At 45.3% G+C, this 72,089-nt stretch overlaps 2 protein-coding genes across 2 annotated transcripts; one reads left to right on the top strand and one right to left on the bottom strand.

Annotated features, from left to right (window-relative positions):
* Nucleotides 1–31,521: 31,521 nt before the first annotated feature.
* On the top strand, nt 31,522–37,169 carry LOC120850583 (sulfotransferase ssu-1). Its single transcript, XM_040223120.3, has 2 exons — nt 31,522–31,686; nt 36,278–37,169. Exons 1-2 carry the CDS (start codon nt 31,561–31,563, stop codon nt 37,073–37,075), a joined length of 924 nt encoding a protein of 307 aa, XP_040079054.1. The 5' UTR covers nt 31,522–31,560; the 3' UTR covers nt 37,076–37,169.
* A 27,272-nt stretch (nt 37,170–64,441) lies between these two features.
* On the bottom strand, nt 64,442–65,209 carry LOC115308345 (sulfotransferase ssu-1-like). Its single transcript, XM_029966229.2, has one exon. It carries the CDS (start codon nt 65,207–65,209, stop codon nt 64,442–64,444), a length of 768 nt encoding a protein of 255 aa, XP_029822089.2.
* Between the last annotated feature and the right edge of the window lie 6,880 nt (nt 65,210–72,089).

The following is a 72,089-nucleotide window of genomic DNA, read 5'->3' as shown; positions in this document are numbered from 1 at the left end:
GAAGAAATGATCTGCCGATGAAACATCGCAGTGTCGATGAAACAATCTGTCTATGAAACCTTGTTCGACGAACTGATTGCCCATTATAAAACTGCGCGTCAAGAATGACGCGGTTTGCCGCATGAAAAGTGGCGCGCCCTACATGATCGAGAGCGCGACAAAGAACCACATGGGGACGGCCGCAAACCCCCAAACCACTCCAAACCAAACCAAGCGAAGTCATGCCAAAGTCAAACCAATCCAAACGAAATCAATTCAAGGACGGCTGCATATATCAAGATAATGAATGCTGACAGTATTTTATAAAGGCAGAGATGACTGAAAAACAATGCCAGCCGATGATTCTCCTTAAATCGCAGCCTACTCCGGCAAGCACGGTCGATCAACAAAATCAGAAGCAACTCAAGTGAGAAGAAAACTCGGCCACCGCGGCCTCTGTTCATAGAATAGCATACGACTGAGAGACACCACTGTCAACAGGGATTATGGTGAGATTTCAAACCGTCGTCACGTGCAACCACCCTACCTAATATAACCGTTCTCTCCCCCCCCCCCCCCCCCCCCCCACACACACACACAAAAAAAAGGGTCGATGCCCATATGTTTACTATATATAAATTCCGCATAAACTTCCGTAGAAGTACCTGTGGGTGGCACAAGAAAAGAAACGGAGGTGATATATGTAGTAATTGTTTATCTGTGTACAAATGAGCGAGGTATGCACAGCGAGGCGATTATTTATTTATTTATTTATTTATCGATACTACTAATCCTCATAGGAGGATTTTTGTAGGGTGGTACAAAAAACACAGATGCAAAACCATAGTGCAGAAAAAACAGTTATACAGAGGATAAAAAGTATATGAAACAAACGGAGTGGATGAGACATGGTATGTTCACATCATGAGCGCTTCGACATCATCCATGAACTGTTTCAGCGAGCTAGCGTGAACAACGTGTCGGGGCAAACTGTTCCATTCCTGGATTGCTAGCGGAAAAAATGAAAATTTAAAGCAATTATTTTTAGGTTGGAACTCCCTGAATAATTTCCCATGGTTTGAACGGGTTTCTCTTCCATCGTGGGGAATAAGGTATTTAGATTTTTCTATTTTAGTCAAGTTATTGGCTATTTGGTAAATTAATTTTAATCTCGTAAGCTTAGCTCTTATTTCTAATGGCTGCACGCCGAACACTCTACACAGCTCAGATGGTGAATCTCGCGTGCCAAACTTATTAGTAATAAACCTTACAGCGAGCCTTTGCACTTTGTCTAATTTTTGTATGTTAGTTTTTGTGAAAGGGAACCAAACAGGGCTGGCATATTCAAGCACAGGCCGAATAAGTGTCGTGTAAGCCAACAGTTTGGTATCGCGGGAAGCGTATTTTAATCGCCTTCTTATGCACCATAATTTCGTTAGCGCTTTTTTGGTCACTGCGTCTATGTGCATGCCCCAGTCAAGATCACTTGTGAACAGGACACCTAAGTACTTGAACTCATGAACGTTTTGTATATTGTTTCCATTGATCTTATAAGAATGATTAAATATGTTTTTTTCCTACTTATGGACATGGCTACTGTTTTGTCTGTATTAATAAGCATCTGCCATTCTTTACACCAGTCTGAGATCTTGTTTAGCGCGCTTTGTATTTTTAAGTGGTCCGAAGAATTTGTTATTTCAGAATAAATTATGCAATCGTCAGCAAAGAGTCTAACGTTAATGTCGATGTTATCAGTTATATCATTAATATAGATATCATTAATATGTTCTAATCACTGCGACATTGTCTGTGTAACCTGTTGGAAGGCGCGTTTCTGTTTTCCCGCCGCCCTTGTCAGCAGGCGAAAGTTAAACGCACCCACTTTAGTCAGCTTGCATTTAGTTTCTTTCGTAATTCATCCAGGTTTACGAAATTTGGTAGAAATGTGCGGAGCATAAACATTAACATAGTACATTTCTTTCAAATTGGGTTAGTGGCTCAGAAGTTTCCCCGCCGCACGACTCACGCGAAGACAAACCAAAGGCTTAAGAGAAACAAAAGAAAAGCACAAAGAAAGCAACCGGCAAGCGTGATGACCTGTGAGTGTGAGGACCTGTGAGTGTGATGAGCGTGAAGACCTGTGTGAGGACCGTGAGGACCTGTGTGAGTGTGAGGACCGCGAGGACCTGCGAGTATGAGGACCGTGAGGAGCTGTGAGTGTGAGGACCTGTGAGTGTGATGAGCATGATGACCTGTAACAGTGAGGACCGTGAGGAGCTGAGAGTGTGAGTGCCGTGAGGACCTGTGAGTGTGATGAGCATGATGACCTGTAACAGTGAGGACCGTGAGGAGCTGAGAGTGTGAGTGCCGTGAGGACCGTGATGACCTCTGAGTATGAAAACCGTGAGGATCTGTGAGTGTGATGACCTGTGAGTGTGAGGACCGCGAGGAACTGTGAGTGTGATGACCTGTGAGTCTGATGATTCGTGATAACCTGTGAGCGTGATGACCGTGATGATCTGTGAGCGTGACGACCGTGATGATGACGGCGAGTGAGTTTTGGTTTTGCGTTGAGCCGTGAGGGTGAGTCCGAGTGATGATCCTATTTTGAATAAATCGTGATCGTGAGTGGGCGTGAGTTCTGATTGAGGAAAAAATAGTGATCGTGAGTTTGAGTGAGGACAGCTTAAAATGCCGACCTATGCAGCTGAGACGCTGTTTCTAGCAAGTTGACCCTGGTTTGGAGCGCACGTTCGTTTATTCCATTCTTGAATATCGGCGTGACGAGAACCTCACATGCGCCAAGTTTTCGGTCACCCAAGAGTTATACCTTTTTACTCGAGCGACGCTAAATCGGCTTAATTAGTCCAGTCGCGTTTTTAGAGCTAATCACCACTAGGGGCTGTTTCACGGCCCGTGGTTGTTCCCGAGATGCTTGCCTATTCAAACCAATGTATGGTCAAACTCTCCCAATACACGGCTCTGAACCCCATCAGAGCCATGTATTGGGAGAGTTTGCACATACATTGGTTTGAATAGGCGAGCATCTCGGGGCCTACCACAGGCCGCGAAACAGCCCCTAGCGGTGGTCGTGTGCTCTAAGTATGTGACACGACTAATTTGAGCCGTTTTAGCCTCGCTAGAATGAAAAGTTTTAGCTCTCGGTGACTGAAAACTTTGGGCATGTGAGGTTTTCGTCACGCCAATATTCAAGTGTAGAATAAACGAACGTGCGCTCCAAACCAGGGTCGACTTGCTAGAAACAGCGTCTCAGCCCACATGAAGGCACCCTATCTCAGCCGAGACGGGGAAAGAAAGCACTGCCAAAGCCAGCGCACGAGCCGAGCGGGACTCCACGTCTCAAGACGCTCGCGCGCCCCACCACTGTTTCTTTTTTTTTTTTTCAGCCAGTCTCAGCTTAGACGCTGTTCTAGCAAGCCGGCCTAAAGCCCCTTGATAAAAGCGTTTTTTACAAGTACCGCCAACCATTGTTGTGGAAGCGCGCGAGACACGTGTCATGAGCGGGTGCTCCGCCGCCATTCGCTTCCAAGGCCCGCTCATTTCAGTGCTGCGCCGCCATTTGCTTCCAAGGGCCGCTCGAGACATGGGCCACGTGCACTCGCACATTTGACGCTACTTGCATAACAAGCGCAAACACATCGAGGGGCTTTAAGCCGGCCCAGAGCGAACTGTCACCTATACTCCATCTGCACAAGCATCAGCAGTGCACACAAAGGCATCGGCACGAGCGCGTGGCTTTGGAAAGTGCCTGCTATGCAGGAGTTCTCGGACAAACAGACGTGTTTTGCTGAGCCAGGCTCACGCGCCTGTGCCTTTGTCTTTACTGCAGACATTTGTGAGATGGAGTAGGGAAGCCGAGATTGAACGCTTCTATTTCACGCTTTAAATGTCGGTTGCCATATTGTGACGTCGCGGTCTCCTGATTGGTCGACGCAGTGTTACAAATTTAGTTTACACTCTAAGCGCCGGGGAATATTCGTCGCTGGCGGCGGCCTTTGCTCCGCCTATTGACCAAACTCTTCCAATACACGGCTCTGAACCCCATGGCACACTTGTGCGATTTATGAGGTGACCCTGAAACTTCCATTCACTAGAGCGAAGGTGTTGCGGTATTTGCGAAATCATAGGTACGCACTACCTACGAGAAATGGTCGTTTATAATAATGCCAAGCGTTTTTCGAGCCAAGAAAGGAAGAATGGCGCGCGAAAGCGACATGAAATATACGGAAAGGCCGTGTGTTCCACGGCTACCCGATAGATGGCGCCACGGTGTTCTCTCGTCGTAACAGGTTTCAAGCGGTTTTAACGTACGCGGTCGTAAACAGTCGCAATTCTGTGTGAACCATTTGTTAATGCCACATTGGTCGATGAGAACGCCGACGAAAGAATCACGAAGCAAAAAACGTGAACAAGATAACTCACCTCCGAAGCTGTTAGTTATTAAAGCAACATACATTTTGGTTTCGCTTCCGCAGACCGCTACCCAAGCAGCACCAGAAAGTGAATTTCGATCGGCGGACGGTTGGCCAGTGTCTGGACAGCTTGGCCACTTTAAGTGCTTGGCCACCGGAGACATAAACAAGGCCGGCAAGGGTCCGGCCACAAACTAGCTGTTTTTAGCTTGTCCGCCGGAGACATAAACACTGCCGGCAAGCGCCTGGCCAGAAGTGCTCACTTTCAGCTTGGACGCCGGAGACATAAACACGGCCGGCAAGTGTTCGGCCAGCAGTGGTGATTTTCAGCTTGGCCGCCGGGGACATAAACACGGTCGGCAAGTGTTTGGCCAGCAGTGGTGATTTTGAGCTTGGCCGCCGGGGACATAAACACGCCCGGCAAGTGTTCGGCCACAAGTGCTAATTTTCAGCTTGGCCGCCGGAAACATAAACACGGCCGGCGAGTGTTTGACCAGCAGTGCTGATTTTCAGCTTGGCCGCCGGAGACATAAACACGGCCGGCAAGTGTTTGGCCAGCAGTGCTGATTTCCACCTTGGCCGCCGGAAACATAAACACGGCCGGCGAGTGTTTGGCAAGAAGTGCTGATTCTCAGCTTGGCCGCCGTGGACATAAACATGGCCGACAAGTGTTCTGCCAAAAGTGCTGATTTTCAGTTTCGACGCAGGGACACCCATAATCTAAACTTTCATCGCGTTGACGAAACTTTGGCATAACGACGGGCAGCGAGGGAAGTATCACGAGCGAGTGGTTGGCAGAATATTAGTGCGTGCATCGCGCGAACACTGTTAGCGCAAGCAAACGATCACCGTTTTATTCAGTTTTTTTTCTTCGTTAGACTTGAAACGTTATTGTCTTAACAAGCACTGTCGTGCGATATGTTTATTTGGAACATTACTAGAAGGGGGAAAATATTGTGCCCGTCGTTGTTCTATGAAAATAAAATACGAAAGCAGCGCCGACGTCATCTTCGCGTTAACTATACCGCTCTGTCGCCGCGCGGCACTCTTAGCGCGAATGCCACATCCGCGATTTTTCGGTTACTGCTCCACATATTTACTTCCCAACTTCACTCGAAGAAAAAAAAAGTTGTAGTCGGGTGCATCGGGCGCAGATGCTCCCCTTTCCTGGAAGACGCACCCACCGTTACCCAGCCAGTGTACCTGTATAGCGACCATAAGCCCCCTTCTCTACCTTAAAAACCTATAGGTGTATCAATGCACTCAGCTTAGTAAACCGCCACGCTAGCCATGCACCCCGATCAGCTTGTGTTTGAATCGAATAGGATTGGATATTTCAGACTTTGTGTTTTGGAAGAGCCTACACAAGACGTCTCTCATATATTGATTAAACTTAAGCTAGTCTCAGTAATGTTTTAATTAGGTGCTCGGATACTGATTTCCTGAGCCAAGGAAAGCTAACAGCTTCGGTTAAAACCGCAACGGAAACGTTCAAAATCGAGCCACACGTAAAAGAAAAAGAAAATGAACATCTCGACCTAGATGTGCAGAACGCTGGTTTTGTTGTTAACAACGTGATTGTTGGCGGGTGGTGGGCAACGCCGTGACGCTATTGACGCTATCGTGGTGATTGACGCCAGTGATGCTCGGCCGTACTACACAGTAAAAGTTTTTACACCTTTAAGTGTGTAAAAGGGGTGTTGTAGCAACTTACACCCTCGGCTACACCTTTTTAACAACCTAAAACTAGGAATACAACCTCATAATTTTACCGAAAAAGGTGCTGTTTCGTGTTACACCCTACATTTAGTGAAGAATGTGAGAAGGGTGTAGAAGAGGGTGCTAAATAAATAATGTGAAATGGTTTTGGAAAGCTTATATATGGCTCTGTACATAATGTACAGGTAAGATTTCTGCTTGAAAAGCAACAGTTGTTAGCAGTCTAGTTTCTTATAATGTCAGTTGTAATTCATGCAAATAGCTAATAATTAAGTGCCTCTTTTGCATACAATTTTTATGTTTGAAAACAAAATTGTATATATGAGTTCATATTTAATTTTCTTACAAATCACTCCATGCTCAGAAATTGGAAAGTAGGGTGAAATGCTCTATACTAGCATTTTTTACAAATATTGATTGATGGAAGTGTACAGTAAGAAAATCAGTTAGTCTCGAGTTTATATCTGGCAACATGAAATCAAAATATTGTGAAAATGTTTGACAAATATTCATGACATGCTGCTAGAACCTGTCTCATGACCATGTCAACCCGAGTAGAATATTCATTTGAGAATATGGTGACATGCAGAAAAACTCACACACATAAAGAGGCAAATCCCATAATAAACCAGTCCGAGAAATCCCATAAAAAATAGCCTATGGTCGACTATGGGAAATTCAATGGGAGGCTATCACCCCCTGTAGCTTCGCATGGTCGGCCTTAAAAATTTATAGATACAGCTACAGCCAGCTATAGAAAAGTTTAGGGCCCTGTGTCTAAAGTCTCAGGGCTATGTTTCAATAACAACAACAACAACAACAACAATAATAATAATAATCAATAAGTTTGTGTTTTAACAGTGTCCAGGGACATCCAATTGTTCTTCTTGCGGGCGCAGTGCAATAGAACGAACAAACAGACGCTTGCGCGCTCGCAGTCGCACACATACACGCGCGCACGCACGTACACACGCATGCACACGCGCAAACCCACGCCCGCGCGCAGACGCAGACGCACGCACAACCAGAAACGCACACGCGCATGCACGTGGACGCATCCACACGCGTGCGCACAAACACACGCACGCGCATGCACACACACACACGCAAACAATTACGACGAAGGAAACGTTGCTTGAGTTAGTTTCGGTTTCGGTTTACACAAAACAGAAACAACCTAAAGTTTAAATAAAACCTAAGATTTACTAACTTTTTGTAATGTTCTACATTATTATTTTAGTGAAATTCTTATAGTTACTAATATAATTTATTTTGCTTAGTATAGTTCTAAAAAAAAATAACAATAAATAAAAAGAAAAAGAGACTCTTGAAGACTGCGCAAGACCATCGCTATCGCAATCAGCTTCCGTTGGGCTCGTTTGAATGGTCGTTGAAGTTCCAGAAGCTTCGGAAATCTCCTTTTTTTTTACGTTTTAGCCGTTTTAGTGGATATTTTAAATATCTTCCTTGCGAATACCGTGTTCAAGAATAACAATCGGTGACTGAGAGCTGGGAGACGCTGCGTCTTGGCAACGCCCGTAAGTTCAGAACCGCCCATGCACGACTCGTGCAAACGCCGGTTAGCAACTTTCTTTTGTTTCTGCGAAGTGGGCTGCTGTTTCAAACTTTGTCGTGTACCGTGTGCTTGCTAAGCTATGCTTGATTCTAACTATGCTTCTGCCCTATGTTATTTCGTTATTTGAAAAGAGCGTATCTTCTTCAAAACCTGTGGCTCGCTCCGCAGTGTGAGAAAGATTCCCGCGCGGCGGAACCTTGGGCATGTTCTTTGCGCCGTTGTGCGGCGCTCGTCCGACGACGCTTGTGCGGAGCGTTCAAGTGCCGTCTGACGGCAGTTCAAGCATTCAGTCGATTCAGTCGCCGTCCCAAAGTGTTAATCACAGGTCATGCTAGTTCTGACATCTTGTCCTAACAGCCGCTCGCCACCGATTTGTTTCATAAAGCGGGAGCGAGAAAAACGTGAGAAGAGCGAGCATGCAGCATGATTTTTTGCATAAGCTAATGCCTGTGCGTAGAGACGCGCGGTCGCTTCGTCATTATTCCGAGGGTAAAAGCGCTAAAAACAACGGACAAACAACGCCCTGTGTTTGTTTCTTTTACTTGTCCGTTGTTTTTAGAGGTTTCACACTCGGAAATTAGGTCTCTTCGCGTTTACCGAACCGGCACACTTTTTAAGTTTACGATTGTGTGATGCAAAAAATAAAAGGAGTTTAGATGTCACGTTTTTTAGTAGTGGCGAAAGCCCTTACAAAAATCAGAGCAGCTAGAAAAAACAAAAACATGAAAAAAGGCGGAAAAAATTAAAGGGGCCCTACGGAGCTTTCTGCGATCGTCTGTTTACGTTGTTATATTGCATTGTAGGTGCAAGTTAATATGTATACAAAGTTTTAGATTACAAAACCGTTTATTAAGCAGATGGCAGAAGAAACATATCGGGACTATTTTCTCTTGGAAGACGATCCCCCATTCCCTGCCCATCGCTAAAACTTGACCAATGGAAATGCTGCATCTCGCGGTGAATGCGAACGTTATTATTGCAACGCTTTTTAAGCTTTTTGTAAATTAGAGTTTGAGAAAAACGTAAACTGATTGTGATGCGGGAAACATAGTCCGCAATTATCGCTCCAATACCAGCGAACTATGTTTTCTCCCCACAAACTTGTTGCTAGTGGGCGATGCGTCGGCGCGTCGGCTCGTCTGCTTCCCGGGGCGTCTGCAGGCGTGCGTTTGCGGGACACATGTTCCTCCTTCCAGTGGATCCCGACTCCGAAGCCAGCTTTGCGATCCTTCCACGTCAACGAGTCAAACTTTTCCTTGTCATCTGTGGAATGCGACTGCGTATTGCAGTAGCAGCGCGACGGTGCGGTGCGACGAACGACGACTGCCGAGCACAAAGTCCGGGTTCCTTGACGACGGTCCGCGCGTGTTCAAGAGATTCCTCCGCGGGTCGGCGGTCGGCCGCGTTGGTGACGCGCAGTGACGCCGGAATCCTTCGCTTGCTATTGGCTGACGCGTAAAGAGATGCCCCTCCCTTTTCCCAGGCTCATCTCAGAAAGGGGGGCGTGCCGTGTACTTTGATAGCAATTTTAGTAGGGAAATCCGCCGCGCATGACCGTAATTTTATGATTTTTAGGATCCTTAGGGCCTGTAGATTGAGTTACCGCCATAAATAGATCATCGCATAACTATCCGGAGGGCTTCTTTAACTAATGTCCAACCTGAATATTTGATGGAGTTCAAAGACTACCACCGTACCAACTCGCCCGGTTATTCTTTCTGTCAAAGAATAATAGCCAATAGTAATAAACAAATAAATGCCAACTATTAATTGGTTACAAAGACGTAATTGGTGCAGTGCAGCCCTACGCTACTCTACTCTTTTAATGATATCAGGTAATGTGTAAATGTATAGGGCAGTTCATAGCAACCATTTATGTCCGACCCATTATATTGAGTTTTTTCTTTATATAAAAGTTATATGAAAAAAAGTGCTCTTCCTAAATTAAGCCGCACCACTGAATGTACAATAGCGTGTAACGTTTATGTATGTTCTCAGCGAAAGAAAAGGATGCATTAAAAAAAGGCCAATCATTTTGTTTCCTCTCTGTTAGAGCTTCTTTCACGTACACGCAAAATGTGGGTGTCTACGTCTAAAAGAGTGGAATTGACATTTCCTGCAGGGCTGGAAGGCCTGACTCAGTTTGGCTAGCAGCTTGAAACCTATGGGAACCTGGGGAACTGAACCACAAGAGTGAGACTGACACCCGCCTTGCACTTCCTGAGCGATGGCACCATGAGGAAGGGGGAGCTGCCCTAAAGTGAATGCAATAGCAGATGGGTCGTTCCAGTGAACCCCTATACAGATGATACCAAGCAGAAAATTATTAATAAATGTGTTATTAAAAACATGGAATGTGAATGGCACGGACAAGAAGGAGGAGATCAACACAGCGCTGTGTTGTGTTCAGATCCTCTGTTCCCATATTCTTCATGATTTCTTTTCAATAATTGGCTACTAACAAGTCCAACCATCACCACTAGTCAATAAAAGTATGCTGCTATTGATTAGTATGCATTAACACCGTGCTTGCAGTTGAATCCTACAGTCATTTATTAATGGTCAAAAACAAAAAGGAGGGTGCAAGCTAGCTAAACAGGCTAAACACATAATTTATTAAAGACGGGTTCTCTGAAGGATGACACAAACGCAGAGAAGTATCAAACACAGCTGAGTATTAATGGGAAAAAAATGAATAGGCGACCCAAAAAAGAAAACGCAGAAGACATGAAGTCAGTCTACAATTCCTCTTCTGCTGGCCACCACTTTACAAAGGGAATTCCTTCCTGGGCCTTACAGTGTTTTATTGTTCACAACCCCTGACATACCCAAGGACAGTAAACATAAAAAAGCAACCTGCTAACATTTGGGTAAGTGTGGTTGAACAAACAACAGGGAATGCCTTGAGCTTTCAACCTAGGAAATAAACAAATATGCACTACATCAAGATTAAAAAAAAAAAAACAGACGGACGCATCACACCTGTTTCTAACAAAAATATAGGCCAAGAAACTTCTTCCACTCAATGGCAAAACACAGGGAAGGCACTAATAGATTTCTAGGTTTCATCATTGTTAGTGATTCTTTCAGTATACCCTTGTGGTCACTCTCTTTAGTCAAAATTGTTTCATCATCATCATTCATTAAATCATCATCACAGTTGTGTTCTTTAAAGGGGTACGGAAACAAAAATCGAAATATTCAAGTTTCGTTTGGAAGTGAATCAAGTATGAGGGATAACAACCGTAAATGATAATCGCACGTTTTTTTGTTGTTTTTTTTTGAACGGCTGGCTATATTTTGCGTTCCAAACGGTGCACTCCAGCAAGCGCTCGAAGAGAAGCGAACGGAGAGCGCGATGCGTCAGGGGATATCCGGCGCAAACAAAAGCAGAAAGAAAAGATTCCCCGCGTTCGTGGAGTAGCAAGGCAGGCGTGGTTATCAGCTTTGCCCTTGGTGGCGCTGGCAGCGTTGTGGTGGTGTCAATGGACTTCTTCCAAAACCGACGCGCCCCATCGCGGCGAAATACCACGCAGTGCACTCTGGGAACCAGTTGGCCACTCAGTTTCGGTTTCGACTGAGCAGCTTCATCTCATGCTATCACGCCGCGATCGAACGCGCTGCTTGCGTTTTCGATTATCTGACTTTTCACGAACGTACAATACACTCATTCTCGAGCGATACAAAACGAAGACCGGGGCACTTTCCTTGGTTCCCAAAACACCGGATATTGTGGGTGCGTATGCGAACGTAGTAAGTCGTGGCTTAGTCACCTCACCCGACGAGTGCATCTTTGAGCTCAATGTCAGTAATCCCGTCTAGTGAACTACAACTGAAATTTGTTCGTCTGGAGCCTTACACGCATTTTGTCTGCCAAACGTCTGCTTCTTGTTACTTCATTGGGCGAAAAGCAAGCCGCATCCTCACGGGGTATCAAAGTTGAGGCCATGGCGTTTACGCATGAACTTTTAAGGAAACGCAATAAATTCGACCTCACTACTGCACAAAAGTTACTATGATGTCCTCCTCGTGTCATCATATATCTCCCACTCAAATTTTATGCTTATAAAAGATTAACTTTCCGCAAACGCTGAGATCGGCTAGCTACGACGGAGGCCCTAACAAGCGTCCCCCCTACTCGTCGCTAAGCCTTTTTGGACGAGCTTTTACTGACGCCCGAGATCTGTGCTGGGGTTGGTGTGCCTGAAATTATCTCGGCATACTTAGGCAGGAAGAAAGCAAACACATAACAAATATTATGGCCATTAGCAACCGTAAAATGCGCTTTGAATTCGTTCGAGCACTTGTGTGAAGAATGTCGCACCGTGCGCCGGACGGGCATGACCCCAATGCGGTGCGCATAGGGGTTCATGCCCGTCTGACGCATTTCCGGCGAACGGTGCGACATTCTTCACACAAGTACTCGACTTTTGCATTCTTAAATCGGTCTGTATGCGCGAATTTGCCTATATGATTCCAGAATAACTTTATGCGCATACGCGATGTTGAATATTATTGGAATGCAAGCGGGTGGGGACTTCACTTCGTGCAGTGCTGCGGGTCAGTACAGATAAGAGATAAGTGTGTTAAAATTGAGCTTTTCAATGGCACCTCCGGGTTTTACCTCGCATACTCAGGCACATTAAGAAAAACAGTAATTGCAAAAAGTAATATTTCGTCTATAAGCGCACGAAGCGAACTTCCTTATCAACAACACTAATGTAAAGGCGCGAGCTCGATGTATGCATACTTATTGTTTGCTGCAGCTTGTTGATTCGTACACAAGCAAGATCCCCGAGCACCCGAGCTTCGCAGCGTCGAGACTCCCAGCACTGGCTCGTCCACATACCTCGATTGGAACGCTAACAGGAAGGCTCAAGTACAAAAATACAACAAGCATGTGTTAAGACAAGCTATACGTCTCGGGCTTGTCCTAAAGCTTCGAGGTCTGACCATTTAGGTTAGTTCAGAGACCACACATGACGCTCTCGGGACCAGAAAACAATCTCTTGTCGACGTGTCGATCGAAACCGAAACCATGCCACCCTCCTCCCTGGCCAACTAGTTCTCAGAGTGCAACGCCCGCCGTGTTGCATGCAGGGCTTTATGGAAGTAGTTACAACCGAGCCGTTCGAAGTACCCGTGGCGTGACGAGCGTGTGGCTAGCCCACGTGGGCTGGCCCAAGGAGCACGTAGCTTCCACAACACTGTCAGCTTAGGGCTGAACGGGATGGGGAAAGCAACTTTTGTTCGAGTTTTAAGCGACGGGCTAATCTTCTAGGGGGAGAATGGCTGTTTCCGGTTGCAGGAACGAGGGTCCGAGAATGAGGGGAGTCCTTCCTTTCCGTCTTCTTGGACCGTTTGGTACAATGCGCGATTTGTGAGTTGAGCCAGATGCGCGTAGGAGACAAGTGATAAGCGAAGCGTGGGTTGCCTGCAATCCCCTGAGACAAACAAAACATGTCACTTGATCTCCAAACAGGAAAGCTTTACATGCTTCGTTTGTGGCAGACCATGATGTTCACAATGGTTCAGCCGTGCAGTGCGATGCTTGGGGCCATTGCTTGCTCACTTAGAGTTCGAGAAAGGGGGGTGCCGTAGCACTTCCCAATTGCCCACGGGGTTATGATGTGGCTTGCAAGGAGCTTTTTTGTATTACTTCATGAAGTGAGTTGTGTTTAGTGTGACTCATTATTTCTTTATCACATGCCTCGTATGTGGTGATGTGGCAATCCCTCTAAGTGAAAAAAGTGTAAATGTGTTCAGTAAGCTGTAAATCATGTAATAATAATATAAGAATATGCAATACCATATATGATTTTTGTACAATTTACAAGTTCTGTTATGTGTATTGGACACATTCCAATGAAATGTTCACTGGGGTCTATACTTCATTTCCCCTTCGTCCGAGCGCGGCGGACGCTACCAGCCAATCCGGGAGAGCGTTATGTGACCTTGTACTCCACATAACCAAAACGTCGCATGATACTCTCCCGGCGCCAGATTGGCTGGGGTGGCCCAGCATCCACTGGGCCACCCAAGCAGGTGCCCATTTCATGCCAAGCACCCTTTACCAAGGGTGTTAGCAAGCACCCTTTATGAAGGGTGCTTGCCTGAACGCCATAAGGGTGTTTGCCCAGGGGCAAACTGATTTATACCCTTAAGTGTGTAAAAACTTTTACTGTGTACTCAAGGCTTCTCTTTCCCATTAGTGCCAGTAAGCTTGTGTAAACTGAAAAATATTGTAACTGAAGAGTAGAGAGTTTTAGTAGATCGCTCCCATGACTCCGATAACGATACCCGATACTCCGCCACCGCCTCCCTTGTGCATGCATAGTATCGTTATCGGGGCTATCGGAGGTATCGGAACGATCTACTAAAACTCTCTATTGTTGCACTGTCCCTTCACCTAAAGTTACTTCTTTTTATTTTTTTTACTGCTGCACTACCGGGGGATCTTAATGGTGGGACAACCTACCATTCCTGAACCCACGACGACTGGAATGGTGGTCGCAACCAGCGTCGTAAGACTTAGTACTCAAAAAGGTCCAATAAATATTGAGCAGAGTTGCAGCAGCTTCGCGTGTCATTACTATGTAAAAGTTTCTGGGGTTGAGTTCTCAAAATACCTCCCGAGACTCTTGACAGTCTTCTGAGGAACACCCAAATTTTCTGGCAGTCTGTGATAAGTTATGTATTAAGTGTATAACTACAGCCACTTTCGGCCAGTGACTGGCCGGAAGTCAATGGCTAGTGGCTGGCCAAACGTGAATGGCCAGTGGCTGGCCGAAAGTGACTGGCCAAAGCTGAATGGCCATTCTCTGGCCTAAAGCGAATGGCCAGCCACTGGACAAAGGTGAATGGCCAGTCACTGGCCTAAAGTGAATGGCCAGTCACTGGCCTAAAGTGAATGGCCAGCGACTGGCATAAAGTGAATGGCAAGTCACCAGACGAGGACGAAAACACTACTATTGCCGAGCACTTTGGCCAAGCTTGGGCCATCGAAAATCTGGTTGGCCTAGTACACTTGCCAGCGTTGGCCCATTCACAACGTGCTGCTTGGGTACTTCGTGTTTTTAAAGCTCGGTGAGTGAAAATTCGGACACCTCTTGTATTGATATAGCTCCACTGTTTAACCTTGAAGCTACTTACTTTTGTTTGGGTCGAATGGTACGAAAAAGCAGACATGTCGTAAGAAATTGCTTTTAACACCATAAATCCAAGTTCAGGAATCTAATATACGCGTATTATGGCCGAAATTGCAGGGTGTAAAACTCGAGAAAATCAAAAATTGGTTTATAATGGACTAATGGACTATGGAACGTCATGAGTGGACCCTTGCCCACGATGGCTGGAACGCCTCTTCGTCTGGTGTGTTTCGAGTCCATTCCCTGTCATATATCAAAAGTTGTCCCGAAGGGGCAGCAAATTGCGTCCCAGGCACCGGCGTGTCAAGTTATCGGACATCGCGATTCTGGCGGTTGGTGCTCGAAACCCCCGATAGAACGTACATGCGAACACTGATGTCTATGTTGTCACTGAGTTCCCAATTCCCTGCTACTAAAGTTTTCGTGAACTGTCCAATTGGACGGCGACTTGCAGCAGGACCGACATCTGTCTCATCCACTACCGCTTCTGTGACACCGCCAGGATCGCGTTCGGTGAAAACATTACACTTTTTTGCCGTCATTAGGCGGAAATCGAGGGACAACTTTTTTAGGACCAGGTGAACACACCAGGCGCACTTATCTGGACACTTGGCGTAAACGTCGGCCAGGATTTCGACCGCCAAGCTTAAGCACGGCGCCGGCCAATCAGGAATGCAGGATTCCTGGCCTACTTTTTCTTCAAGTCTCCAGATTAGAGCCCCAGTCGGTGATGTGTTCCAGGCGCATACCCATGCCCTGAACGTTTATCACTTGAGACAAAACGAATGCCCTTGCCAACACTCAGGAACAAAAGCTTATCTCTTATCATTCCCTTTCGGAGTTAACACAATTGCCGAGTCTATGGAGCGCGAGTTTCCAACCTACGTTTTTGTTATCTTGTGAACTGTCGGCTTCGATACCCAAGCTTTCTTTGCTCTCCAAGTAGAAGCGTGGAAGTTCAGTTGTTTAGAGGATAACTGTTCGTTAAACAGAGTTTAACCAGCGGTTTCTGATTGCAGCGACGCAACAGCACGTCGGAGGTTTGTAGAACCATCAATTAAGGTAAGGTGAGTGTTTTGATCGCAATCAAATTAAACTCGTTCTATGTCTGTCTTAACTCGTGCGTGCGTTATTCTAGGAGTTTCTAAGGCTTACATTGGTTCCGTGTACCAGCCCAGGTAGCACAGTTCTTTGGGCCAACATCCGCTTTCTGTCTGAGAATTTAGGGACTTAAAACCTCCGGAGGAGAAACGCAGTGTCGGAGTTGTGCAACTTTGGTTAGAAAATGACTATCCTGGCAATAGCTTGCCAATCTAGTGTGGGGTTTAGGCTTCACTGGTGGTACTTGGGTTTATACATGACATCTTTGTCTCAAGTCTGGTATTTAGGAATTACGTAGCAAGCCAGAGGAAAGCATAGTAACGTCAAATAAAAATGCTCCGGCTCTAACTAACGGCTTGGACCAGAACCGAGTTAGGCCCAAGTTAGGCCATTGGGATTCCCGAGTTCGTGCCATGTTGGACGTTTCTCTGGAGTGCTACCTAAGACGTCTTCGGATTAATTTATCTCAATGCTGCCGCTCATTTACTGGGTGACTCGCTGATAATAGGTCAAGGCAGTGAACTTTTAATGGCTTTATGCTAGATGTAACGCACGGTACGGGCTATTACTTATTCCAAAACACGCCATCCCGGATGAAGTCAATAATTTAGAATGAAAATCGGGACGCTACTGCAGATATACTTTGTTTCATCCCGACGCGATCTAGCCAAAGGCTGACATATATATGAATGGAGGATTTGGTATGGCTCCCTACTGTTTCGTCAAAACAGCTTTCATGAAAAACTTTTCATCTACAAACATTTCATGGACACATGTTTTGTGGGTATACGCTTCTGCGACGTTTCGTCGACAACGTATCTTGAGAGACATAGCTGCTTTAGGTTCTTCGCACCCCTGGAAATGACGCCCGTCGTTGACATTGTTGTTGTAGCTGATGGTTTTGCTCATGTTGCAGTTGGCGATGTAGCGCGTTCGTCGTCGATGTTGCAAAATCCTTGAAAAAGATCACCCTCCGCTTTCGGGGAATCGAACCTTGGTCCTCTGCGTGCAAAGCAGGGACGTTATCACTGAGTTATGCCACACCGTTAAAAACTGCAACCCGGTATTCCATCCTTCGCAGGTGTATGTCCGGTCTTATCTTGAAGAGAGGCGTCAGACATATTCCACCGTTTTGGGGGAAACTCCGGTCGTCGTCGGCACAGAGTCAGGCAAAGGGAAGAAGAATTCGCTCTGGGTGCCGCCGCGGAAGGAGCAGAAGCGTAACGGAAGGTGCCATTGACATACGTCCAATCAAAGTAGTCCAGCAGGTCGCCGATGTCACCGGTAAACTTTTCCCTGATGTAGGTTAGTCCTTCGAGCACAAGCTGTGGTGGAAGGAACGCCAGCCCATCCAAAATCCCGCACAGCTTTCTATAATATTTAATTTGCCGAGCCATTCACTTGAACTATTAACCTGAACCCCCAAAAACCAATGCATCAGTAATGAAGAGACACGGTGCCTAACCCTTATGTGCGCGTTTAGCGTGACATAAGCATAATGAAAAAGTGAGGTCGGCAACGGGTGACTTTGCTTCTTCGGTCACTCTTCGTGTTCAAAAATTTCGGTTCACGAAGTTTCTTGGGCGTGGCACAAAGGCGCTCCGGCATACCTTGAGCCAAGCAAGCTTGATCTTATCTGCTCCACTCAATTTCCGTGACCTAAATTTTGGCCCAAATCGTTGCTTCTCTGCCTGTTATGACTTATCTGTTGACACCTTTGCACGGGATGGGATGCCAGTTCTCCTAAAAATGGTAGAATGTCCATCGCGTCCGCACGTTACTCCAGCCCGTGTCTTGCCCGCGGTAGCTAAAAAAAAAATGAGGTGAGCTTTTGTCCGGGTTTGTGAAAAAACTGGTGAGCTTTTGTCCGGTGAGCTTTTGTCCGGTTACCTCGAGGACTTGGGGGTTTTGTAGTACCTAATGCCCACTGTACGCGATTCATGAAAAAAAAAAATATTGCCGATAACAAAATTGTTTTGTAGCACCCCAAAAGTCGAGAGCTCGTGTTGGTGGGAGACGCCTTTTTACGCGCTCCAGAACAAACAAGAAACAAAAGCGTTCGGAACAAAATTGAACAAAACAAAAGAATTTTGAAGAAAACAGATTTCTATTTTATTCCGAACGATTTTGTTTACGCACCCCACGGCGCGTGAATGCGACAGCGATACCCAACGACTTTGGAGTGACTGTACTTTGAATAACACAAAACAGCTAAATTTTATTTTTGTTTTTTTATTAAGTGGATGTGATTTCATTGTTGGATTTATTTTGTGCGCTAGAAGCATACCGGAACTAAAGTAGACTTGCCCACGCGGATTAGGTCGAAAAAAAACAAATTCGAGTGCCCTAATTCTAATCTTAAAAGCAGCCCGCGCTAGGTGGAACACACCTCGCTTCGCTGGGGGAAACTTTGGTATAATCTTAGGCCAGAGGTTGCACTAGGCCTCATCGTAACCTTCAACGGTTCGGCAAGCTAGGCTATCATCCGGGTCCGTATCACATGCGCGAATGGCATTTTTGCGAATGACACTTTAGCGAAAAGAGGTCATTTGAGCGAATCGACATTGTAGCGAATAACGTTTTAGTGAATATTGCACATTTTAGCGAATGACGTTTTAGCGAACGATGTTTCAGCGAACATGCTTGTATCGCTTATTGTTTCTTCCCTGAAGCCGGAAATACTTGTCTGACTTTTTTTTTTTACCGCGAGGGAAAAGAACGGTTCAAAAATGCCTATTTTGGTTTTAGTAAAAGAACGTAACAATTTATTACGAGGCACCACAGCGTGGAACCCCCAAAATACTCACAGCTGAGAGGAAGCTGCACGCCGACAGATAGCTAGCAACGGGTCAAAAGCGACACCCGGGTCACCCGCGATCACTACAACATGGGTACCTGTCGCTGGAAAAATCCTGAAGAGGCGTTACGCGGTATGACAGCTGTCACTGCGATCGTTGTAACTTCGTGCTTCTGTGAATCGAAATTCTCTTGCAATAACGACGAACGGCGACGGAGCACAACACAGTTCACTGCTAGAATATAATTTCACGCGTATCACGCAGTACATTTGTCAGAGTTAGGAAATCTTATAACCATCAGCGGTATCAGAACGACCCAAGTCACGGAACATCAGTGCGAAACATTCAAAGGAAACCATGTGTCTGTCGAAGGAAAATAAATTGTGTTCGCTCAATCGAATCTAGGTTCCTAGGTGGCAGCTAGTAACTCTCTGTGGGTTATTTTTTTTTTTCACGTGAGAAACTCCAGCGTTCTACTTTTGAACCTTTAGACCACGGTACTTTAGGCTGAAAGGAGGAATAGTTTCTTCAAAAACGTGCTCTGTTTAATTACTTTTTGGAAATAACCTAACTTACAAACTTATAGCACGATTTTTTCAGACAAATCGTGGTCTTTTTATGTATAAGTGGATAAGTAAACCAATACAGGCTGCATCTGTTTTACCAGGCGGTAGCTGCGTCACCTACCCTTCAACATTTTTACCCTTTTTGTTTGCTACACTAATTTCTTTTCCCCTGAAACCGCTGCAATTATCGCAGGGCAGGGGAAATAATAACCAGTCGGTTCAGTTGGTAAGGATGATACGATTATTTTTGTACCTTCTTGCCTTAAACCGAGGCAACGCGCATCGTAGAACTTCCAAATTTGTATGTTTTCTTCGAATTCTTTCTAGCTTGCAAAACTAGCTGACACTAGGGTGACCACCTTCCGGCAAGCGAAATGCGGGACACCCTGAACGGGGAGGGGGGGGGGGGGGGGTGAGGGAGGGAGGGAGGGAGGGGGAGGTAAAAGGAGGACGGTATTTTCATAACACAGGAAAAGAAGTGTTTAAAAAAAAGTCACCATCACGCGCACCCCGATATCCTGTACTCTCCGAAAGCATATTATACACCTGAAAATTGTATGGCGACAATTAAGCTAAAATAATTTTCATTCACAGTGATATATTTTTGTGTAAATGTAATGGTAAATATTTTATTATGGGTGTCTAAGTTGAAAACGGAAAAATTGACTGCAGCAGACCAAAATGCACGAAAGGGAAATAAAAAATAGTAAATCTTTTTCGGTGCATTGTTTCCTGTCGATACTCACTCTTATACGAACTTGCTGTTACACAAAATTAGAACCTCATGTTGTTGTTTTTTCGGCCCTTGTGAGACTAAAAAAAAAAGCTTTCCTCAACAACGCTTTCGCATGACACAGTATGATTTCCAAATAATTACAATAGTTTATTTTTCACCTTTTGGCGAGCAATTTTTGCTCGCAATATTTTGCCATCAAGGGGAGAAGCACAACGGCACATGTGCGCCTTGTTCCTGCAAGAACGACGGTCGCTTTTCGCAGTGCTTGTATAGTAAATGGCATACCATCGATATTCACATGTTTATCAGCGACCTCCGCGCTACCCCGTAGCCCGTTGTTTGTCTTGATCTGTAATACATATTTTGTTTGGCGCATTATAGCCACCGTTGCCTCTGCGCCATTAAAACCTTAATCTAACTAACCCCGTAGCCCGTTCTTCGGAAGCGCCATAATTTGCGTAGTAAATGCTACGACAATGTGAAATGCGGGACATTTGAAAGATTTTGGTATTTCTTGCGGGACGCGGGACACGAGCCCTCAATGCGGGACAGTCCCGCGAGTCGCGGGACGGGTGGTCACCCTAGCTGACACCAGTGACCAACTAGCAGGGGATCGGTGGCCGATTGGGCTAGCGCACACTAGCACATACCAGCTCGGAGCACGTGGAGCGAAAGCTAGCCCGGCAGAACCCAGATACCTTAGGTTCAATCCTCACCCTTTGCCCGCTTTGACCTAGATGAGCATCGTACTAGCGTGAAGTCCTGTATCACTACTGCGTGATGCACGTAAAGATTGCAGGCTAACAGTCTGACTCACCGGCTAAATTGCTCACGTTGAGGCCTGAGCGAGTTAATACGACATACTTCGGGATTAACAACAGCGCAAAAGACGAAGGACCATACGAAGGAGCAACACGGAAGAAGGAGCCCGGTCATCTATAGTGGGTAACAATGTCGCCACGTATAAACAACTAACGACTAATTTGTCTTTTTGTTTGACTAACTAGCCAAACATTTACAGAAAGGTACTTCATAAAATAGTATGATGAAAATGTGAGCTTTTCTTGTGAATTTTACATAAACAACTTAGATCGACCCGAAAACACGCACAAACACAGACACACACACACACACAACAAACAAAAACCAAAAATATACAAATTGTATTGAAAAACATGGGGCACAGGCTTGGTAGTAAGTACAATCAAGACGTTTTTTTTTTGCATGCCATCTCTTGCGTATACCCAATGGATCAAAAGTACTTAATTGGCGTGCTATAGTGCTGTAATTCGTCATGAAGGTTCTACTAGGTGGCGGACATGTTTTTTGAGAATTATATAAGAAACACTGACCCTCATCAAAAGTTAGAAATAAAGACGCTAATTTTTCTATGGGGAGAGAAAAAAAAATAAGCATTTTCGTGCTCCTGAAAAACGTTTCTTGTGAGGTTTGGGGGCATTTGAACAAAACAATATTTGAAAGCGAGATCAGACGAATTTCCCTCCTGCCGCGTCCTTGTTTAGCTCAAACAGCCAAGTAGCCAGCAAGAAAGGTCTTTTCTCAGAGGGAAACCCTACCCTCTCTCTCAGTAGGAAAATAATAGTCTTCATTTCCAACTTTTGATCGAGGGCAGTGTCTTCTTAGATATTCTAAAGAAAAGATATCACGTTTTCTTAAAGTGCCTTCAAACCATTGTACCCACGCGGTATACGCAATATACATATATCCTGAATTACAATGTGCGAATATAAAGATGTTCTTAGCGGGACGTTTCACAGGATTCACGATTCAAAGATTCACATGAAGTGTTCGACATTAGTACGCAGCGATAAAAATATCACGTGTGCGTTAATTTTAGAGCAGACTCCCTTTGTCAAGTCTAGTAACGAAAATCTCCTATAAGAACCAATATTTCTGATAACGGCCAATCTGAAGATGTAACTAAATTCGGGGATTAATGTTATTTTATGCTCGACAAGTTGGCAGTTCGGAATCAGACACACTCTGGGAGAACTGTTTCTTGCAACGTGAACTTGGACTGCCGTCTTTCATTTCAGTAGCCCTGTATTACTCATGGAGGCTGACAAGTGTGCACTGCAAGACACCGTTGTGTATTCGAGGGTGCACAAATAAACTAATAAAAAAAATTGTTGATATATCACAGAAAATATTGGCCTTGTTCACTAGACTTGACGTTCAAAGACCCAGTCATGGCTGCTGTGAGTTGGTGCATGGGGGTGATCCTATGCGTAGCAGGGGAGGGGTTTCTCGGCTAGGTTTATTTTCCATATCTGAATCCAGGCATCTTGACCTAGGTTCCCTCTAGAGGATTTTTTTTCTATGAATCGGTTGCTTTTATACACAGACTAGAGGAGAACTGGCCACGCTGCACTGGCCACGGGCCTGGCGGTGAGCCTCCTCGTACACACTGCGTTCATCCCTACTGCCATTAGTTCACGATTTGTTTACTTCACAAAGTACCAGTATCTGTAGCGGCTAATCACTTTCATTAAGGGTGCGCTATCACAGTGCAGAGAGATCACAGATCTTAAATCTCGTGCTCTAAGGCCACTGAAGGGCGCGCGTGATGGGCAACGCTGCGCTCGACATTGGAGACTTTTAGCAAACCGTTACCGTGTTCCGCGTACCGCACTACCGGAGCCTTTGAAGCATGCTTTTAAGTGCGCGCCCGGAACACGGTAACGGTTTGCTAAAAGTCCCTATAGAAGAGCCTTTATGACGAAACGATCGGTACGAGTAGGCACGAGACGCCGAGATGCTACCACGGGTTGCTATGACATCAGATGCGCTGCGACAGGGTAACGCCAGGGCACCCGAAACGAAACTGAATCTGATCTCGTACACGGAGTTACTATAATATCTCGATTGTTTCGAAACAATCCTCTGGATGAAAATGCAATGAACATAAGCAAGTATTTCTTTTGCTAATAACTGTCTAACACAAAATAAAAAAAACCTTCCTTAAAAAAAAAATCGGATGCTTCTATGGAGGCGAACAAGGTAGTCAGTCACTGCAGAAACCGCCCCACCATCGGCATCCTAAAATGGACGTAACATTGCCTTGCATAGACGTGATAGCCGGATGACCGCGCTCGAAAAGTGTGGGTACTAGGCAACGTTACTAAAACACTCAGTTGGGAAACTCGCCGTCGAAACCTGGGCCGCTGGCGTCCACCGAGACCGAGCTAAATGCGAAAACAGCGCCACTCTTTATCATTTGTCTGTACTGTGGTCACCTTGAGCTTTTTGAAAGCCTGTTTTTGCGTAAAAACAAACGAAAAAGACTCTTTTTGTATGAAATTTTTTGGAGTTTAGTACCAAAAGAGGGGCGCGTTATGTTTTTAAAATCTTTAGTTTGCAGGGTTTTGCGGCACAATTAATATTGTTTTTATACAACCATGCCTCAGCGGGCCTTTCAGTTAGCACGTCCCGCCCTAGGTGCATTTTAACTTCGACAGCTCAACGCGGCGCGTCCACCGGGGAGACGGGGGTGGCACCCCTGTAGCCTCTTCCGCTGTGTCTGTTCTTTAAGCCAAAATAGAAGTCACGTGCAGTTTCTCGAGTGGCCGCTGCGGGAGAAATGGTGGCATTGTGTTCGTCATTAGCTCGGTGCTCGGAGACAGATCGGGGCCACTTTTTGAAAGCTGTCTCTATTGGGATATTGTAGCTGCTTTTACATAAATATCGGCCTATCGCAGGTGATCGTGCAGTACCTAGTACCAACGTTACTAAAGCACTCAGTGGGGAAACTCCCATAGAGACAGCTTTCAAAAAGTGGCCCCGAACTGTCTCCGAGCACCGAGCTAATCACGAACACAATGCCACCATTTCTCCCGCAGCGGCCACTCGAGTGACTGCACGTGACTTCTATCTTCAAACTGCCTCTTTCTACAGTATTTCATGCTACGATTGTGTCGCGACGATGCCTCCCCCTGCAATCTGAAACAGTAAGTCCCTCGCGCAGTCTAACATAGTCCAGCCATTGCGGCGATCGTAGACGCCGCTGTCTTGAAAACGCGGTCAGGTTGCAGTCGCACTCGGTATATTGTCAGAGTTTACGTGAGAAACGATGAATGAAGCGAAAAAGATAAAAATGACAGAAATCAAGAGGCGCGACAGACGCAAAGGGCCATTAGCTCAAATGAGCGCCGCCGTTCGCTAAAGTGTCATTCGATCAAATGTAGGGGGCGGGGCTACATTCGCTAAAACGTCATTCGATCAAATGAGTGCCTCCCGCCGCTTTTAAATCCCTTACATCAATAATCACCGCCGTTTTCAGGCATGTGGCGCCATCTAGGATATTACACAGAAACGCTAGATTGAGTTTCTCTTTCGTTTTCTCTTTTGTCGCGAGGGGGCGATTTTTCACGTTACTTTACGTCTCGGTGTCATCGTTACACGCCGTCGCCGACGCTAATCCAAAACGTCATTTGACTCGCGATTCTGGCGCATGAATTATCAATGTTGTGGATGAAATTGGCAGCGGTGAGTCAGAAGACAACGTTCATTCATTAGATCTTTGTTTCGACTATGGCAGGGGGTCGAACTAGCCGGGATCATCCGCAGGTGCTTCTCCGTATGTTTGGTTGTGCGTGCCGAGCGTATTTATTGTCTCCGTGAGCTTCCGTTGACATGCTGGGCGTGTTTTCAACGTAGTATTTTTCATCCGGAGGGCGTCAACCTCATATAGGCATGGGTTTATGCCATCAGCAGCAAAACGAGAGTACGTAGTCAGTGGCGTCTCAAGGGGCGGGCCGGGGAAGGGGGGGGGGGGGGGGGGGGGGGGAAGAAGGGGGGCGGGGGCGGCGGACTCTCCCGGGTGCAGAGCTCAGGGGTGTGCCGCGGCGGGCCACGAGAGCGGGGGAGGGGGGAGAGCGGGAGGGGTCGCGGTGTGCTGCCGCTCCGGGTGCCACTGAGCCGAGTGCCGCCACTGTACGTAGTTTTCTTCGAAAAGGCGGCCTGGGGGGGGGGGAAGGGGGGGGGGGGGGTGTTGACCTCGGCATAACGCTACGGAGCAGCACCAAACGCTTCGGTCAGGGCTGCGGAGAGTGGTATACAGTCAACACGCGGGCTAATCTGTTTCTCTGCGAAACAGGAAGTTTTGCTCAGGAGCTCTTCGTAGTTGCGAGATTTATGTCTAAAAGCGCAAGATAAAAATTATATTTATTCTTTTTTTACTGCTAATACTTTGCAAGGCACATTAATCAAATTTAAAAAATAGCTAATTTCCTAAACTTTGGCACGAATTGTATTTTTCTTTCTTATGCTGTATAATACCTATCTTGTTTCACCTTTAATTATTTTGACAAGAGAAGTCCTTTCACTACATTTTTAATGTTTGGGTACACTCATTTTCACCTAAAAAAAACTGAATTTTTGCGTATTGTTCATATGCAGCGCGAAGTAGTTGTTACAAGATTTGGTAGTCGAAGGAACAAGCGATGCTTTTTGCGTTTGAAACGTGTGCGTCTTATCAAGATAATCAGTGTTGAGTGAAATAAACCCAAAAATTTCTCGATCTAAAGTACAAAGTGAATGACAGACAATCCACTTCAAGTAAATTAGTAAGTCCACCGGGAGCGCAATTACTTGAAGTAAGATTGTACAAATAAAGGTACATTCAAAGTAAAAATACAAGTACTTCTTAACACAATATTTGATTCCTTTTATTTTCCTATACAGTGTTTTCTTTATTTAAGTCGTATACATTGATCGCCCCAGGGGTAATCGGGGGCGCATCAGAGCTTTTTTGGAAACGGCGGCGAATATTGAAGAAAGTAAAATGGACAAAGAGTAGTTGTTTTACACTCTCTCACGAACTATTGAACAAAATCAACTTATACTTGGCACTTACTTGTATCTGTCTCATAGCCGCCATTACTTCACTCAGGGAAATGACCAGATGACATCTCGAAAGGCAATAGCGAGTTTTCCCATGGCCATACACCGTATTTTGTTAGAGCAAGCGAGAAGTAGTTAAGTTCGAAATGCTGCGGGAAAGCCATCTGTCCGTACAAGCGGAGCAATGCGTCGTCTGCTCGCGTTTCTGGTGAGAGTAGAATATCCCTCCCAATATTTCTTGAGAGTTGACAAAGCATCATTTTGTGATTCAAATTTAATAAGACCGAATTTGGGAAACGTACTTTGAATTCAGGAGTTGTACTTTTCTTTGAAAGTACCAGAAAAAAATACTTTAAGTAAACGACTAGTACCAGGGCCGTACCCAGAAAAAAATTTCGGGGGGGGGGGGGGTTCGGGGACAACGGCGGCCATTTTGAAAGTGTCTATTGTCTTATTTTCGCCTATGAATCATGTGCATCGGTGGCATATAATGGAGAGTTACAGCAAACCGGAGATCCGGTCCCGGTTTGGTACCCGGTAGCCGACCGGCGCCACTGCGCGTGCGCAGAGGTGGAGATTAAAATCGGCTGGCTGCCAGTGCACCGACCAGGGCCGTACACAGAAAAAAATTTCGGGGGGGGGGGGGGGGGGGGGTCAGAACCCCCTATCCCCCTTCCCCTGGTTACAGCCCTGACTAGTACATATTCACAGAATGTACTTCAAGTAAAGTACAGGTTGTATAATCCTACTAGAAGTACGTATTTAAACTACTTCCCAACACTGAAGATAACATGCGAGGTGTACTAAAAAAAATTCCGGGACTGAATTTGAAGCCTGTAAAGAAAGGGCAGCATAGTAATGCGCGCGCAGCAGTCAAATGAAGGGACCGTCTTGTCTCGTTATACCAAAGGGCGTCGCTCTGTGAACAGTTGGAGCTGCGCTACACGAGGTTTTTGCGACCACGCGCATAAGCACAATGGCCATTTCTCCACAGACTGCAAACCAGAGCGAGAGCGAACATCAACTCTGCGTCAAACTCGACACATATAAAACAAAAAGCTTCTAAATTATTCAGCAGGCTTCTGTCAAAAAGCAGTGGATTTTGCGAAGTGCTTTAAAGCGATTGTCTGGTCGAAACCGGAAGTACCCAAGTGTTGGCGGTCGTTAGGTCGGGGGAGCCTTCATGTAGACGAACGTCATTTTTATTTTGATATATGATCTCCCGTTATTAATTAAACCTCTCATGAGTGTATGTCCGAAACTGCACCCCGGATTTCGCCAGTGTCAATGGCTGACATCCGTAGCTTCTCTGTGACGTCACAGAACGCAAAGGTTTGTCGGATGCTTAGGATAACAAGTGTTGGTCGATGGATGTCTTGCATTTTGTTTCGAATTATATAGTCTGCTAGGCTGTACCCTACTGAAATACGGTTTCTGTGATGCAGTTCCCAAGCATGTGCAAAAAAAGGTCACGCCTTTCAGTAGGATATTACTCGAAAACAGCCATAAGCTTCGAGCAAACATATGCTGTTTCGCGCAAACACAACTGCGACGGCCATGGCGATCGAACTAGGAGCTCTTGTAAAGCAAAGGATGAAGATTTTGCCTCTGAAGCGGCTCCTATAGGTACACGAGGTGGCATCTGGGTATACATATCGGCGGATCCACTGGATCGGTGATGAGGCTGCGGGTCGTTCCCTCAGAGGCGATGTCCGCGGGTCGAAGGCAGACGGCGAATCGTTCAAATGCATGTCGTCACTTGACTCGGACGAGCTTGGTGAGTCGTACCCACGCTCCATTTTCACATGCGGGCCAAACAGAATTGGCTGGACGCGTGCTAAATACAGCTTCTGGTATAGTTTCCAGATGGCCTAGCTGTAGATTTGGGTTTCGCTGCATAATCAAATTGATTGATCTGATTTGGGCCAGGAGTGGATGGACGTAATTGAATATCGTTGGCACAGCATCACACCTCAGCTTACGAGCCTTCTGTCCGCTTAGAGCTCAGCTCGGAGCTCTCTTCTGTGAGATGACTGCTGCATAAGCGGGATCTCGATCTCGACGGGAACCCAGGCCCTACGCACGGCGACGATCCATTTTGCTCGTCACTGCATTCCTCGCGGAAAAGTGTGGAACGTCCCGTCTTGGCTAGCAGGTGCTGCCGAGTAATTGTGGCACCCAACCGCGCAACAAAAATCTCACCTATCCACGAAACAAGTCGAGCGCAACAACAAAAACGAAGTACGCTGCGGCGTTCGCTCGCAGGCAAACGACGAGACAGGATTAGGAATGCTCGCTTTGTGTTGTGTGACATCAGAGCTTCAATGTTGCCAACGAAAGCAGCGTTTACTCAAGAATGCGATTGGAGCAGTATACATTCAATTACTCATGCAGAGGGGCATATAAAGTTCAGATATTGCGCGTACGATGCTTTTCGAGACAATAAGAATGATATTTATTTGTTTTCTCGAATACAAAATTTGACCGGCCAATTCTTTCAACTGTACTCGCGCTTCAGGAAAGGCAGAACATGGCTGGAAGACGAAGTGTGGTATGGCGACCTTATCCGACCTCTCCTTGGCAGAATGTCACATTCTGCCATTCTGCCATAGCAAAATGCTGTATGAGGGAGAGGGGGGGAGAGCAGGCCCCAGCAAAATGGAAGATTTTGGGGGGTGGGGAGGCCCGGCCCCATGCACCCCCCCCCCCCCTGGCTGCGTGCCTGTCTTGGCACGCGATATAAGCAGCAGGGATGTCGTGGTTTCTCGCAGCCGCAAGGCAGTCAAACGCAGTCAAACGCAACTGTCTGAACCAGGTTTTACGGTGTCAGGAAGTACACGTGGATTGCACATGACGTCATCCAAAGACCGCTCCGATTGCCACCAAAGAAGAAGGGAAGAAGGAGCTCTCCTCTTACCAGGAACCTCCTCTGTGTCTCCCAGATTTGCCCAGACGTCGCTATCTGCTTCTAGAAGTTTATAGAAAATTAACCCGTCGCTCAAAATTCCTACAAAAGTAGCTTCCTCCTCTCTCCCTGATGGTGGTCAAAAATACGCGATGTGGCGTCAAAACAAGCCATGAATATAGCTCTCTGACGCCACACTACTGAGGTAACGCTGCTGTCGGCACCGCGCACTAGTAAGCCTAGATTGTAGATAGGATCCACCTCCAACCATGGCACCGTGAACCATGGGGAGTGTTCGGAATTCAGTGGGGTAAATCTTCTGCGGCGATCGGTCGCAAGTGCGCATGTGCTTCGTTTTCGCGTGGTTAGGTGAAAAGCAGGAGGATAGGCGAAGGCGTTTGCAGACGATCAACGCTATCTATCGCCACTCGGCTCGTATCGCAAACGCCGCCCGTGAACAACGTGGCCCCGATTGACCAGTTCGAAACCCTTTGTAATTGAATGAATGAATGAATGAATGTTTATTTTTTCCGGAATCAACCGAAATGGAGACAGAGACTAAAGGCTCAAAGCCTGACAAAGGTCCCTGTCCCCAAAGCAGCGCTTTCCAGCAGCACACAGTTTACAAAGTTAACGCTTAGTATTAAACACTATATTAATTTTTTGAATATACCAGAAAAACAACTAGTTATTACATGCAAATTCAAATAATAAGGGGTTATCACTGCCCACCATGAGTGTCCTGAGATCCCTTTTAAATTTACTAAAATTGTTATTAAAATTTATGTGGTCTTTAATGTTATTCAGAGCTTTACTGACTTGATATTCCATTGTTTGTGTTCCATAATTTGTATGGGTCTGAGGGGGCCGCCTATATGTGTGTCGAAGAGGGTATGCATGCGTTACGTCACTTAAATCCGTCACATATAGTTTTTGTCTGTGAATCAGTTGTAATAATTTAAAATAATATATCTGATTGACCTTAAGAATGCCATATTTTTTAAAAAGTGGTGCAGTATGCAGGTCTTGTATTTTACCCTTATAATTTTCAAGTAAGCGCAACATTTTTTTCTGCAGTGTGAGCAACGAGTTATAGTTTGTGGTCGATGTCGTGCCCCACGCTAGAAGACAATAACAGAGCTTAGAGTAAAAGAGCGAATAATATAAGTTTTTCTTTAGCCATGTTGGTATAAGGTTCCCTATTTTATATAGACATCCAACCGACCGTGAAAGCTCGGAACTTAATTTATTCACGTGTGTGTTCCAATTTAGCTCTTGATTAAACCAAACTCCCAAAAATTTTTGTTCGAGGACTTGTTCTATAATTTCATCTTTAAAATGTATAACTAAGTTGATACTGTCGCGTTTGTTTTTAGGTGCAAACAGTATATACTTCGTTTTTTTTCGTATTTAAATTTAGCTTGTTTGCTTGAAGCCATGTAGCTAGGTCGGCAAGAAAGCTATTTGTCAATAGTTCTAACTGGGCTTTGGATGAGTCTGCAAAAAATACGCTGGTGTCATCCGCATACAAAATAAGCTCATGAGATCCCGTGATTGCTGTAATATCGTTTATATATAGAAGAAAAAGAAGGGGACCTAAGATTGAACCTTGTGGGACTCCGCATTTGATTGCCATTGTACTTGAGACAATGTTATTAATTTTAACAAATTGGAATCGATTTTCAAGATAATTTTTTGTGAGAGCCAAAGCTATTCCACGTATTCCATATGTATGTAGTTTTCTGAAGAGTATGTCGTGTTGTATAGTGTCAAACGCTTTACTTAGGTCTAAAAAAATTCCTAGCGTATATAGTTTATTCTCGATATTGTATATTATTTTCTCCTTTGCCTCTACGAGTGCTTGCTCAGTGGATTTACCTTTCTGAAATCCATATTGCGATTTGTTAATCACATGATACTTAGATAGAAATTGGTCTATTCTGCTTTGTATGACGCCCTCAAATAATTTAGAGAATATAGGCAAGACCGAAATTGGTCGAAAATTTTGTAAGTATTCTCCGCCCCCTTTGTAGACAGGTGTAACTTTAGCAATTTTAAGTTGCTCAGGAAATATACCAGTTTCTAACATGCAATTTATGATGTGCGATAAGACGTTGCTAATATCTTGGTAAACGTATTTAATAGGAACTGGTTTAATGTCATCGATGCCAGCAGCTACATTATTTTTTATTTTTGTTATTAGTAGTTCTACTTCCTGTGGGGTGACTGGTGATAACATTATCGAGTTTGTTAAGGACGTCGTCATAGGTGTGTTGTAATATGCTTGCGTATCTGCAGTACACTGGCCAACTTTTACAAAATGCTCGTTCATTGCGTTAGATAAGTCCAAACCGCTCACATGCTTGCCATCGACAATCACAGATTGTATTTCTGTGGCGCGATTGCTACTGTTTGTGAGGGTATTTACCGCTTCCCATACTTTTCTGGGCTCATTCTGGACGCGAACAAACAGGCGTTGATAATAATCTTGTTTTGTATTTTTCAAATCAGTAGGCTCTTTACCGCAGCTTGCGCGCTCAGGCTCTTTACCGCAGCTTGCGCAGTCGCTTCACACGCATCTGGTTTTTGCGCACGCGCAGTGCCCATGCCTCGTGTGGGCGAACGCGGGCTTGTTTATGAACAACATATTTGTGTATAGATGAATGTTGACATTCATTTTTTTTTCTCACTAGGCCCTCCTGATTGAAGCTAAGACTCCACATAAACCTGCGCAGACATGACCACACCCAGACGCGTCCCCGTGACTCAGGACATCGACGGTGAACCCTGCTGCATCTATTTTAACCCCACTCTTTACCGGCAAGTTCCGACCTTTGAACCGCAAGAGGGCGATATTATACAGGTACGATTTTTGTTTTTTATTTTTATCTCGCGGGCTACATGTCTACACCTGGAGAATTACCTGAACTATAGCGTATTGTGAGTGCTCCGATTATAAGTTAAATGGTTGTCGCGATTAGGAGGTTGGTTAAGACGAACGTGTTGTAATTATGAGTACCTAAAATAGAAAGAATACGAGTATGGTTGCCCGTGAGCGTCCTCCGTTTTTTTTTTTTTTTTTTATTTCTTTTGATAAGTATTAGAATGTTCACTCAGAAATCTTGTTACGATACTGTAATCACACATATACGTAACTTTTTAACGCCTGAGATAAAAAAATGCTCTAATTCATCGAACCTTTTCGCATATTCATTCGCACTTTTTATGCACATGTATGGAGTCGTTGAATATTATTTCTCCATTTTCTTGTAGTTCTTCTTCCTAATGAAATATTGATCTTATATATTCAGGTAATTATACAATGTGGGTATTTCTTCGATAATACTAAATTTATTGGAAGCCTTTTTTTTATTACAAGCGTGAATATCAAACTGGTATAAATTTATTCGTTGCATAATGTTCTTACATCGGAAATTCTAAAGTCCATAATGAGCGATCGTGACTATTCATTGTTCTATAACGAAGTTAAAATTAATGAGAGACGCATTATCGTTTATTTTTTTATGGACATCGTAAAAGCATTAAAAGTGAAGACAACTTTATTAAGCAGGCGAGCTGTTGGTCTAAGTTGGTCAAGACAGGCATAATTATGTCATTGTTGAAGGCTGCCCTCAAGAAGTCTTGTTCTCACCAAGGGCATCTGTAAGTGGAGAATCAGTTGCTTCGCTTGAAGGATGTGAGATACGAGAACAACATACTGAAGCGGGTTGCGATGACAATTGTAATAAAGATCTGCTGGATGAAGAGGGGGCATACTACGAAAGTTGACACGGTAATCCATAACATTTGAGGCTCGGTAATTTGTAGTTGTAATCCATTACATTTTTCAAGTAACGAGCACAACTCTGCTATAGAGGGGTGTTCGCTCAGCTGGAAGTGATGCTTCACGGGCAGAGCAATCAGTTTTTAATCAACTTGAATGAGGTCAAAGCCGCGACTTGCGGCTGGTGTTAAGTGTACGGTGCAATGCTGTAATGAGCCCGAAAACTTCTAGCGCTCATCCCAGCGCGCCATATGGAGGGCTGTTTGTTCGGGAACCATAGTATATTTAAACAAAAAAAAAATACAGAATATTTTTTATTTTTGTCAATTTTACCTACCATCCTCCCTTAATGCTAAAATTCAAAACAGTACAGATACGTACTTTCCGTCATATTTTCATACTGTTCAGTCCTTTCTCCGGAGCGCAATCACACTCCTGGTGGAGACCACAGGATATCGCAGGCGACAGTCACATTGGCTACACGGTACGATAGAAGCTATGTTTCAAACCAGCGTTCCAACTTGACTATCCGCAGGTCGATCGATTGCACCGCAGTCCCTCAAGCGGTCTCAAACTCTTTAATGTAAAGCGAAATGTCAACCTGCGACACCCCGCCCCCTCCGATTACGGTCCGACCAGCGGTATCAATGCCCGTCATTTACGTCATCTCATCTTGTTGTTACACCACAGATACGCGAACACACGGCCACATCTGCGATAATTCCAGTCTTCGTTTGCAACGTACAACACTGCCATCACGATGTTGCTGCTATGGCTGCTATGTTGCTGACACGCAGAAATACAGAACCACGTTGAACGCCGGTTGGCACTCGGCATCGGAAAACAGAACCGAAGTCAGCACAGAAGGCACCCAGACACCCGGCAGCAAAACCTGCCTGTCTTGGACGCAGTTTACGCGGTTTCCATAAAGTCGTCAACATCGACATGTCGTTCCGCAATCCGGAGGCGGCCATCTTAGCCCAGTGTACGTAGCGCTGCTGGCACTGCTCCTGAACTTCACTGCTTCTAACGCCTTCGTTTGCTTGTTTGATAAAATTAATGGTAAAAATGTCAATGCAACCCAAATGCACTGCACGTTTGGACTGGGAAGCGGAACCGAAAGAAGATTAGGCGGGAGGGCGAAAGCTTTCTCCCGTCTGCCTGGAGAAGAAGAGAGACGTCTTGTTCCTCCTTTGTTCTCGCGTGTCCGCTTGGGAGTGCGTCAGTAGAAGGGAGGAAAATGCGCCTTTGCAATCTTTTTCTCATTTTTTAGAGTGTACTCGCCGCTTTTCGTTACCAATGGGTCAACATAAAAGAAGGGCATGTGGCAAACGCTGACGTGCTATCGCGATTGACGCTTCCAAACATCAGAGAAAGAAGTGGCTTCCTTTAAAAAGTGTAAGAATTGCCTGAGTCGTCTGGTAACAAACGCGCCGATACTAGGAAAGACGCAACTTGTTCGAAGGTCATGTTTTGTTGTGTTAAATGGATGGCCTGCGAAATTGACAACGGACAAGCTGTCACAATTTTTCCTTTGCAAAGATGAGCTCCTGTGGGTTATGATTACATCACATGGGGAAACAAAGTAGTCAACCCTAAGTCGCTGCAGTCGGAAGTGTTACAGTTGCTTTACTGACGTCATACTCCTGGTTAGCTCAGTTGTCAGAGTGCTTCCCTGGATACGGAGAGCTCCCTGGTTCGATACCAGGACCAGGCAAATTTTTTCGGGTCGCGCACCAATCACCTAGCTGTTTTTGAAGATGTGTGTTTGTCCTTTTTACTCCTTGTTCTCCTTCTCCAAAGATTGTTACCGTCACAACCAAGGCCTCAATGAATGTGGAAATACTGCGCATATTATTTGCTCCTTGTGGCCTTCCGGAGAAAACTGAGAGAGGCAATGCTCCCCAGCTCGTGGCTTGTTGATTTCACAGATTTTCGCAGTGCAAATACCGTGCAGCACATCAAGACAGCCCCCTACGATCCGGCGTCAAATGTCACCGCACAAGAGCTCGCCCAGACGGTGAAGCGGAGCCTTATCCGCCGGCTTGAACGGTACAACACCGGCCATGCCGTACCACACGTAAGACACCAGCCAAACGCTTCTCGTTATGGAAGCCACGCACAATGTTAAACATCCTTCAGCCAGAGTTAGCCAGCGGCAACCTCAAGGACAAAAGGTTTCCTAGATAGATTTTGAAACAGGCGACAAGGTTCGTGCAAGTGGAAACAAGCTAGGCGATCCACTTTGGTCTGAAGACACCGTTTTACGGCGTGTCAGCCTCTCGAAGTATCTGGTCAAGATTCAGGGCCAGGAACGGGTCTTGCTACCAGATTACGTTGCCATCAAAACAGTTCCTATCCCTCTGCCCACGACAATCAAGATGCCAGAGGAAACCCTGAAGGCTAAGCCACCAGACCGCAAGCCAGTAGAGGCAGTTCTTTAAGAGGCAGGCAGCCCTGACAACCCGCATTCGACGCCCGGGGCTGCCCATACGCGGATTGTTATCTACGAAACAGACAACGCTCAGGCAAGCTCTCTGTAAGTTGCAGTACAGCAAACGAATCTAAAAGCTACCTAAAAGATGGGTATACGATGAATATGAAACGTTGGAGGACTACAGTCACCAATAGTCACCACGGCTGCCGCGGGATAGTACGATGCACTACTTGCCGCCAACCACATAGGGCGTAGTTTCGACGTATCTACGGGCGTTTCGGCGGACGTAATCCCGACGTTGAGTGGGCGTCGGGGCTTCCTCGACGTCTCAAAGCTGGCGTAAATACGCGTGTATTCGGCGATCTGACCAAAACAGATCTCGGCGCTTCGGAGTATTTTGGCGTGGCCTATCCGGAAGCATACAGCGCGGTGCCAGCCATTCAGCTCGCGAGTTGACAGCTGGAAGTTACTCGAGGATCGGCTTGCCTATCTTTGCAGCCGGCTAGCATGGCTTGACTGAACTGCCGAAATGGGCGCTCGCATGGCGTTTTCTCGTAGTGTTCAGCGGTTTTTCGGCTACCTGTAAGAAATCGCTGTCTCTTTCAAACGAGCGATTAACGACTGAGACAAAAGACACGATCCATCTATGTGGCGGTCGGCGTGTAAAAAACTTATAAGAGGAAGGGTTTTTGGCAGAGATAGCGACCGTCCTCCTCCCTGGAGTTGTTGGCAGCGCGGTCATGGCAGGGAACATTCTTAAGACAAGCGTTAGCCAATTAGGCTTCGAGGTTTATTAACATTTAGTTATTTCTGACCCTTTAAGGAAAGCAATAATAGAGCAGCTGATCTGCATTTTGCCTCTTTTTATGAAAAGAGCGAATCGGGCCACACTGCACCAAACGGCGAGGAGACGTCGACGAAAAGTGGCGTGTGTGGTTCGGCCGACCTTCCCCTCTTCCCTTCCGTAAAAAAATTGGCCGCCAAATGCCGCGCCCGCTGAAACGCGCATAAATATGTTGAGAATACATCGTATGTGGGTCAGCCTAAATACTTCTGAATCTCGGTAACCGAGTGTTATACTTAGTTATTCTTTGAGTAAGGAAAGAGTTGTGGTATTTCTTATTTTCTTCATTGACTTGTATATGTCTGGTTAAGTCCAGCGTGTCTCAACTCCTCTTTTCCATTCGTCCTTGGCATTTTGTTAATTTTTTTTCTATTTCTGTCTTTGCGCAGGTGTCGTATCCAAGATCCGGGACACACTGGGTGCAGCAAATCATCCAGCTTATCTTGGCCAGAGGGGAGTCGGTGAAAACGTACAACGAATCCTTTGAGAGGGTTCCTTTCCTCGAAATTATGGAAGTCAAGTCGTCCTCATCCCCCAGACATCTCCGGACCCATTTTTCCATGAGTAAACTTCGCCTCATTCCAAAGGCAAAGTACATCTACGTGGCACGGAATCCCTGGGATTGCTGCGTGTCCAACTACCACATGACACGAGAATGTCCCGGCATAGATTTCATGGACGGAACATTCGACGACTTTCTTGACGCTTTTCTCGAAGCAAAGGTCGGTTTTGGCGACTACTTTGAGCATATTCTTTCTGGCTACAACCACAGAGAAGACCCGAACGTGTTTTTCATCACGTATGAAGAACTTCAGAGAAACAAAAAAGAAGTTGTCCTCCGGTTGGCTGACTTTTTGGGCGAAGAACACAAAAGAGTGCTCGAAGAAAACGGGGACGTGTTTGAGCAGGTGCTGGAGAAGAGCACCGTGGATTTTATGAAGAATATCCTGACGATGAACCCAATAGAGCTCACCGAGTGTATCACAAACAACTCGCCACATGTTCAGCCGCTTCAGGTAATCAGCGACCAACAGGTTTGCCAATCGACCGAAATCCATATCCTCCGCAAGGGAGTGATGGGCGATTGGAAGCAGCACTTCACTCGTGGAAACATCGAGAAGATGCAGACTGCCATTGAAGAACGAACAAAGGGTTCGGATATTATGAAGCTTTGGCAGTGTGACTGAGGTCCAATGGTGCTTACAATGACTCGTACGTTTATGCAATTGAAATATTTCTTTTTCAGAATCGTACGAAAATATGTGCTTAGGGAGGACAGTTACTCAAATTCTAAAGCAGAATCTATTGTCACGGGTAGTGACCAAAAACAATAAATAAAGAGGAAGAAATAAACGTTTAATGTGGCGAACTTGTGCCAAAAATAAAGTGGTACAGAAGATAATAAGAGAGCGTCGCGGGCGTCGAAGTCGGCGTAACAGCAGAGTCGAACGCTGGGGCGAGACTGCCTGCAGATCAGCACGCGGAGTCCCTTATGTACGCGCGTTGGGTTCTGGAACAATCGGCCTAGATTGTTCGGCGACTGGAACATTCGGAACTCGATCATACGAGAATCTTCTCGAACACACGAGAACGCAATGTTGAAATAACAAATAAAAGAGCATTCCACTGACTGGAATCGAGCCCAGACTTTCCGCGCGACAGTCAAGCACGGTAACCACTCGGTCACGCACGCTTTTTTGTTTTTTTATTGCCTGGTACATGGCATACACAAGAAATAGCAGTGAACGCGGACAAAACGAGTGATAAAAACTGCGTCAGGGTTTGGCTAGCATCTGAGGGTTAAAGTATTTTCATAGTCACAAGCCCTTCAATGAGGAATAGCCAGTCAGGAATGCATTGCTGGACCTTGTGGGCCTCCAACGAAAGAAATTACACTCTCACGAAAGTAGTCTTGTGCTTTCGTGAGACGGATGTAAAAGGAACATACAAGTTGAAGGACAAAGTGAGGAAAGGAGGGGGAAAAAAGCTGGCGAGTTGGCAGAGGGACGGAACGACTAAGTTTTATACACAGCTTTGTGTTTCGCAGCAGTGTTTGAGACTTTGTTCTTCTCTCTGTTCTTTTTTTATCACTATTATTCCTTTTTCTTGGGCTTACTATGAATGTCAAATACAAGTCATGTCATCGAATCGACGCCAACTAGCAATTCTTGTAATTTTTGCTCGGTGTTTCTTTCATATTCATTTCTTTAAAATAAAAATCTGCAATCTCGCAATGAGCAATTTTAAAAGGATTCAAAATTACCTCGATGATATCTCATCGTTCTGATACGACTTTCATGCCTCGCCGATAATAATACGAATCATAGAACAGAGGGCAGCGCTCGCCGTCGATTATTTGGGAAGCAGGAAAACGCTCGAAATAATCCATAGCTTTACAGAGCGCTTTGTCCGCAATTTAGAACATGATCCAACGTTCTTGGATTTACCGAATTTGTATTGAAAACACTCGGAACACTGACAAGTAAAATGAAACGTGACGCGCATCTGGTTAAATATGATAATTAAAAATAATAGGCAACGTTGGTAGCTACAGTCACTCTAATCACCGATAAGCTAAGAAACGCAGGGTGCAGCGGGTACTGAGCTTTTCATTACCGCTCCTCAGCCGATGAGATCGCGGAGTTAACCGATAATAATATCCGAAGAAGCAATCGGGAAGCAATGAGCATCATAGGCTACGCCCTGCGTTTATTCAGCTGTCGGCGACCGTAACTGCCGGTTGGCTATCCTTTTTGCACACTACGCGGTGCTGTTAGCGCGAAACAAGCGATATCTCCGATTTTTCTTGATCCTGCGATCATTCTAATATCCAAGGGAATTCATAAAAAAACTGATATGGTGGTAGAAAGTGATCAGTTAATGCACTAATATTGGAGGTTATGTATAGTGCCTAACAGCGTCCCTTCGAAATGAATTAAAAAATCGTGCCAATGGCGTGTTTTGCATTAACAGTGTCAGTGTATGTCTCTTTTTTTTTTTTTTTTAAGAAATCAAAAACATTCCGACGGACCATTCACAAAAATATATGGGACAGAAGTGATCCTTGCTTGTGCACCGGGAAAAAGAGCACATGGGTGCTAATATGGGTGTTTTTTTGTGTTTTTTTTTTCAGTCAATGAGGATAGTTAATAACCTGCACCTTTCACCTCAAAGAAAAAAATATATGGATGTAAGTAACAAAGACATGAGAACATTTTGGACAGCAATGACTTTCATTATACAAACTACATTTTTATTGAACAAATCATGTTTATTATGATATGTTTATTGAACAAATTATATGTTAATTCTGATATGTTTATTGCACAAATTACGTGTTTGTTCTATCATATATGTTTGTTCTGATATGTTAATTGCACGAAGCGTACGTTTATTCTAACATGTTTAATGGAAGAATCACACACAAACATACACGCACACGCGCACGCACACACACATACACACACATATTCGCGACTCCAGCAAAATGGACGCCACCAAGCGGGAAAACCGGGAACCAGCCGGTCCAGGTCGCTCCGCGCCCCTCCGCGTCTCTGGTGGCTTTCGCGGACACGCGTTGTCGGCGCGATGGCGAACAGTGTAATTTCACGAAGGTCTGAAGATTTCTTAAGTTTGCCTGAGTGTTCATTAGTGTGGCGAAGCCTCAGTAGATTGTTTCCTTCCACCACGTGTTTTCGATTTCTTGGATGGGGAGGAATCGCGGAAAAACGTTTTGATTTCTTGTCTGTCTCGAATCGCATTAAAAGTGACGACTGTCTCGTAACTGATAAGGGGTTTCTTCATAAGGACGTAGAACAGTGGGAGGACGACAGACGAGGCATTTCACTGGAGGGAACAACAATGCTGCAGTCAAGTGAATGGCAAGGTTCGATAGCTGCTTTTCTTGAGTTTGGTTGTGTTCGGTTAGCTTCAAGTTTGAGCCACCCACGCCGGTCGGTGCGTTGGCTAGTAATCTTGGCTGCTTTTCGCCAAAAAATTTTCTGGACCACTCTGAAGGAGTTGGGCTGATTTCGTGATTACTTGACTCAGGAGAACCTGCTCGCTGCAAATGATGAATGAGGGAAATTATCTGTTTTCAAAAGGTGGGGGACGCGTCTCGCAATGTTAGAAGCTGTCACGGCATTATGGTCTATCGCGCCTCCAATATTTATATTATACCCCCGTCGAATTAAGCCAGCAGCAATATACGTCTACATTGCTCAGGTTGACTGGCCACAAAAATACTAATTTTTTCCGTTCAGGATTCGAAGTCAAGTTCAATGCAGAGAGGTTTTGCGTGAATCTCCGATAAAGACTTTCTTCAGTTTGTCGGCATTCGTCTCCGTGCTACCGGCTAGAACCATTTGGCTAAGTTTAACTTAGTATCTCTCTGTCTGCCAAATATACTTTTATTCAGCAGTTCACCTAATAGCTAATTAACTAAGCTCATGTTTCAAACCGAAGAATATACTAATATCGCTTTAGTGGGACATAGTACGTAATATAATACATAACCCGCTCGTCAAAATGACTTCTCGATTGATACTAAAACCTGAATTGAAATACGAGTATCAGCTGCTCAGTGGGGTGCCGGCGGGGTAACATTCTTTAGCTCAAGAAGCGCTTGCTTAATTTTCGTAATTTTCCTGCAGCCTGTGTTGGTGACAGAGCAGACGAGTGAAGCTGTTTTTTAAACGCGGATACGCACAAAAGCCCGATTTCGCGGACAGATAAGTCGCATGGTCGAGGCATGCGAGTTGACTGAAAATTACCGTCGGTAAGAAAATTCTGCAGTCATTGCCGCTTTCCTTAGATGATCAAAACTGATTAGTATATTACCGTCTCTCCAGAGCCCATAGTTTCGGTTTCGAACGAAACCTCCGAAACGAAAGTTTGACACGAAAAGAACAAAAAACACACTTGGAAAACAAAACTATGCTCTGCAAGTTCATGTGCATCGGCTAAACTTAACCGTCTCAGTTCAAATACTTATAAAATTAGGCATTAAACAAAAGAAAATCTGTTAAATGGAACGCGCCACCTCTTCAGGCGGCCCGGCCGAGCCGACGCGACCTGGACTCACCCGCCATGTTTGTTTGGTGCTGGCGCCCCCTATAGGTCACTGGAGTCGCGAATACAGGGTGGTTTTTTAAGCTTAAAATAATTTTTTTTTTTAAAGCCATAAAAGCTAGATCAATGCGGTTTTCGCTGGTGAGTTATACGGCCAGTAGGACATTATATAGGAGGCTAATCGTAACGATCAGTCGGCTTATTAGTTCAAATTCGTTAATGAACTTTTTAATTAATAAAAATAGACATATAGTTCCAATTAGAAACTTCCTCAGCGTCATCGAAAACCACTAAATCAGTAATTTCCAGATAGACTTTGAGCGCGTGAGAATACGTAGTAGTGCACTAAAGTTAGCACTTGTGGAGCACCTACAAAGCTAGCGGTTGCGGTAAGGCGTCCGCGCAATTTTTCCGTCTCTTACCTAGCCTCAGCCTTGTACCTGCTCCAAGAGCGGTAACTTTAGTGCACTACTACGTATTCTCACGCGCTCAAAGTCTATCTGGAAATTACTGATTTAGTGGTTTTCGTTGAACGTTGAACGCTTCTCACGCGTTCAACGTTTTTCTGAAAATGACTGATTTAGTGGTTTTCGATGACGCTGAGCAAGTTTCTAATTGGAACTGCATGTCTACTTTCATTAATTAAAAAGTTCATTAACGGATTTTGTCTAATTATCAGACTGATCGCCACGATTAGCCCCCTATGCTAAGTCCCCCTGGCCGTATAACTCACCTGCGCAGACCGCATTACTAGCTTTAATGGTTTCTTTCTAAAAAATTATGTTAAGCTTAAAAAGAAACACCCTGTATATCTGTATATAATTATATTTTGAACTGGGTTATTGTGCGTAATTTCTGTACTTACGATAAAAACCCGCATAATTGTAAGCGCAACAAGTAAGGGAAAGAATTAGTGCATGCCCGCCCTAACTGTGTATCTCTGTGTGTGTCCGTCGAACAAAGAAACAGAACCACAGTTGCTCCGCTTTCGGCCTTTCGCTCGACGAATAAAAATAACTAAACTGTATTTAGTTTCACCCATCACAGTAAGTAATATATGTGCCTTTCTGAGTGCAGTCCACTGTTTCTTTTTAATTTTCTGTCATGCAGTTTTTTTTTGTTTTTTTTTACCGTGAAACGTAGCTTTCCGTTTTGTGTGTTACATCGATCTACATTTAACCACAGATAAATATAAAGTGCTTCCCAACAGTTCACTATTTCACTACTAGCTCTCAGTGTTTTCTGACCCAATTTAGATCATCTAGACTCACTCAAAATCTACGTTGGTGTTGATTGTTTTAATATCGTGTAATCGGGGGCAAACGTGTACCATATACAAAGAGAACCGAGACAACGTGGGGCCTAGCTCGACATGGTCGCGTCCTCCAGCTCCCAGTGCCTCATCATCAAATATTTTTACAATCAATCGACTCTATCAAGGAGACTCTCTTGCGTCCACCTACGACCGATTCCTTGTGACCTCTGACGACGGGTGACCCCCTGGCATACTTGCGCCATCTATGAGGCGCCCTGAAACTGCCTTAAACTGAAGCGAAGGTTTTGCGTGATTTGCGATATCAAATGTACTACGTATTCTAAGTTAGGGATCTCAAACTCACGAGTGTGGGGGCCAGATAGGCCACCCCCGAAATGTCGAGGGCCAACGTAAGGAAAAGGGGGGGGGGGGGGGGGGGGGGGGCAGTGGGCTAAGATATTTTGAAGAGAAGAGACCTCGTGCTTTATGCTTTTTGTAAACTCGCAGTTTTGACAGTGCCATTTTTAGTTTTGAGTTCTTTATAGCACTACCTCGGGCCCAGAGGTGGTGTGATAGGAACTCAAATGAAACTCCGCCGTCGACAGGTTGACATTCTTAATAGGACAAGAAAAGAAGCACACTTTCGTTCCCCCTGCTAGGTTCACTCAGTAATTAACCTGGCTCACTCGACATGTCTATATATATAAAAAAATGTTGACGACAGTTCTTGCTTTCCTGGCGATTTCTATATCAATCTGACAAAATATTTGCATGATGATGGCCCTATGTTTTGAAAACGAGAATCCCCAGCTCATAGCTTTATCTTTGGCAGTTTCTCCTGCTGATTGAGAATTCGCGGAGTCGAGACGCGCCCTTCAACGAACGCTTGCAGCCTGTTGTGCAGGTGATTAAGACAAAAAAAAAAAAAAAAAAAAAAAACTGGGAAACAAACAATAAGGCGGAACCCTTGGCCGATGAAAACAGATAAAGTACAAACTATGTACATGCGTTAAAAGAGCAGAGCGTACGTTTCGAGCGGAAAAAACAAAATCGGCGAAATGAGATCACTATGGTGCATGCCAATTCTAACGTCTGAGAAATGGGAGCGGGACTCACAGCTGGTTGCTTGCCTGCGGGCCCCGTCCCAGCGAGTCGCGTGCTGCATGCAGCCCACAGGCAGCGTGTTTGTGATCCTTCATCGACGAGGAATGGCCGTTTATAAAACTGCCGAACGTTGTTCAAGCCAAGAAAGAAAGAATTACGCGAGAAAAAGATGTGAAATATAGGGAAATGCCGAGTGTGTGTTCCACGGCTACCCGGTAGATGGCGCCAGTATGTTTTTACGGCGTTACACATTTTAAGAGGTTGTAATCCACACAGTCATAAACAGTCGCAAGTTTGTACACCAGTTTTTGAAAGACGTTTGCTATATAGAGTTACTGATCGCCTAAGAAATTGTGGGCGTGGCAACTCTAGAGCATGTAATTATTGCTCCTCGGCCAATGCGGTTGCCCTATTAGTCGATAGGAACGGCCTAGAACCAATCAGGAAGCAAGAATTAAGCGTGAACATAATACGCCACACCCCGCGTTTCTTAAATTGTCAGCAACAAAAGCAACATGCCTTGGGTTTCATTCGCGTAGTCCGCTTCTTTGTGTTTTTAAACCTCAGTGAGTGTCAATTGGGATACCCCTTGCATTGGTATTACAACTTCCCTGTCTGACCTCGGTAAGCCCCCTTCGTTGGATGTTTGGCTGACTCGTTTCCGTGAGTCGGGGAATCTCAGTACCGAAAGAGGCATCCACAAAAGCCTGTAAGGCCGACATCGGCAAGTGCTGCGGCAATGGCTGCTGCTTTGCGCCTATAAAAGGAAAAGAAAGACAAAAATAGAGCGTTACTGCAACCTTTAAGAGCAATTTCGCTGCACAAGGTAGGCGGGATAGGCGCGTTGTTTCAGAGTGCCACTGCTATATGCAGTGGGGGTACGGAACAATCACGGCTGCAGTGTTACAGCGAGTGTCCTTACTACCTACAGTTTACTTCGAGCCAATTCACCTCGTATACCTCGACATTTTTCTCTGTTGTTGGTGAGCAGGAATCCCAGGAAATTGTTGAGTTGCCAGTAAAACGCCCATTCAAGACCTTTTGACCCAGTTGTCGTGCTGCTTTGCCTCAGCTTCCTGGAAAGAAGCAAATTTTTTCAATCGTCATTTAAAAAAATCGATACCTGAAATTGGGGATATTAGAAGTTATATTCAGGGCACGCAACTTCACTGCAAACAACTTCTGCAATATTACTGCGGCATACATTCGCGCTCCAGCGGTGATAGGGCTGATAATCTGTAGCAGAATGCTTCAAAATGTAGTTGTAAACAACCCTACTGGGTGTAGCTTTGTGGAGATGGGGCTTTCATTTAATCGCGCCGCAAACACCAATTCATCATTTTATCGAGTTACTGCAGTACTATGAGTGTCGATGACTGCATATATTAACAGGAAGCAATAAACTCGGCAATCATACCATTCGGCGGTTGCCACAAGCAGGGAGCCGGCGCCAGTGCGTCAAGCTTAATTTCCCATTTATTCGCTCTAATAACGGCACCCTACAAAATCGCTATCGCTACTGCCGATAAGTAAGATCTTCACTCAACAATATTGTTTGTTGAGGTTTTCAAGCTTCTGCCGGACTTGTTTCGCAGTGTATGGCTCTTCGCCACTCCGGGGCCCGGCGCTAGACTGAGCTGCCATCGAGGCGTAGATCGCCGCATTCCTCGTGTTCGAGCGCAGCGAGACAGATTGTCTTCCCAGATCTTTATCAGGACCTCGGTGGTTGCAAGAGGCATATTTACGCGCTTTTTACCCTGTTGTGACGATTTCGGGCACTGCGATTTCGCGCTACGGTCTGCTGCCTCGGGCGTTGCCATCTTGTCGGTTCCGAGCCCAAACTGAGGTTGCCAAGCTCAGTTTAGGCTAACTATGGTTTGCGCAGATAGGTCTGCTGTCTAACTGCGGGTAGCTGCGGTTAGGCTAACCGCAGTTATGTTTAACTGCAGTTAAAACGGCCCGAGTGACTAGTGTATAAGAGCTGCGCTTTAAAACGTTTATGTCGAAAACGACCATTTCTCGTAGATACTACGCACATTTGAACTCGAAAATACCGCAAAACCTTCGCTCTAGTGAAAGGCAGTCTCAGGGCCACCTCGTAGATGGCGCAAACGTGCCAGGGGGTCCCTTAGTTGTAAGAGATCAGAAGTGTTCGGTCGTCAGCGAACGCAAAAGTGTTTTGATACAACCTATATATTGTGATGAAGGTGACGACGATGTTGGGGCGCTGGAGGCAGGAGCACACGACCATTTCGCGCTAGGCCCCGCAATGGTCTCTCGCCTCTAATTGTATAGCAGACGTTTTCCCCCCTGGCTCCCTCCCCCCCCCCCCCCCCCCTTTTTCACGATATTAAAAAAATGAACGCCGACGTTCATTTTGATTATGTGTAGACTTGCTGAATCGGGTCAGCAAATACTGACAGTAACTACTGAAGTTGTGGACTGTTGAGAACCATTTTATTTTTTATATGTGACTACCTAAATTATAGATATGGCACGTGGAACGGAAAGCTGCGTTTTAGTAAAAAAAGAAAAGGAAACGTCATAAAGAAAGAAATCACGAAAAGTGGGTCACAGTCAGAAATGCACACAAATTACCGTGGTGGTTAAACTAGGAAATACTGTTTAGTTCTCATTTGGAGAGCGAAAGCCACAGAAACGAGCAGCTGTTGCTGCTGGTTAATTTTTGAAAGACACACACACACAGCATCGCGGGTAAGTACGATTGCTTTCTCTTTCCTGCGGCGCTTGCAATTATGCACGCTTTTTCCAATAATAAAATCAGAATAAAATATCATTTGTCAAATGAACACATAAATTTATTATCGAAGCTCTTGTGGTCTTGAATCTGTGTAGGTACCTTCTCGGTATTGAAATCATGGTCGCAGTGACGACGGTTGCACAATTCACAGGGCAGCGGGGTGGCTTTTACGGGAACCAACATCTTTATTCAGCAACAACATGCACAGAAAAAAAAATTAAGTCAGATCGATCAAAATAGACAATGTGGGACGATGGGCTTAGTCTAGTCCTGCTACGAATACAAGCATCCGTACAGCTCTTACAAAAGCGCATACTTGAGACAGTTGTTTCCTGCAAACTATGTCGATTGATGAGATCTTCTTCTAAGGACCTCTGTGAACTGCAAACGACCTGCACTGATAAAAATTGACGAGCTCAGCGAGCTACGTTTGCTCAGCACTCCGCGGATTCCGGGTGCCATGTTTGTTACCGTTTTAAACCAAAGCGGAAAGGCAATCTTGGGATATTTTTTTAGAAAACAATAATGACACTACCTAGATTATTTGATTCTCAAACATAAACAAGTGAATTGGAATACTGTTATGGCACGGAGATTCAAATTTACAACCAACCTTTCACACGTCGATCATCTCTCCAGCCAATGAAAGATGTGAGCACCTTGTATGCACGGGGCAGGGCTTTGAGCGGGCTGCGACCCTCAGCTTCTGCACCTTAATTGCGCCTAAAAACACAAATATTGTTTGACAAACAAATAGTTGCGGGTATTTAAAAAAAATACATATCCCTTTAGAATTTGTTTATTGCAGTGTTTCTTTAAGAGACGTGCACTACGTGACACATATGTGAGAACGCGATATTGAGGCCGCGACTTTTAAAATCTAATTCCGAAGGGGCACGCTCAGGCACTAATTTTTACATCTTAGCTTACTGCACTAAGTGAGCACTTTCCAGCACCCTGATAAAAGCCTTCTTTTTACCTCTTAGGTTAGTGCACTTCTAATTTTTTACATCTTAGGTAAGTGCACTACGTAAGCATTCTTCACCACCACTTGATGAAAACCCCCAAATTTTAGGAGGATCCCAGAAAAAAAAAGTCTGAAGACACCTAAGCACTTTTTATGAGTTTTAATATACGAAATCATGAATATCGTTCTTCCGCTCCCTTAGTTCGTCTGCGGCGTAGTGGCGTGGACGGCCATGTTTCGCTACTGCGGAGGTTGCGGCCGACGGCTGAGCGCGCGCTGTCGTGAAGTGGCCGTGCCACGCTGAGCTCGGCCGTGCAACCTCTCCGGAGTTTGCCCGAGCGGGCTCTGCGGCCAGCGGCTCCCTCTTACCGGCAGCCGAGCCGCTGCGTACGCTGCGCCGCCGGAGAGAAAGCTTCTCTGGTGGCGTTTTTTGGAACTACGCCGCGCGAGAGCCAAGAAATGCCTCGGTCCTTGATGACGCGCGCCTGCCCATGGGAGCCTATCCACCTGATCACGACTTCACTTCGCTCCAAAGGGACAGGGGAATTTAGGTGCGGTTCGGTGCGGCTTCAAAGCTGATGACGTGTGTTCGCTCAAGGGACACTTGATGCTTTCCCATTAAAAAAACGTAGATATAGCTTGTTTCGCGCTAACATCGTTGCGTAGTGTAGAACGAAGGCAATCAACCGGCAGTTACGGTCGCCGACAGCTTAATAAACGCGGGGCGTGGCCTATGGCGTTCCTTACTTCCTGATTGGTACTTCGGATGTTACAATCCGCTAACGCCGTTATCTCATTAGGTGAGGGGTAATAACGATATGATCAGTACCCGGTACGCCCCACTTTTCTTTAGTTGTCGGTGGTTAGAGTTGCTCTAGATAATATACGTTTGGTATTATTTATAACTTTCATCTTTAAACCGGTGGGCGTAACATTTCCCTTTAGTGCTGAATATCTCAAGTGTTTTCAGTATAAATTCAGTAAATCTAAGAAGGTTGCATGATTTTCTGAATTTCAGACGAAGCGCTTTGGTAAACTATGGATTGTTCCAAGCGTTTTCCCGCTACCCAAATAATCGACGGCGAGCGCTGCCCTCCGTACTATGATCCGACTCATTATCGGCGAGCCATGGAATTTGCACCAGAACGAGGAGATATCATCGAGGTAATCTTAGGTTCTTTACATTGTGCTCATTGCCATATACTCGTCTACTTTATATTAAAGAATATCAAAGAACCACCGAGCCAAAACGTTAAGAATTTCGAGGGGAGGTGAATCTGATCATATTTCTTATGTCTGGCATCCATCTAAACACCAGAAAAGCACAACCAGAAAATAGTGTCCGGTTTTTTTTGTTTTATTTCCTCTGTCTGGGTACTACAATGGATGTCACCCACCAGACCGCCTGCGTTGTTCTTGTTGTTTTCATGTCAATTAAAGAGGGTAGGGTGAGGGAAAGGAAGGCTGTAGAGGAGGAAGCAGGCAGAACGCTAGACAGAGTGCAAGGTTTCCCCCTCTCCTCTTCAGCATTCCGTCTGTTTCCTCCTCCCCGGTCTTCTGTTCTTTCTCCCTACCTTCTTGAATTGCAGCGGGGAAAGGGTTTGACATTTTATTTTTATTTTGTGTCCGTCTATAATTTAAGATCTCAGACATCGAGAGATTTAATCTATCATAGCAGTGGTTACTTTTTTTACTGGATAGCATTGTGGGAATCACCTTGCTGCTACCCGTCTCAGAAAAGGACACAGCGCACTTGTTCAACAAGACGTCGTTTTCTAATGATCGTTATCGTACACGCCGCGATCCGAAGAGCCCCCGCGCAAACGCTAGGACAACCTGGACCAGCTCTTTTGATCCCCCCCACAGCGTATACAGAAATACAATGCATAAATTGACTACCTGCAACTTTAAGTAAAGCGTCAACCCTCTACTTTGATCGTCTTGGTCATAGGTTTTTAGAATGTTAGCACTCCGTGCTATGCCTTCGATAGTGTCTTGAGTAAGTTTTAGCTAGGAAACAAAACAGCCTTCGCTTCAAGGAGCCATGTTCTTTACTGTTTATTTTTATCTATATCACTACGCGAAGAATGTTCACCAGTTTAGCTGGTGCCAATGACGCACGGTGCGAAATATTATTTACACGTATTCGGGGAAACTCTAAGACCTTCGTATAAAAAGTTCATTAACACCTACGTCAGGGTGGCCATAACACATAAACGATTACGTGGTTGATACCTCGTCATGCGTAAATAATAAGCGCGCAGCAAGTGTTTATGTGAACTGTATTACGAGCAGGTTTGCATCACAGACAGCCGAGCAGCGAGATGTATTTGGGCATTCATAAAGCCTTCTCGATGTCACTGCTACTTAAAGGCATTAGACACAAGAAAGGCGTCGCCAAAACCAACAGTTGGATTATTTTCTCATTGTACATTCATCCTTGAGCCTAAACAGGCGTTTCGGTGTTTGTCTTTTCGATCGTTATTAACTCTGCTCATTTAACCTAAAGCACCGAAAAAAAAGGTATTTTTAAACGGCCCCTATTGATATATTGGGTCAACTATTAAAGCAAATGAATGCTAGAAAGCAAGAAAAAAAAGGAGATAAAAAACGCTGCACGTTAGAGGAGAAGGACTGACTGAGAGTAAAGGGTAGGCCTATGCTTTCAAAGCAGTGTAGAGTCTACTAGCCGATATGGCCCCAATAAAAAAATGCTACAAGCAGAAAGCCTAGGCTCGGTGCCCAAAGGTACATAATAACCATTCGCTTTCATCTCTCTCGCAACGCAACAACAACTACGCGGAATTGTTTCTTGGTTGCTATCTTGCCAGCTAATCCTATAAAACTTTAAAAAATGCACCGTTACATTGCGTTTTAGTCTTCGTGTATCGACTTGAATGTATCTTGCTCTTAGAATGCGTTCTCACTTGCGATTAAGCCTAGTGTAGAAATGCCGCCTATTATCCTCGTACAATCATGAAGAGAAACAAAACAAAGAACAAAAAAAATGTCCGCGAGAAAGAAGAAGACATTGAAACTTTTTATTCGGCGACCTCAGTTCACGTCTTCAGTCTCCCAAACCCTTTCGATACCACTGAGGACGACCCATTGTGTTCTCTTGATATTCAGCTTGATGAACCTTCTCGACCTTCGTTACAGTAAACCACATCTTGTATTCTCTACGTAGGTGAGTTACCCAAGAAGTGGAACGCACCTGATGCAGCAATTGATACAGCTGATTGTGAACGGAGGTCGGTCAGCGGAGACCTACGCCAAGTTCAGGGAGGGGACACCCACTCTTGAGCTCAACGAACCATCAGCGAGAGTTGCTTCTCCGAGACTCCTGAGAACTCATCTTCCGATGAATAGAATACGATTCAGCGAGGACGCGAGATACGTGTACGTAGCCAGAAACCCCTGTGACGTCTGCGTGTCCAGCTTTATGCTCCTGAGGGAATTCCCAGTTTTCCAATTCGAAGACGGAAAATTTGACGACTTTTTGGGCGTGTTCTTTCGAGGACAGTTTGGATTTGGTGATTACTTTGACCACGTACTCTCGGGCTATGCACACAAAACATTTCCGAACGTTTTTTTTGTTACATATGAACAGATTCTAAAGAACAAGGCAGACACCATTTTTAATTTAGCCTATTTTTTGGGAGGCGATTACGGTGCAATGATGCGGGACAACAAGTTTGTCTTTGAGCAGGTCATGGAGAAGAGTGAATTTTCTTTTATGAAACGTTTGATTCCAAGTACGCTGGAGGGTGTATTGAAAGCGTATCCAGAAGAGTGGAGAAGATTAAACGCACATCCAAACGTCAAAGCGAAAAGCGCGTGCGACGCCACACCAATGGCAAACATTGTGCGCACAGGTGGTGTCGGTGGCTGGAAATCCTACTTTTCAATTGAGGGCTTTGAAAAAATGCGGGTAATGATTAATAAGAAGTTTGGGGGAACCAATATTATGAATCTTTGGCAATCTGACTAATACTTCATGAACATAATTGGGTCTTAACTATCTTCGTGCATAATTAAACGTTGCGATTTTTTTTAGCAGAGTCCTAAAAAGCTTTTAGTTTTGGTTTCTAAGCTTACTGACAGACCAAAAAGCCTAGAGCGTGACTTATTACATTGACGCTTTCTGCTGCGGGATTTGTTCGTTGGGCGTTCTCATTGGCTAAGACGCAGACACACTGTTCACGAACAAGCCAGCGCCTGCCCACACCGGGTGTGGGCAATGCGCATGTGCAGAAACTAGGTTCCCGTGAGCGAAGTTTTTACGCATGCGCAGTGACGACAGCAGCGCCACCGCAGATGCGTAAAGTCAGAGAGTTGAGTTAGTGCATACCGCTATCTCATTGGCGGCATAGCGATAACAAAATGGTCCTGACTGGCCAAGCCTTGCTTTTCTTTGGCTGCCAGTGACTATGTGGAGCCGAAGTTCGTCTACGTCATGCGCAGGGGTTGCTGTGACGTCAAAATGCCGAGCTCTGATTGGAAAGATAGTGGGTAGACCTCAGGGCAGTTAGTATTGAGGCCGACCCACTATCTTTTCTGTCAGAGCGAATCAGAGTTTGACGTTCTTACGTAACAGCAAACCCTGCGCATGAAGCAGACGAACTTGCATTGACTATGGTTAACAGCAAAAAGTAACATTTACAATATTCTAGAAGGCCGAGTCTTGGTCTTTATTGCCGATGGTCTGCTTCGAGTGCACATTTCGATATATTTTGATTACGCAGCCAACTAGCTCAAATAAAACAGGTCAGTTTATTAATGTGAGCAGCGTGGAGCAATTATAACAATTTTTGGTGAAGGAGTAGTGCTTTGTTCTATGGTTAGTTTGCTAAATATATAAACTTCTATTGCAAGGAAGGAGCCTTTGTCTATTATACATTTTGTCAAAGAAATACATTACTGACTGATTACTCCTGAGGTTTTTCTAACGATTTATTTCTGCCGGCTGCTGAGATGCATCGAGAGAGTGTAACATTGGTTTTCTCATACAGAACCCGAAATTTATGCGGTGATTTTCCATGGACATATAGGTTGCTGTACCAAGAGGATGAGTTGAGCAGTACTTGGTACACAAAAGGCTTAAAGGAGCCCTGCAAGGACTTTTTTACTGGTTTTTAATTTGCACCGAACCTGAGCGCACTGAACGTAGTAACTTAAAGAAAAATTTCTTTTTTCGAATTTCTTTTATTTTAAGTTATTGCGAAATTAAATTTACAAAAAACAGCAAAAAAAAAAAAAAAAACCTCCTTCCTGACGTTCTCGGTCGCTTCAGTGGCCGTGAACTAGAGGAGGGGTAGTGAGGTCAGCGAGCGCTCACGGTTGCCGCACTCCGTGTCGACGGCTGAAGATTGCGCCACTAAAGCCTGTTCTTTTTTAGCATGACGCTTCATTGGCCACAAACGACACCAAACACGGGGTAAAGATGAATCAGAACGGAAGCCACTTCGCGCTGCCATGTCGCGAAACCTGCTCGCCGAGGCAGCCGAAGGCCTTCGAAGCGCTCGGAACCGGTTGGATCCTCGACCGCAGCGCCGCCGCGTACATCCGGGACCTTTTTTACGCTCGCCACTCGTCGGTGCCCGATTCCACTACCCCTCTCTAGTATGCGCCTCCTATTCCACCGCCTGGTGGCGGGTACGCGTCGACGCGTCATTTCTTGTTTCCTAACTTTATAAACTGCATTTGTTTTATTCCGACCTAAAATACTGAAGAAAAACTACTTTCATAAATAATTGAAACGGTCCGCTCCACTTATATATTGTATTTCGACAAAAAAAAAAAAAAAAAACGCCTTTAGCTGCTTTGACCAGTAGCAAGGCCAGGACCAAAAACGTCACATATCGCGTGCTTTCCGAAACCGCAAAAAAGGTAGATGATTAAATAGGATTGCAAGGCACCTTTAATAAAAAAATGGCGCACATTTGAGCGACAAAACTACCGAGCGGGACACAAAAAAATTTGCACGACAGCTGATATTACTATTATCAAAAAGGAAGAACCATATAAAAATAAACGCGCGTTTTAAGACCGAAGCGTAAATGGCAGAAAACAGAAGCAAGTTTCTAAAAAAGACAGAAGCATTTTGTTTGCAACAAAGTAAAGCAATGATTTTGGACGAGCTTACCTGCCAAGCTGCCATCTACCTATCACTTTTGCAGCGCGTTCAACTTTTGTTTTCTAATCTCCTCTTTTCTTCTTTTCTAATGACATAATTTTACAAGTTAGCGCTTGAGGGAAAGCCCGTGCTGCAGATCCCAGAGCTCCTGGGTTAAATTTTCTCCCCTGTTGTTTGGATCCGGATGAGCTTCGTACCGGCGTGCTGTTGTGTATCACTACCACGTGATACACGTTGAAGACCCCAGGATAGCAGTCGGACTTCACCAGCAATGTTTCTCATTCACAGCTACTAACAGTGTCACCATATACGAAACTGGCAGAGAAAGGCCACGTTGTCAAAGTCGTCACTTTTTTTGCGTGGCGTATGTCTGTTCCTTTCCGTCCTTGTTTAGTGGTGCGCAGTCATTTTTATACCAAGGGGTTGATTCACAGTGCACGTGTGGCGTTCCAAAATACAGATTCTAAGGCAAACAATTTCTGCCCAGTATTGACGTGGTGACAAAGCCGGTTTTGTGCTTCTGTTATTTACGTCTTCGGCAAAATATCGGAGCGACAGTGTATTACTGACGGCGCTGAATAGGTGATATTGATGGCACCCCAGTAAAGCAATCGTGTTTTCTGACCTCATAAAACGTTTGGCTGCAAAATATTTTTGTTTCCTTACATGTGTTTTAAGCCTAAGAGGACCGTGATGACTACTTGAGCCCACCACCTTGTCTATAGCATTGGTATTGGGTGGCTACTTGCCCCACCTAGCTGACAACAGTCACACCTCCCTAACCCCTTTTATCTTATGTATATTTATTTCTCTTTAAGCTGTTAACTGCCTCAGTTTTATACTTTTTCCTATACATTTTCCACCACCCTCTGGCCCCCTTTCTGGGGATTGTAATATATATTTTTTTCAATCTACCATCATTGACTGTGAATTCCTGCTAAATCACCTGCACTTTCTTTGAAGTTTGAACTAAGTACCATGCATTCTATTATTATGTTTTAATATTGCAGTCTCAGTTTGCATATAGCACAAAACCTGTTCGTTTTTCTTTCTCGCTATTTTAGCTTGAAATTGCAAATAGTACCTCTGTCATTAAAAAATAACATAACTTTATCATTTATGTTCTTGTAGTACATGTTTAAAGTTGAGCGATAGGTCTGTGTATGTTCTGAACAATGCTCCTAGGCAAAAACATTCAAAATATTTGTCTGTTTGTTATTTATTCAGACACAATGTCTAGGGTCGCAGCACAGGTAGATTTCTTCTGCCTGACGAGGCCCTGTTACTCGTTCAACCAGACAGTAGAATCACTGAGACGAATACAACTTGTCAAAGTGGCAATTCCGGTCTGCTGTGTTTCATGAAAGATTGTTTTATTGGTTCCAGAGTTTCTCCATTGGCGTAGTCAAGTCCATGGTGCATTGATGATGGCAGACACTTTCTAGAGTTACACGTCTCAAAACCCTCCCCTCTTTTGTTTGAAGTGCATGAAGTACGTGGGTATTCCATGACAAGCGGATAGGTATTACATGATACGGCTGTAATAAATGAAACGAAGTCGAATTGAAAGGCCACGGATGTGTATATCACCGCACAATTTAAGCTAGCTGCCGCGAAGGTCCGAGCAGACGCGCCGAGCGAGGACACACGCACTCAAATACATTGGCAACGAGACACTTTTTTTCTATTTGTTTTTCCTCAGTTGCGCCGTCCGGCTGGCGCAGAGACGCTGTCGGCATTTTTTTTTTGGTTTTGTGTGTGTGTTTATACAGCCTAGAACTTGGTCTGCCTCACAGGGGCGACGAGTCTCCCAGCTGTAGATGAGAAATTTAGCCAGTGCGGTACAACCGCTAGCCTGGGGTCTTTAACGTGCACCAGGCAGTACACGACCGCACGCCGGTACGATGCTCATCCAGATCGAAACGGGCAGGGGTGGGGCTCGAACCCAGGATCCCTGGGGTCGGCATTTGGTCCTCAAGTGCGTGCCAATAGAACATTATAGTGTTGATAGCGCTGCAGCATTACCCTCAATTAGCGGCGAGATGTTTTGGTGGCGCCCTCTTATAGTTGCCTCTCGTAACGTGAATACCTTGCGAACAACAAGTTTAATGGTGCTTATAATGAGCATGGTGGAAGGTTTAAATTATAGCGCTCTGAAACCAGCACTGCCAACACCGCCAAAGTTTTTTTCATTCCTCTTAATTCCGTCTATCAGAAATCCTTTGTTGACGTCATAGTTAGAATCCGGCCAATCGTGGAAGGCCAATCACAGCGACGCTATTGATCGCGCACGTCGCCAATACTCCGCCTCATCCTAAAATGAACTAAGCACCAAAGCTACGGGCCGGCAGGTCCAATCAGAAGCTAGATAGAGACCACGTACTATGTTGACCTGTTGTGTGTGTCAATGCGCCGGAACGTTTTCTTCTGCTATTCGAAATTGGTATACTCCGCCCACCCTTCTTCCTCCCTTCCTTCAGCGCTCTTCCTTCAGCGCGACCTCGCTGGCTTCCGCAGTGCTTTTATTGCGCGTGCCTGCGCGTTCATACTTGTTGTGTTAGCAAGGGCAGAAAGCTCGCGCTGAGGGCAAAGCTTCTAGTCTCAGCTTAAAGTTGCCCTGCAACGAGTTTTCGAACGGGTATTAATTTGCGCCAAACCTGAGCGCACTGAACGTAGTGATTTCGTGAAACGTTTTTTTTTTTCTCAAAATTGGCTTTATTTTAAAAGTTATAGGCCAATTAAAATTACGAAAAACGAGCAAAAACTAGCCTAATTCATGACGTCCCTGGCCCTGGCTTGAGTGGCCAATCTACCATTGGCCTCTCAAGCCAAGCGAAGCGGCTGGTTAATCGGCTGCGGCTTACGCTGATGGCAGCTTCACATGCAGCCACATGCGCGTCTACGGCTCGTTGCTTGCTTCAGCCCTGCACCGCACTTGCTGGCATAACCTTACGGGGTCTATCAGAGTTGGAGCTCCAACTCCTCGATGCAAGTCGGGTGCTGGGTCTAGTGCCGTCCAAGGACACTCCTCGTGAGCGTCCAGAGCGCGCTGGCGAAGCCTCTCGGCCCCAACTCGACGACGTTCAAGTTCCTGGCAAGTACGAGCGCGTCTCCTGCTGTCTCGCAAGGAGACAGATTTGTACTTTCGCTTCTTGCAAAATGTGCCGCCGGCGTCGTGCGTCGTCTTCTAGAATATGCGAGTAGGGCCTCCGAGATCCCGAAGTGAGCGCGCTTCAGAATCATGCGCGGGGGCGCCTGCGTCGCCTCTTCCACCGAACGGTAGCGGTAATATCGCCGGGTCATCGCGCGTTGTTTCTTGTTTCCGTACTTTCTCAACTTCATTTGCTTCTTTTCACCTCTAAAATACTGAACAACAAATACTTTCATAAATTATTGAAACGGTTCGTGCCAGTTATATTTTGTATTTCGAAAAAAAAAAAGAAAAAAAAGAAGCTTTTAGCAGCTTTGATTAGTCCTAAGGCAGGAGCCAGGGGGGTAAAGGTGGTGAGGAGGAGTGGCAAATCCTGTGCGCCGACATCTGAAGTCCCGAGTGAAAGATCGCGAAAGAGCGCGACAGAACACGAGAGAAAGAAAGCAACGTTGCCAGCTGAAGGACGACAGTCGCAATGGTAATCGCGAAGACTGAACACACTCAGCAATATAAACAGTGATAATTTAACGGGGTATACTAAACTTTGAGCTATTCTAACGCTTATAAAATTAATATACTCATTACGCTGCATTAAAGTGACCATGAAACGATTTTAAAATCAAAGTTCATCCACCGCACGTCGTAAAAGATGTGGAAAGAAAACCAAACACAAATATAGAGAGCCAAAAAAATATTTTGCTATAGAACTTTTACAAGAAAAGCGGACTCTTTCATACCTTTTCTTTTTTCCGAAAGCTCTCTGCTTTTTCACTGCGATAAATTAGCGGTACCACGGCACGTCAACCAAATCCCCATCGTCTATTGAATCAGAGCCTACCTCACCAGCACCGCAATCATAAACAATAAATAGCCGGGAAATGTTTCTTAAAAGATTTGTTAAAGAATATTCTGATTCACATACTGTTGAATCATTAGCAATGTGACGGAAATTTCCGAATTATATAACGCTCGGAGGTATGCGCCATCTATCGTGTGGTAAACGAAGCAAGAGAAAGATCAGACTGCGCCTGCGCATAGCCGCCTGTCTGCTGAAAAACATGGCGTCGGGGGTGATGATCGACGTGGTCGGCGTGATAAAAACTTATTGTTCCGCGTAGAACGTTATCCTTGAATAAATTCTCGTCACGTGTCGCGATGATAACCCAGCACGTCCTAGAAGGCAAGATCCATCTACTTGAGCGGCGAGGTTGTGGCGGCACTCTCAAGACAGCAGAAACGCTCGTGCCGTCGTCTTTGTTTACTGTGACTACAGTGGTGCTTTCTTAGCATTTATGTTCTTGAACATCGTCCGGATTTATTATTTTGCGCATTCCATGGGTGTGCTCAAGCTCAACGCATGACTGGTGCGTGCTGTATTAAAAGACGTGTATGAAGGATGTGAATTTTGACGTGTTTTCATCAACCGAGAAAAGTTATTACTGTTAGCCTTTCTTGGCGATCGCAACGTCTATGGGATGGTGAAACCATATTTCTACGTTGCTACATCTTCGCTAAGATTACATCGTCTTTTGAAATTGTAGAAAAGGCGTGTGGCGAGATTTGTACTATCGTTAAGTGTGGCAAGATTTGTACTATCGTTAAAGTCGTGTTTTAAAGTCGTGATCGTTCAAGATGGCGTACTGCATCTTTTGCTTTTCTTTTTTCCTACACTCTGCCCTGCGAGCCTATCCTGACAAAATAAAATTTAATAAGACTTTAGCCCGTAGAAAACTTGGTGCATTTTCTGCTACACCAGTGAGTGACAGCTCATCCCCCTTGTTTTTTTTTTTTTTTAGCGATACCTCAAGAACGGTTGACTACTGCGGAGAAGCCGCTGTTGTGCTGACGACCTGCTCCGCTTCGTACCGGCGTATGGGACTAGTCCCATGCTGTCGCTATAGCGCAACATATCTAATAGAATTTCGCTGAGCTGCAATGTGTTCATGGCTATCGTGGCGATGAGAGGCGCCGATTCAGAAAATATGTCGGGGGCATCGGCGCCATCAGCGCAGTAAAACTCTGTGGTAAAACCTTTCGCCACGCCCCCAGCTCGCCGTTAACGCTTCCATTCTCCTACTGCCGAGAGAACTTCCGGTTCCGGTGACATAACACGTCACGACCGTCAAACTTCCGCCGCAGCTTGTTTTACGGTGGGATGGAGAGGAGGAAAAGTTCATATTTCAATAATTTTTAGTGTAGAAGTTAATAAAGTGAAACGAAAAGGGATACCTGTTCGGCGTTCAGTGAACATTGAAGGTTTAATGTAAAAGTTATTTGGGCAAAAATAAAAAGGCCATTTCATGGTCCCTTTAACTTACCTTCTGTCGAAATCTCGGGAATCTGATGGCTACGTGGTTTCGCTTTCCCGGGGCGCACCTATCAAAACCATGGCGCTTAGTTACTTTTCTGGTTTAGTTTTGCGTTGACGCGATGCCGTACACCTGCGCGCTATGCAAAAGGAAAGCCTCAAAAGGTACGCGAATATCTTTCCACCGGTAAGTACGTGGATTGTGGAAGTTCATGAAACTGCCCTAATGATAATTATATTCGTGAAATCGAAGGCAGTTGGTAACCATCTGTAGGACTCCAAAAGTCAGTCTCCATGCTCCGCCGCTAGCGGCAGCCCGAATGCATGGGGAAAATGGCAGACCTTTTCCTCTAGAGTTGGTATATATGAACTCTATGACAGGAGTTGACCAAGACCAACGACGTCGCGAATTCGTCGCATGCCGCGCGCGTTCCACACTACGGTGCGTCCCCGTAGGAGAAGGAGGTTTTCGCATCGTCCGGTTACAATATGACGCACTGAAATGTAGTGACTCTCTCTGTGCCTTTCGGTTGCCCGAATCAGAAGTTATGTGGAAACCGCAAAAAAGGTAGACACTCAAATAGGGTTACAGGGCCCCTTTGAGGGGGACAAGAGTATAGCTCCTGGCATATTACAGGTGCGTTTTTCAACACTGTATTTACGCGACACTCCGAGCGAAGGCATTGTACATCACCGTAGGACTCTCAACGCAAAGCTTGCAGCAGACATTAAGCTCAACCTTGCGCGTTTGAATTCTGAAAGGAGCCTTCTTCAAAAGCGTTTGTAAAAAACCAGGCGAAGACACTGCACGATCAGCACCGCTGGCCATTTGAGATATGAAGAGGTCTGCGTAGGAAACACGCGACATCGTCAATTGTGCACGCACAGCCAACACGCTCTAGAACTTCCAATACCCGTTTCCCTCCGCGTGACGTCAGCGCACCCAGTTCGTCGTTCGTCAGTCGTCGGTGGCGTCACCATGCTAGTTTGAGTTGGCTAGGTGTCGGGCTCGGTAGAAAAAGCCGTATTGCAAACGAACACTACGGCAGTGGTGATATCTTCTCTTATCTGTGTTTGTGAAGGCCGTTCTTTTAAGCTCAAGATTCGGTACGAGATCGCCGATGGAAGAAAGACAAAATGGTGAAACGGAACTCTTCCTCCGAAGCATCGCTCCCGCTGGGTTTCGTTTCTTCGTTCAGTCCGATGGGCTATTTGTGCAGTTTGTGTGTGTCCACAAGAAGTCAATGCCGTTCTTCGGAGCTCATATTTCGATCTGCTTTTGACGAAAGAGACTAGGCTGGGCAAGAATCCTCGCAAATTGTTTCGTGGTGTGTGTGTTCGCTCATGCCTACGTGCTTTCTGTTCTTGGGTGTGCGAGTGCAAATGAACGCTGCTTTTTACTCTCAAGTTATGCGATTTCGCCCAAAGGATATGGAAGGTGCGACGTTATGATTTTTAAGCTGTTTTTGTGTTTTCTTTTTTTTTTTTTTGCATTTGCGCTGTATTAGACTTGCAAAGCTTAGCGTGAAAATTGGTATGGTGCCGATGAACGATGTGGAGGTCTGCGACAGTCAACTTTTCGAAGGGAGAGGGCCGGTCAAGATGGTGACGACTGATGATGGAATTCGCCCGATGGAAGTCCCCAGGGAAGTCGTATAAGAAAAAAAAAAAACTAAACTAAAAGTTGTTTGCGAACACCATCATCGTTCGTCACCATCCTCACCGGCCCCCTCCTTTCGGAAAGTTGACTGCGACTAACAAACGTCCGAATATGTTAACGTGCCTCTCCTATTGTCTACTTGGCCGTTAGTTTCAGTGTTCGAAAATAACGCCAGAGGAACGTTAAGCATGCCGGTCACCACTCTAGGCGTCAATTTAATCGCTAATTTCAAGGCGCTGGTGCCAAGCTGGGCTGGCGCAAAGACAGCCGGCGTAACAAGCATTTTTTTTAGGTGTTTATCATGCATAATCCTATTCTTGCCCTTTAATGAACTATGCATAGTTCTCACGTGACGTCCCTTCTTCTACTCCCGCCCGCCGACCGCCATTGCGAGGCACTAGAAAGCAGACCAAACGCTGTCGTCGCCGCAAGTGCGCCGCTCGATTGCTACTTCGCTATGGAATTCGGATCGCCCGTAGTGCACGATGGCGAAAGTCATTCGCCATGAGTTCTGCCCTCAGTGTTTCGAAGACCTTGTGGACCCCTCACGGGCTTGGTGAAGATAAGGTGAAGGTGAAGATATGGGGCCGGCGTTGATCCGTACACGCAACGCGTCAACACAGACACCACTACAGATGCGGACGTGCAACCAACCACGACGCATATGGACATAATTAACTACCTGGTTTTGTCGACGAACTACGTGTCGCTGCAACAGATGAAGGCCTTCAAGGCCCTGGATGCCCATAACTATTGCACTAGTGGATGGGTGAAGAGCCTGACAGCGATGCGTCTCCCATCGAATCGTATCGTCGTGCTGAGCGAGGCGAGTTCACAGGCAATAAAACAAGCGTCTTTACGAGCGCCGAAGAGCCGAAGGTTTGCCTGCAAACGAAGAGATGTGCCCGTACTTGCCGCATTAGAATTCGCAGCATCTTAGCTTGATAAACGGCGCTGCCGCCGCAACACCATCGACACAAGTATGCTACAAACACTACACAGTCACAGAAGTGGTGAGATAAAGGTAAAAGCACATCCCTGCAGCGTGACGATGCCAGACACCAAATACTGCCTCGGCCGCTATGGCAATGCGCACAGGGTGCGAACAGAAGCATCGAGCGATCCACGTAGAGTTCAGCAACCTATTTCTTACCGGTAATGAAGTGACGACCACGGACACGGATACTTTCGATGTATGCGAGCAAGCCAGAGGCTTCGGCGCTTCTCGGACAGCAGCTTTGTACGCTCACACTGTAGCGTTCTCACCTTTGGCAAACGGTGCAGCCCTACATTTGGCTCTGTGTTACTCTGCTGTGCAGAAGACTTGCTTCTGCTTCGGCAGCCGAACATCGCGCACATCAGCATGACTGCACCTCTGCGACCGCAACCGCACACAAGAAGATGGAAACTTGCACTGTGTGCGCCGCAAACGCCGTGGAAACGCAGCCAACGCAGCAGCCGCCCACGTTGCCGGCGCCAATCCCGAAACCGAAACTATGTTAGCACCTGCTAATGGCCCTGACATATCCCATAGGCCCCGGCCCTGTCGTCCGTGAGAACTATGTATAGTTAATTTCGGTGTCCTCTTAAAAAAAAGAACAGCTGGTCTACAATATACTTGTCTAATCAATCAATGCTACTCGGCTGTGTAGATGACGCTCTTCTACTTTCGTGTATACAGGCATCAAACATTAAGTCAGTAAGACCGGATGACCAAAGAAAGTAATGTAAATTATTCTGTCCAGGAACCACCACAAAAAGAGCTAGGCATTGACAGGACAGGATGCTGTGCCCTCTACATCTGGCTTTTTTGTCCATGTTTTATGGCGTTAAGGCCTTAACATGTCACCACCTATTTAAACTCGCACCACTCTGGAAAAAAAAATCATTCTCTTCGTCCCTGCAATCTACATGAATGTATGTCGTTTGACGCGAAACAATATATGGTTGGATATATCACTCCAACAATCGCGTATTTGGAAATCCTGTAGTGCACTGTAAACAAGATGAATTTCTGCTAACTTGAGGTCTACTGACATAAACGTAGGAAACTCATTCATTCTGACTTTTGTTTGCCCCTGCAGACTCCAAGAGTGTCTGATATATGATACGAAATAAAATAGTGTTGAACTGAATAAATAAAAAAAAAATCGCGTACTTCCGTATCCCTCAGCTTCTCCAAATCGACGTCATCTTGGCGGATGACTCTCTTGCACAAGGATCTCCTAGCCGGATCTTTCAGTAAAGAAAAGATACGAACTTTCGGCCCGTGCTTATAATTACCGTGACAGTTTGGGACGCCGCCGCAGCTCATTCCGCAAGCCAAATAAAAGAGAGGGTTTCAAAAAGCGCGGCCGCCAGGCGAACCTAAACAAACCCGCCGCCGAAGAAATTGTAGCAACCATTTCTGGCCCCAAGTTGCCTACCGCGCCGAAGATACGCCCGCCGAATTTAGCGACATCGGGGCACGTGACGTCTGTGCCAGGGGCGAGGAAAGGTGAAAGGGGCCTTGGAACTTTTAGAGGGTGTTGGCACAGCACGCGACACCCACGAGATTGGATTGAATTGGATTGTAAAGGCTATATGGCAGAGCAAGAACATTTTCTGGCAAATATAAAATTATTTTAGTTAAATATATTTTTCTTTTGCTTACAAATATAAAACAGCATACAAAAAATTAATGGCAATACCTTTGTGATTTGTATCTTTTTGGCGGTACTAGAAGTTTTAGGCGGTCTACTTTTCACCATGGAGGCACTTTTTTGATAGGTAGGTCTCTCTCCGCCAGTCTTGGTGCTTCAGTTCATCTTAGGATGAGACGAAACTATGGTTGAATTCTTTACATTCAAAAGAGATTTCACAATTGTACTTTTATATTACGAAGCCCTTCACATATCAAGGAACGCGACTGCTTCGCCGGGATTCCATTGCAATATGGTTAGTGAGATTTGACATAGTTCCTCAGATGTCTGGAAAACATCGATTTGGGGATGGGCAGCCTGACTAGAAAGCAAAGCGCACGACTCTAACCTTAATACATCACAACTTCAGTGCGTAAAAAGTATGCTTATGGCGCTTACTCAAACTTGCCCACGTATTTATTTATTTATTGCAATTACGCGTGACGTTTGGTGCATATTCGCGACTCTAGCAAAACGGACGGCATCTAGCGGAAAAACACTCAACTGGCCGGAACAGATTCTTTCGCGATTGGTGACCGTCTCTTGTAGCTTCCGTGATTACATGTCGGATGTTTGCGCGATAAAAAAAGTTGTCCAGGCGACTCTGTTGTAACTGTCAGCATGTTCCCAGGTTGCTCCGCACGCAACCTACGCAACCACGTGAACCAGACATTCCGCGGTTATCAACGTTTATCAGTACCGTGGAAAGACAGTGGGCAGTCCTTTCATCGCTTCCTCAAAAAAAAGTCGACTCTGGAAGCTCGCTTACGCCAAAAAATCACCGCAGATTTGAAACGTGGAGGATAAAAAGCGGGGCAAACCATTTTGAGTTCAATGCTTGCTTTCTGAGGCACCAGCGCAGCGCATTGAGCTGGCACATGGCACGACATGGCCTATCATTAGACCGCCACATCTGCGCGATATTGGCGCCTCCTATAGGTCGCTGAAGTCGCAAATAAAGTAGTACAAAGTGGCCCGGTCGTGCTCTCTTAGGGCATTCCTGCAGCTGATTGAAACCAGTTGCATGACGAACACCTCAGGACCCTTAATTTAGTAATTTAGTTTATAACCAATTGTGGTGTAAAGAGTTTGTTCAAATGTGAGCCTACCGTGAACAATTCGTAGCAAAAATGCAGCAGACATCTCTACTTCTACAAACAAGCGCTCTACTAGCATGAAGACGACAAAAGACGTTCAAGAGAGCACATTTTTTCAAACTATACTCTGGGTCATAAAGCTTTATTTCAAATCCTGTTGCGTGAATCGGATAAGAATTACAGTGCTACATACATAGGCTATCATTTTTGTTAAGAAAAACACAAATGACACATTCACGTGACTGACCTCAAAACAAGTACTTAATTTTATCTCCCATGTCCCTGCTTTCCATGGTGCACCACCCAATTGCTATTTTCACTTGTTTTCTTTTGTTTACAGTAAAATTGAAGAACAAAAATGACTTAATGCTTGTCGGCTAGCTCCTTGTCCACCCAAAGAGTCATAATACCAGTACCTTCGAACTTCTCGTCAATTTTACGCTTCATTTGTGTTACATTTTCGGGCGAAAAGTACGATTTCCAGCCACCAACTTCACCTTTCCGAACAAAGCTGCATTTAGCCGGTTTTCTTTCTTCGTTTCCTGAGACTGGCGGAACATCAGCGCGCCCAAGCAACTTTGCTATCCCTTTCGCGTCGGTTCTCAGTACATCTTTCATGAATTCGACGCTACTCTTTTCAAGAACTAGTTTCAGAAGCTCGCTGTCACTCCGCACCATATCGCCGTACTCCTCGCCTAAGAAGCACGCCAACCTACGAACAACGTCCACCTTGTCCCTATGAATCTCCTCGTAAGTCACAAAAAACACATTAGAATCGTGTCTGTGCTCGTAACCCGAGAGGACGTGGTCAAAGTAGTCGCCGAAGCCAAACCGACCATCCAGAAACGTGCCCAGGAAATCCTCGAAAGTTCCGTCGGCGAAGTCGAACAACGGAAAGTCCCGCATCATGTAGAAGTTGGACACGCAGCAGTCCCAGGGATTCCTGGCCACGTAGACGTATTTGGCCTTGTCGCTGAGCCGCAGTCTGTTCATCGGAAGGTGCGTCCGTAGGAGCCTCGGAGCCTCCGACGACGACCCCGGCGATCCCTGAATCTCCAGGAATGGGGCCCTGTTCGTGAACTCGGCGAATGTCCCCATGGATTGACCCTTGTTCAGGAGGAGCTGGATCATTTGCTGAACCAAATGGGTCCCCGTTCTGGGAAAAGTCACCTAAAGGTTTCGTTTTTTTTTATTTATTTAGCTGTTGAAGCTTCAACTCACTTCTGCTGACATCTTAATTAGCCCCGGTCTCACTGCTCGTACTCTGCAGATATTCTTGAAGCATGCATGTACATGAAGCAAAAATGCTTGGAACGTGCATGAGGCGTATGCGCGGATGACTCTTTTATAATTGTCTGCGGAGAACTATGTGGGCTTTCGCATGATGTTTGAGTAGCGTGACTGCGGGCTTTGCGAAACTATCGCCACTGGTTTAATTAAAACACATACAAACATATTTAATACTTCTCGTTTTACTTCTGGTTGATGATTAGCTAGTCAGGGATGATACTTCGTTATACCGGCACTCTAGAGAACGTGGATTAATCAGATATATCGTAATTATAACCATAAATGGCCGTACAAAGTTGAAGAACTCCAGTACAAATTTACAGTAACGTTTGAAAGGGATATCAGTATTTATCTTCTAAGTACTGCATTTTCAAATTCAAGTAGTTGGCTTGAGCTCCCTCGTCAATTATTTGAAGTAAAGTGTAGTAACCGACAGCGTAAGAAACGCAGGTCGTGGTTTCTTATGTTCACGCCCCTTTGCTTCATGATTCGTTCTTTGCTCTTATCGTCTGATGCCACAATCTCAGCAATAATTAGATGCTCGGTAACCGCCACGTCGTGCGTATCTTAAACTGCCTGTGACTATAGCTTACAAAAGTTTCTTAGGTCGCAAATAGGTCATATGCAAAATTGTTGTCAGCTATCGTCATCACGTCATTTAAAAGCCGCCGTTTTTTTCACACCTTCCAGTTGTGGACGAGGAGCACCGGCATTTAACTCGGTTTTCATAATATTAGGGCCATTTTCTTGTAAATTCAATTGGTCGCTGTTTAGTTTCGGTTCAAATAAGAAAAGAAAGATGGACGCAAAATTCTGGGAAATTAACTCTCAGCAACGAAGTCGCAAGACTCGTCGCTCTAGCAGTAAACTTGGACATTCAGGTTAGTGAACGGTCTTTATCGAAAACGTTTGTGTGAAAAGTTCGTACTAGAATTGCAGCAGGTGATTGTATTTTAGCTGTACTGCTCCCAGTTTGCCGGGACCATTGTCTCTCGGGAGAAACCATTCGGTAATGGATCATGAGTGCACTGGATGGCACTTTTCTTTTTGCATATGACCTATTGTCTTCAAAATTGTTGAAAACGCTGTATGTCTAGTAGGTATGTTAGGTAAAGTTAAAATCACACTGACCGTATTACAAGGAACCACCACACATACGTTTCCAGAGTACAGAAGTTTTCTAGGTGAGATCAATTGTTCCATTCGAAAGCAACAGCACACAGCTAATAACTGATGCGTGAGCGAATATTTCACCTACCCATTTACTCTATGGTACCTGTTAACAAGTATTTACAGTACAGCATCATTCGCCTGTCCGTTGCAACGGAAATGAGAATATGTTGGGTCACCTCAATTATGTCCCCCTCTTGAGGTTCAAACCCCAATGATTCCATGTAAAATCTGGGGTTATAATAGGCGGAGCATGCCTCGCCGTTGATCAGCTTGGTGGCAGGAGCCCTCTTGGTACTGTTCATGGCTAAATCTGCCGTGACTCGTTGCTTGTCTAAAAAACAAAACATTCAAATTTAGTTGTTTTTTTTTTTTTTTTTAATTATTAAAGTAGCATGATCAGGTAAAAATAATTCAATGGTCTAATATTCCTGGAAAGCTCAAAAGAGCAACCGACTTTTTGGGAAGACGTATTTCTGTCTTTTGACTTCCTCTCGAGTCGCTGATAAATTCTGCTAAGTCTTGATGGGTTTAAATGGGGCGTGGGCTGCAAATCTGATATTCCTCGTGAGATCTTAATTCCGAAAACATCGACATTAGAAACTCTGCTAGTCGAAATGCAGATATATCCAGTTTATAAAAAGCACTAAAAACATTTGTTTTTTTGTCTCATAAAGAACAGTGCATGCTATTGTGATCTATGGCAATAAAAATGGAGGTGTCTTTTTTATGTGATTTGTAAAAACAAAATAAGAACGCACGCGTATACACACTTGCGCATACATAAATGCATACATACGTACACCTATATAGACAGACATACAGGCATACATGCATGTATACACACATAATATTTTGTACAACACGAAGGATTTCTTGAAGACTGAGGGCAAAGACTAAGTGCATCACCCATTTATAAAAAAATACGCGCGTACACATGCACATATAAATGCAAACATACATACGCGATCAGCGTTCATATGTAGAGGCAGAGCTGGAAGTTCGCGTTTATTGTTGCTACACCCGGTTTCACATGAAGTCCAACAGCAGCCAAAGTTCCGATCCGAGGGAGCCAATCGAGCAACGTCGAAAGTCCATCGTCGCGGCACTCGTCGTCTTTCTGTTTTTCGTACGACCGGCTAAACCACCAATCTCTACTAGGTGGCTGGATGGCGCATTGAGCGCACAGGTATGAAGTCACCGAAAGTAAGTCGTTTGCCCAGGAAGTGACCTCTTGACGGGCAACTTTTTCAAGAAGGTAGGGCGAGGAAAAGAAAGACCGGGGGGGGGGAGAAAGTAGATAAAACGCTTAAGAAAAGAGGAGGTCTCCCCCTCTCCTCTCCAGCGTTCCGTTTGCTTCCTCCTCCCCGGTCTTTCTTTCCCTCGCCCTACCTTTTTGAGTTGCAACGGACTATAGTTCAAACAGCGTTTAGGATTCCGGATTTTCGCTTGCAGTCTCAAGAGAGCCTTCTTGTTACGCAGTAAGAGCGCGTGCAGACCCGAGCAGTCTCCTGGGAAGCCATTTGGTGCGAGAATTTCGAGATCCTACTTGATCAAGGTTGCACATGTCCCACGTTCAAATGACTTGTTCTTCGGATATAATTCAAAACGAGATTATTAAAACCCACTCAAAGACAAATAAAAATCAAACAACACGGAACAAAACCTTGACTGAATGCACTGAAAAGCCCAGCAGACGCGCGACTGTGACCAGCTTTTAAATTCGGGTGCCTTCGCTCGCACAAGGCTTAAAAGGCAGCTATGCGCCATCCAACTCCCCTATTCGCCCGTTGGTTGAGATCGGATTGGAAACAGAGTAGGCGTTGCATTTGAAAAGACAATACATTTCATTCCACCTAAAGATCACGCCCGTAGGTTGTGAGTTCGGTTACATTTAGGAGATCCGGACGTCACCTATGGAAAGAGGGGCTGAGAAAACGGCCTCTTTGTTGTTGTTTTTTAGCGCTTCCTTGGCTGCGGGCAATGGATACTGCCGTCGAATTCGCCGAGGTACGTATTCGCTTGGCGAGTTCAGATTATCGAAATAATAAGCTCCAAAATAGAAATCTAATAACCCGACAACTCCCCTACCCGCCATCGATTCTTCTATTTTTTTATCGCCTCGTTCGCATTCGAAAAAAAGGTGAAGTATTTTACCTGCACACGACCGACGATGCCGGATCCACCTGACTATAATGTCAGTATTAAAGCACTCCTAAAACAAATCGATTGTGCGAAAGCATAAGAAAAAAAAATAAACGAGTGCACACAGCTGTTTGCTTCGCCCAAAATGTTTCCAAACTGTTTATTCCTTCATTCCTATACGGAGTGGCGCCAACTGCACATTTCTGCTCGCGTTATGGTGAGGCTACGTCGGGATAATGACTAATTCAAAATGAAAAAAAAAGAAAACTAGTAAGATTTGTTGCTTTGTAATTTCCGACAATTTAATGCCAGAGGTAAATAATGACACGTACCTGTGGAACAATGTTTAGGTTTTGTACGACTCGTTTCACTTTACGTCCGACCCCAAGCGACACCACGATCCTTCGGAACCGATCAAGCAGCGCCAAAAAAAGCGCATCGTCACGGCAGCCATTGTCTTTGTCTGCGAACGCGCTTCAGACATATTTGCTTTATCTTCATAGACCAACTCAATCCTCTGACGTCACGCCACTGTGGTGGCGCTGCTTTCGGCACTGCGCATGCGCAGGTGCCTCAGGGGAATCTGGTTTCTGCGCACGTGCAATTTACCTACACCCTCTGTGGGCAAACGCGGCCCTATTGAAAATTCCATCAAGCAACGTAATTTGGGACACTGACTGCCAGTCAGCAGCCTTGGTGGAACGTGATGGACCATCAGACGTCATCTGATTGTCCATCAGATGACGTCTGACTGCCACTGCCAAGGGATTTTCATCAAAAAGGGCAGCATTTATATAAGAGTAAAGCTATACACACTCATAAATATTGCCAAATGCCTCGATAAAACAAAATGTTCGAAAAAAAAAAAAAAAAGCAGGACCACTGCGGATCGAACCCGCGACCGCTTGCGTACAAATCGGACACCTTAACCGCTACGCTACCCACCGCTACAGAAACTCGATTTGACTACTCGTTTTACACGAGATGCTTCGGCTGCAAATGCAGTTAAGCCGTCAGCGTGTTATGCAAAGCACTCGTACATCACTCGCCGTACTTCAGTTCTACTCACCTGCCATGTAGAGTACTTTCGCGTCGTAGAACGATCCTTTTGTTCGCGCGTCATCGGCCCGGTAGGCCTGGTACACCTTGTCGTCTTCAACTACACCGCTGAAGTCCCTTACATCGTCGGAACTCACAACAGGCTGGGTCTTGCCGAGTAGAAATTCTACTAAAACATAAGACATTGTAGAGCCCGGGCAGGATCGACAGGTTGGAGCAAGCGGGCAAACAAAACGAGTCGAGAGCGATCGTTCATGAAAGCTCGGCGAAGCCTCTATGGGCGAAGCGAAGTGCGAAGTGTCGTGTTCGGGGCTTCGGCGGGCTTCTGATCAAGGTTGTCGGTCGGTTGCGTGTCATATCTCTAACGTCAGCGGTTTTATGGGCTCACGTCCCGAAATCGTTTTCTCGTGCATAGATTACATTTTCGTATTCATAGATTTGACGAAATAGTGGTATCCGAACGAACTTTACGTCCTTTGACCGTACTTCTGTCTGCACGTCAAAGCTTTCTGACGTACAGTCAGACACAATCGATGTACAGTCAGAATCACCACCAGGACATCCTGATGGCATTTCGCGGCGGCCGACTGCCACCAGGAAACCACCAGAAAGACGACAAGCGGGGCCTGACTGGAGTTTGACTGTCGGTCAGAGTAACTTGTTGGCCAATCAGACATGCTTGACGTACAGTCAGGCACAGTCAGCGGTCCACTAGAAAACATTGACTGCCAAACAGCGTTACATTGATGGATTTTTCCTTCGGGGGGCTTGTTTATAAACAGTGTGTTGGTCCACATGTATACTAATGTCTGCAGAGAGATTCTTTGAGGCCAATATGACAGGAAAGATGGCGCCTCAGAGAATATCTGCAGACCGTCTATTGCACAATCTATGAAGAGTGTGGCATAGTATCAATAGTTGTTGGAGTTCTTTTTTCTCGTTTGTTTGTTTATCACCCTTCAGCGCGATCAGTTAGTCAGTTGATGTTCTTGCATGTCAAAATATATGAAAGAACTTTTTTTAGGCGATTTTTGGACCGTAGGACTCCTGCCTCCAATACAACCATTCGCTGTTTCTGTGTGTACGTTTTTGCGCAATTTTGAAAAGCGGGCATAACACTTTGCAAATAAAATACGTGTTAAAAACCGAGTGTCATTGCTGTCCCAGAGTTGAAGATGTCGCTCCAGCTGGTTTTGATTTGTTTTTAGGGCGGTGAAATATTGCCGCGATCCGTTGCACTCTGGGATAGTAATGCAGCTTCCCAAGAAAGCTTTCATCATTCATTGCCCTTGAAACGACGTCACATCGAGTTCACGTCGCCAAAAAAGTAATAATAACTTTTGAAAAAGCAAAAAAAAAATTTTCGATGAGATTTTCTCATTTCTGAACCAGAATCTGAACTGAGCAACACTGCTAGCGCAAAACAAGCAAACACGTGTTCTTTTTTTTTTTTTTTTCTGAGTTGGAGGATTATGAAAATTGTTTAAGATAGTGGAAAGTGCCCGTACCGGGTACAAACCTAAGCGGCAAAATTGGTGGCCCGCCTATACTCTCGTCTCTTCAAGCGAAACGCGAAAAACCGTCAATACCCTGTACGCGCAAACTCTCGCGCAATGTATGTACAGAGTGCTACAGTGTTAGCGGAAGAAGTTGCAACTTTTTTTTATTTTATTGCAATGGCGTCATTATAGCTGCTGGTGTGGTGGCAAGTGTTAATTTGGGGCTCTAACTAAGGCGGTATGATTTCGCCCTCACCAACGTCCTTTCTAACTAAAACATGACAATCTGCACATGTCTTGTTCGCACAGTGTGAAAAATTCACAAAGTGTTCATACAAACTGTTCAGCAGACTATACTGTATGCACTGCATATAGTATAGTCTGCTGAACAGTTTGTATGAACAATTTGGGAATTTTACTCCCCACCAAGAAAACGTACGAGCACTGATCCAGCCCTTCTTATTTTAAAACGCTGCATATTTCGGATCCAAGAGTTTCGCGGAGTGTTTGAAACTCAGTTTCATGACAAGTCCCCGCGAAGAAGGAAGTCTCAAGAGCTTGATGGATGTTTTCAGCTCGCATACTAAGCACGCCCGCACGTGGAATGAAAGCGTTGCTCAAAGTGACACCCCTCTGCTTGTAGCATCGCTACAGTGTTCTAGAATACTTGGGTAGTGTTGGGACCGGAGGGGCTCGCCTGAAGCGCGTGGTATTGATCGCGACAGGTGTCGCGTCCGGCGCCTTATCCAGAAGGTGTGCGCACGCGCGCCGGCACGCGTGGAAATATGAATCTTTGGTGCCGCTATGGTGGAGCGCACATAGGATTTCTGAAAAAGCTACGACCTGAG

The sequence above is a fragment of the Ixodes scapularis genome, unplaced genomic scaffold (genome assembly GCF_016920785.2).
Source record: "Ixodes scapularis isolate PalLabHiFi unplaced genomic scaffold, ASM1692078v2 PGA_scaffold4__175_contigs__length_147842914, whole genome shotgun sequence".
Taxonomy (NCBI): domain Eukaryota; kingdom Metazoa; phylum Arthropoda; class Arachnida; order Ixodida; family Ixodidae; genus Ixodes; species Ixodes scapularis.
This window is presented reverse-complemented; position numbering and strand designations above follow the sequence as displayed.

Bases quoted from the DNA above. Each gene is read 5' to 3' on its own strand.
- LOC115308345 (XM_029966229.2), bottom strand. From the start codon at position 65,209: ATGATCCAGCTCCTCCTGAACAAGGGTCAATCCATGGGGACATTCGCC.
- LOC120850583 (XM_040223120.3), top strand. From the start codon at position 31,561: ATGACCACACCCAGACGCGTCCCCGTGACTCAGGACATCGACGGTGAA. The intron at 31,687-36,277 runs GTACGATTTTTG...GTCTTTGCGCAG, and splicing joins AAGAGGGCGATATTATACAG to GTGTCGTATCCAAGATCCGG.